The sequence below is a fragment of the Oryza sativa genome, chromosome 1 (assembly GCF_034140825.1).
Source record: "Oryza sativa Japonica Group chromosome 1, ASM3414082v1".
NCBI classification, from domain to species: Eukaryota; Viridiplantae; Streptophyta; class Magnoliopsida; order Poales; family Poaceae; genus Oryza; species Oryza sativa.
The window spans coordinates 20,089,652-20,161,070 of record NC_089035.1 but is presented as its reverse complement, the minus strand read 5'-3'; the positions used below and the strand labels follow the sequence as shown (position 1 = coordinate 20,161,070).

At 48.6% G+C, this 71,419-nt stretch overlaps 2 protein-coding genes and 2 long non-coding RNA genes across 4 annotated transcripts; all 4 read left to right on the top strand.

Annotated features, from left to right (window-relative positions):
• The first annotated feature begins 27,243 nt into the window (after positions 1 to 27,243).
• LOC136355362 (proline-rich receptor-like protein kinase PERK14) lies at positions 27,244 to 30,449 on the top strand. Its single transcript, XM_066307870.1, has 4 exons — positions 27,244 to 27,309; positions 27,429 to 28,335; positions 28,887 to 28,996; positions 30,268 to 30,449. Exons 1-3 carry the CDS (start codon positions 27,244 to 27,246, stop codon positions 28,892 to 28,894), a joined length of 981 nt encoding a protein of 326 aa, XP_066163967.1. The 3' UTR covers positions 28,895 to 28,996; positions 30,268 to 30,449.
• Positions 30,450 to 34,114: 3,665 nt separating this feature from the next.
• Positions 34,115 to 37,320, top strand: LOC136355360 (proline-rich receptor-like protein kinase PERK14). Its single transcript, XM_066307869.1, has 4 exons — positions 34,115 to 34,180; positions 34,300 to 35,206; positions 35,758 to 35,867; positions 37,139 to 37,320. The coding sequence occupies exons 1-3, from the start codon at positions 34,115 to 34,117 to the stop codon at positions 35,763 to 35,765; spliced, it is 981 nt and encodes a 326-aa protein (XP_066163966.1). The 3' UTR covers positions 35,766 to 35,867; positions 37,139 to 37,320.
• Positions 37,321 to 39,918: 2,598 nt separating this feature from the next.
• LOC136351812 (uncharacterized) lies at positions 39,919 to 41,653 on the top strand. The gene is made up of 2 exons (XR_010735037.1): positions 39,919 to 41,130; positions 41,274 to 41,653. It is a non-coding gene; the product is annotated as an uncharacterized lncRNA (long non-coding RNA).
• Positions 41,654 to 42,411: 758 nt separating this feature from the next.
• On the top strand, positions 42,412 to 43,622 carry LOC107275287 (uncharacterized). The gene is made up of 2 exons (XR_010735033.1): positions 42,412 to 43,035; positions 43,178 to 43,622. It is a non-coding gene; the product is annotated as an uncharacterized lncRNA (long non-coding RNA).
• The last annotated feature ends 27,797 nt before the right edge of the window (positions 43,623 to 71,419 follow it).

Genomic DNA, 71,419 nt, shown 5'->3' with positions numbered 1-71,419 from the left:
CGCGAGCTGCGGCTCGGTAATCGAGATGTCTAGGCAAATGAAGACTACACGGGTCGGTGCCCGTTAGTCGAGATGCCATGGCACTGGACTAGTACGCGGGTGGTCTCACCCCTATGTGTGTGGCGCACCCGGTCTAGATCTTGTTGCTAGGGGCTCAACCCTGGCCTGCCTGTCCCGGGATACCGGCCGTAGGCAGGGTTGGGTCGGTACTTTTGTTCACGGCTAGGATGGGTGAAGGGTTATGTCACATCTTTACGACGGGTTCCAAGGCCATGGAATGCGGAGTAAAGATGTGTCTTGTGGGTAAAGATGTACACCTCTGATCAGAGTAAATCTATTCGAATAGCCGAGCCCTCGGATATGGGCAAGCCTAGCAATGTACCCAAGTCAGTGTTTTAATTCTTAAAATTTGCTCAACAACTAAAATATGGAATGGTTGGCCTGGGTTGGCTTGGGACGAGCTGGAACCCAGGTCGGGTTGCCAGTTCAGTCCAAATCATCGTAGGCCTTGGGTTAAGGCAGGTTCGTGAGGGTTCACGGCCTTGTTTAATAATACTGTGTAGCTCTAGGATCGTCTTTACAAAATGGCTTTGGGCAACTAAGTGACTTTTAAATGCTGTTTACTGCAAAACTTAATCCCTAAATTATTATTCCCTTGTACTTCCCTTGCATTAATTATGCATCCGCCGGTGTGGCTTGCTGAGTACTGTGGTTGTACTCATTCTTGCTCAATCCTTCCCCTCTTCAGTAAGAGAAGCTTTGGAGAAGATGTCTTAGGTGGAGTCCTGGCTTATACCCCAGTTGAGCGCCTGTGAAGATGGAGCCGTAGGCCCGCTAGTCCGCTGCTGTTTATTTTTGATTGTCAGGCCTTAAGTGCCTTTGTAATAATGTAAATATTATCGATATAATAAAGATGTGTCTTTTATATCATGTTTGTGTGGTGTACCCCGGCTTTTCCTGGGACGGGGACTAATACACTAGCGTTCGGGAAAAGGCAATTTTCCCGGTCGCGACAGCTATGTCGAACCCATAAATCTCGCCGCTCTATGTATGATATATTGCTTGCTTACTGAAGTACTGTGACACATATACTGCATCTGGTATGCCACACTCCAATGCGGCAGCAATGACATGGGTGCATGGCCTGTGGAGCAGCTTCGGCTTTGCACATGAGCAATGACATGTGTCGTCGGCTTTGAGAACACATTCCTGCTTCACTCTCTTGCGGTAGATACCCCTGCCTGTCTTATCTTGACATAGTATCTCAAACCTGTGCTGTTGGGTACCTTGCACTAGAGCTCGATGTTTCATCGCCTTTTTACACCACTCCTCTAGCTTTTTCTGCATAAAAGTTCCGAATAAAATGCTGTTGTTCGGCATAGAGGGAAGAACTGCCTAGAACAAATCCCTAAAATACCTACATGTCCCATGTAAAATGAACTCCACTATGCCAACTAGTGGGAGTCCACGGATAACCGCGCATCACCCAATTGTAAACTTCTGCCAAATTTGTTGTCATTATCTCATATCTAGCACCACCTGTGTCATAAGCCTTGGCCCATTTCTCTTTTGGTTCATGCAGAATCCACTGAGAAAATTTCCGAATCTCCACTCCAGTTCTTCTAACCAATGTTGGACTATCCATTGGGAGATGTCCAAGAGCTTGAGGAGGGTCAGGAACGGCGGTCGCTGGTCCCACTGCACGCTGATCACTGCATTTGGCTGTCAACTCATCTAATCTCTTCCAAAGCTCATTGAATTTTTTCTCCTAGTTCTGATTGCATAGCCTCTTGAACATGTTCATGAGCTCTTTGTTCTTGAATTGCTTGAAGAATTAGCTCCCATATGACGCATGCACCACCTACTCTGTACATCTTCCCACTCACCAGGGTATCCTCGATCCTTACTCCCAAACTACAACTCTTCTATCGCGCGCAGCATGCCGGCGTGCCTGTCATGTATCAGGCACACATTGGCCTCATACCAACAACTTCTGTTTTAACCAGTTTTAGGAACCAGTACCAGCTGTCGGTATTCTCACTCTCAACAAAAGCAAATGCCAAGGGCAATATCTGATTATTCCCATCTACCCCTATTGCTGTTAGTATCTGGCCCCGGTACTTTCCAGTCAAGAATGTCCCATCAATACAGAGAATAGGACGACAGTGCACGAATGCCATCTTGCATGCATGTAGAGCTAAGAACGTCCTTTGCAGCACACTCTTGCCAGGATGTTCAACTGAGGGGAATTTCTTCACTGCGTAAGAGCTCTCAGGGTTTCTTTGTTTGATAACACCAAGCAGGCGTGGCAAATTGTCATACGAACCTTCGTAAGTTCCAAATCTCATCTCTATTATTTTCTGTATGGCCCTCCACGCCTTCGCATAGCTAATAGTATACTTGTATGTCTCTTTGATATGTCGGATTATTGACTTTGGTTTATATGTCAGATTATCGATGACATGCGCATATCTCAGATGCAACAAATGCACATGTAATGTTCCTGTGGTATTTCTAAACACCAGGTAGAAAACATGTATGCTTGGTAACGACTGACACTGTCCAATAATCCTTCCATTTTTGCTTATAAGGGTGCACTCTCCAGGGACACCCATCTTTTTCCTTAACACACCGAACTTCATATTGCGACCGGTTGGACTTAGCAACCCAAAACTCTCTATGAAGTGACACTGCAAAATGCTTTACCGCCTCCTTCATATCTTCTGCTCTAGTATAAATCGCTCCCTGAATAACTTCATTTTCTTTGTACTCCCATCTCACACTATCCTCTTCAGAGACTACAAGACCAGAAAAATCCTCACTAGCCCATTCGGCTGGATCAATATCCGTCTCATCATCTGACGAATCACTTTCCTTTACACGCTCGTTGTCAGAATCCTCTCTCTCCATTTCATCCACAATGGCACTAACAGTCTCCCCCACGTCGGCCACTCCACCGGGTTGAATGCCCACTGGAGCTACTACGCCACCTTCCTCTGCTGCGTTGACCTCTTCCACATAAGTCTCATTTACTTCAGCACTTAGTCCCTCGCCATCTTCCATGTTCATCTGCACACCTAGATCTTTCGGGTGAACAAACGGAACCGTAGTTAGAGGCTACCCGCGTTGCAATGCATTCTCCACATACCATCTCCACATTCGAGAGTTTTGAATTAGCATTAGTTCCCAATAAAAACCCTCAGTTGCCCGACTTACTATAACATTGATTGTTATGTCACTTGCCTGTGGATCAACTCTCAACCCCCTCATCAACCATCCTTTTATAGAAGGTACACTCCTCTCAGCCGGTCTATCAATTCCCTTTGGTGTTACAAAAAATTCTGACAGATCTACCCCAGTTGGCCCGTAACGGACGTTTCCTGAGCCATGGTAAACTTGAAATGTATATTTGTTGGACATATCTGTCAACGAAATAACTAACTAGATCATATTATTCTTTCACGTAATAAACGCCTACAACGTAATATATTGTTGTGTATGCTAATGTAATGGTAAAATATTGATTTCAAACTAGCAGATCTACGTAGTTACCGATATCTAGCAATACGCAGTTCTAGATTAGTACAACTAAAACCCTAAAAATATAATGCATTTATTCAAACAAAGTTTTAAAAAATACACAGTACTTAACTCAATAGTCACATATAGGATCTATGAATATTACCTGAAATCGGCTTCTGAATCCGGCAGGGCTTCGCCTCTTCTTCTCTTCTCATCCCCCTTCTTTTTTTTTACTGGAGGTGTGAGGGGAGAAATGTCACGTCCTGATAAATTCATCCCGAATTAAAAATCATCCGCTAAAAGGAATAATAGAATTAATTAAAATTCGAAAAGAAATTGGCAAACACTAAAATACGTACAAAAAAAATTCAAATGTGGCCCGGAGAATTTTTGTTAAATTCTCCTTGGTCTAAAAGGAGCCCTCAAATTTTAGTGGAATTTTCAGAGCACAAATAATAATTATTAAGAAATAAACAAAGTTAAAATGGTTTTATAAAAAGAAAAATCCTAAAAAGTCTTCTTTCCCCCCCCCTTCCCTTACTGGGCCGGCTCGGCCCAGCTCCCTCCCTCTCTCTCCTCTCCCCCGCGGCCCATCGGTCTCCTCCCCGCGCGCGCGCCGCTGACGGGCGGGCCCGCCCGCCACCCTCGCTGACGGGTGGGGCCCACCTGTCATCCCTGTCCTCGCGCCGCGCCCGCCGCCCGCCCGTGCCCTAGCGCCGCCGCCGCCGCCGAATCCGCCGCATCCCGCCGTCCCCGCGCGCCATAAAGAGGGGGAAATCACTCCCCGTGATTCCCTCTCCCTTTTCCCCCGTTTTTCCCTCTCTCTCTCCCTCGGATTCGTTTGGAATCCCTCCCGAAATCCTCGCCGGCGTCATTGATGGAGCCGAGATCGCCGCGCCGGTTTCCTTCCTCTCCGGCCGCTCTCTCTCCCTCCCGACGCTATATAATCGTTCCCCGTGCCTCCCTCCTCCGTTTCCGCCGCTCGCCGCTCTCTCTCTCCGTCGGAATCAAGCCCGCGCCGTCGTCCTCTCTCTCCGCCGTCGCCGCCGAGCTCCGGTTCGCCGCCGTCGTCGCCCCGGACCTCCTCCCGCTTCGGCACCCCCTCCTTCGGCTTCGCCGCGTCCTCGCCGACCTCGTCCGCTCCTCCGTTTCGCCCGCAGACCGTCGGAGCGCCGCCGTCCTCGTCGCTCCGAACCGCGCCGCCGCCTTCCTCCGCTCCGGTCGTCGTTTCCGCCGTCCTCGTCGTCCCGGGGTGAGCCGAGGACCGCCGCTTCGCTTCCCTCTTCCCTCCCCTCTCTCGGCCGCCGCTCCGCCGCGCCGTTGGTCGCCGGCGGCGGCCATCGGGGCGCGGGCGCGCCGCCTCCCGTCGGCCGTGCCGGCGAGGCCGCCTTCGGGCGCGCCCCGCGGCTGCCAGGTGGGGCCCGGCCGTCAGCCGCCCGCGCCCGCGGGTGCGGCTGACGCGTGGGACCCACGGCGCCGGCCGGCGTCAGCCGCGTGCGCCCGGTCCACCGTGGACCGTGAGGCTGACGCGTGGGCCCCACTCCCGTGGACCCGGTCCGCGCGCCCTCTCTCCCGGCTGACGCAATAAATCCGTTTTTTAATTAAAATTTAAATGAAGAAATTCGCAAATATTCATTTAAAGAGCATATAAACTTCAAATGGCCATAACTTGGCCATTTGAACTCGGAATTGGACCGTTCAAGTCTCTAATTTTTCCTTAAGAAGCCAAGAACCCATTTTTGTGCTTTGTTCCTGCGTGTTATATGGAGTTTATTAGAGTAAAAGCCTTTTCTTTTCCGTTGGTCGTGTAGACGCTGCAGCTTCGGAAGATCCGCTCTTCGTGGAAGTTGAAGCTGACGTTTGGGAAAGCGAGCAAGGCAAGTCACATCATCCTTGAGCATATTGAATCCCAGTTTATAAAATTATTTTGATTTAAATTATTGCATTATCGCTTTATTTAAATTCCCGCGTTATCACTGTTTTATTTAGCCATGCCTATTTACCTTTGTTATGACCTTAATATTATTGTTATTGATATTATTACCTTGTTCACCCTAGGAAAATAAAACCCCAACTAGTGGGTACTCTATTTATGGTTCCACTAGTATGAATTTAGGTAGATGCTTCGCTGATTAATTAGGCAACATTAGGTGGTTTTTATAACTTTAGACTTTGGGAATTCTCATATCATTTGGACACTATGGAATGGTTGGCTTATGTTGGAATTGGACACACACCTCCCCCTCTATTCAAAACCCCCAAAATGGTTTTAGGCTGGGCTCGAGGTGCGTGGTTGGGTTTTGTTAGTCGTACCTCGGGTACTATAAGGATTAGGCTCGGGCCTCTGTTGCAAAGCACTACCGTACTTCCACATGTCTAGTGGGTAAGGCTTAGTTTGTGGCTCAGTCTGGTTATAAACAAAAGTACACGGATTGGAGATGGATGAAGTCGGGGGTCGATGGACATTCTCCAGGGCAAATGAAGGCTACACGAGCTGCGGCCCGGTAGTCGAGATGTCATGGCAGAGGGTTGGTGCCCTGCTGCTAGGGGCTCAGTCCTGCCTGCCTGTCCCGGAGGTTCCGGCCGTAGGTGGGATTGGGTCGGTACTCTTGTCTATGGCTAGGATGGGTTGGAAACTATGTCACGTCTTCCGTCCGTATACCGTGGTGGTATGTGGCACGTGGTTACACGTGAGGAAGATGTGTCTTGTGGGTAAAGATGTACACCTCTGATCAGAGTATAATCTATTCGAATAGCCGCGCCCTCGGTTATGGGCAAGCCGAGCAATGTACCCAAGTCAGTGTTTTAATTCTTAAAATTTGCTCAACAACTAAAATGTGGAATGGTTGGCCTGGGTTGGCTTGGGACGAGCTAGGACCCAGGGTCGGGTTGCCAGTTCGGTCCGAATCATCGTAGGCCTTGGGTTAAGGCAGGTTCGTGAGGGTTCACGGCCTTGTTTAATAATATTGTGTAGCTCTAGGATCGTCTTTATAAATGGCTTTGGGCAACTAAGTGACTTTTAAATGCTGTTTTCTGCAAAACTTAACCCCTATATTATTACCCCTTGTACCCCCTTGCATTAATCATGCATCTGCCGGTGTGGCTTGCTGAGTACTGTGGTTGTACTCATTCTTGCTCAATCTTTCCCCTCTTCAGTAAGAGAAGCTTTGGAGAAGATGTCTTAGGTGGAGTCCTGGCTTATACCCCAGTTGAGCGCCTGTGAAGATGGAGCCGTAGGCCCGCTAGTCCGCTGCTGTTTATTTTTGATTGCCAGGCCTGAAGCGCCTTTGTAATAATGTAAATATTATCGATATAATAAAGATGTGCCTTTTATATCATGTTTGTGTGGTGTACCCCGGCTTTTCCTGGGACGGGGATTAATACACTAGCGTTCGGGAAAAGGCAATTTTCCCGGTCGCGACAAGGTGGTATCAGAGCCATCTCGACTGTAGGTTAAGCCAAGTGGATAAAACCTAAGGACATATTTTATAAATAAAACTATTTGCGAAAGTCCCTTTTTCCTCCTTTCCCCCTGTGCTATTTGCAAAATGTTTATTCCCTTTTCTTCCTCCTTCGGATTTTCCACTAGTACTAGATGGTTAGTTTTGCAAAGAAAAAGATGTCGTCAATTGTTTGCCGAAGCTCCAGAAGGCTGCAGGATCCGCTAGTGAAGTGAAGGAAGCAGTGAAGCCAGCTGTGAAGCAGTGAAGATCTTGGGAACCCGTCGCAGAACCTAAGCCACCCTATAGGGTAGTGTTGTTAGTCGTGTGTTTCCTTGCTTGTGTGTGTAGCGCGTGGTTTGCATCGGCGGGTTGTGATGTAACCATGCTAGGTTGTTTGCTTAATCAACTTGTAGAATAAGTAAAACAAACAACACATCAACAAGAAGAGTTAGTTCCTTTAAGGTCCTATCTCCAGTTCTGGTCTATTCTTTCCTGGCTTGTTTCCTCTCTCACCTCAATCCCTGTAACAGATGTTTAACAGAGAAAAAGGAAAGAATGTCAGCGGGTATGCCTCAAGTAACTTAAGTTTCCAACTCAATCCACCACTGGCCTCAAGAGAGTTAACCAGGGCACACCCTTGGTCCATTCCAAGCATGCTGCTTAGTTCACAGCTATCATTGGTTGGAAGTCAAGACCAAAATCAGTACGTGTTTGATCGAGCCTTTGGCACCCAGGTCAATGAGCTTCCAATGCCAGAAGAGCAGGTCCCCTTTTGTCATGATTGTAGAGAGCAAGGACACTATGCCCTGAATTGTCCATGGGTATATGTCAAAGAAGCCCCTTCCCTTGGTTTAGCAGGGCAGACATCGCTAAACCAGCCTCCTCACACCAAGTCAAGCTTGCAGCCTAGTGTGCAAAGTAGAGAGCTCAACGGAGAGAATCCATTGAATCCAAGGAAATGCTTTCCTCCTAGCCTTTCGCACCACGTGGGGTCACGTACTAAGCAAGCCAAAGGCAAGAAGAGTAAGAATCAGAAGAGAAAAGCACCGATGCGAACTGAAGAAGAAGTACGTAAGATGACTATTACCAGCACCGAATGGCCTCCAGCAGGGATAACTATTCCTAGACGTCAAAGAGGAAATACCTTCCGAGGTGCACGACAGTTGACCCAGCACCTCCTAAGCCATGGTGGCAGAGTATCTGATAGTGAAGGGTCAGATCAAGTCTCCTCGGATGTTGAAGATGAGTCTCCCCGACATCTCGGCGAGGAAGGGATGGAATCAAAGGCATGCACCCGTTGTGGAGAAATTGGACACGTTGCTAGCAGGTGTCTCACACTCTGCCCTCATTGTGAAGAAGACCATCCACCAGGGGAGTGTCCCACCCGCAAGGTCACATGTTTTCTGTGCGAAGGTACAAACCATGTGCCCAAGGATTGCCAACTCAGTGTGTTGTTGACCAAGACCGCAGAAATCCAACGAACAACCCTACGATTGTCTCATCAGCTAGTCAGCTCCAACAGCAACATCGACGATATCATCCCCAGCACCAATGCTCCTCCTGCTGCACCTGACTCTGCAATAAATCATAGCAATAATACCTTCAGCACCAACCATTCTCTGCACCGACAGCCTCAGCAAAGAATTGTCGTCGATGGAAGAAGTTGTGTCTCTCCCCGACCTACTCCAGGCCGAGCAAAGGGCAATCAACCTCAGGAGGGCGATACCAAGCAGAAAACCGTCATCCGCCTCAAACAGCAATCAGAAGGAAGCTTCTCCTGTGAATGATAGCAATACGCAGTCCTAACACCTCATCACAGAACCAATCAAGGATGCAGTCACTAGGACAATGCCAGCTATATCTCTCCTGAATCAAAATGAGCAGCCCCGTTTGTGGTTTTCAGTTCGCTACTTATCATTGTGTAATAGAAAGTTTGCAGCAATCATGTAATAAATAAATATATTCATGATTATAAACAATGAGTTTGTTATGTTTATGGAAGATTCATGTTGAGGATGCAATGTACCGATGTTAAGCATCTTCCCTTTCTGTTTAAGGTAGTGCCTTGTATTCATGTAATAAGGGAGACATGTGTGATAAAAACAAGTTCTATGAGGATTATTTTGGAAGATGCTGATATGGGATCATGCGTATAATTGTTTACTGTCAAAGGAGACCTAGGGTCTCATTCCAGAGGAACTATGTTCTAACCTCGAGTTAATAACCAACCTGTTGATGGAAAAGAAAACCAATTAAACTGTGTTGGATTAAAAAGCCAAAGAGACTTTTGTTTGGACTGAGAGTTTCAGATGTGTCCTCTTTGGATCAAAGGCAACAACCGCCAGTCTAGCTTTTGACGAACCACTTGAAGGTTTCTCTGAAAGGCAGCAGGCTCAAGTACCACATCGTCACCAGAAGCATCCACAACTCTCGGAGTGAAGAGTACTTAGTTGACAAAGGTCAAAAGATGACTGATAGAAGATATCGAAAAAGATGCTTATTACCAGGCAAAGAAGTAGGTCGAAAGGTGATTGATAAGAGAAATCGGGAAAGAACACATCAAGGTCAAAGGTGTAAAGGAATACGTTGAATGCTAACTGAGGACAACATGAAGAGAATAGTGGTAAGTTAGAAGTAAATGACAAGCATGATATTCTCATGATAACAAGCATGGTATCTTAGTAATGACAAGCAGGTTACGACGCATGACATGAAGTGGTAACTTGTATGAGGTTGACTCCAAAGATATGAACTATACGAAGTTCTGGAACTGAAGCCCCATCTTCAAGTGCCGCAACCCAGACGAAGTCAGCTAGAGGTGCAACCAGGGAAAAGTCAGGTGAAGAGAAGATTCCATCTGCAACAGGAGATCGAGCCAAGCAGTTCAGAGTGGGGAAGTTTTGTTAGGCAAGTTTGTTATAGAAGACGGAGTGGAAGAAGTCAGACAAGAAGAGAAGACCGCCCAACCTATCTTCATGCTAGCCTCCTCGAATCTCGGGGACGAGATTCTTGTAAGGGGGGTGGATTTGTCACGTCCTGATAAATTCATCCCGAATTAAAAATCATCCGCTAAAAGGAATAATAGAATTAATTAAAATTCGAAAAGAAATTGGCAAACACTAAAATACGTACAAAAAAAATTCAAATGTGGCCCGGAGAATTTTTGTTAAATTCTCCTTGGTCTAAAAGGAGCCCTCAAATTTTAGTGGAATTTTCAGAGCACAAATAATAATTATTAAGAAATAAACAAAGTTAAAATGGTTTTATAAAAAGAAAAATCCTAAAAAGTCTTCTTTTCCCCCCCCCCTTCCCTTACTGGGCCGGCTCGGCCCAGCTCCCTCCCTCTCTCTCCTCTCCCCCGCGGCCCATCGGTCTCCTCCCCGCGCGCGCGCCGCTGACGGGCGGGCCCGCCCGCCACCCTCGCTGACGGGTGGGGCCCACCTGTCATCCCTGTCCTCGCGCCGCGCCCGCCGCCCGCCCGTGCCCTAGCGCCGCCGCCGCCGCCGAATCCGCCGCATCCCGCCGTCCCCGCGCGCCATAAAGAGGGGGAAATCACTCCCCGTGATTCCCTCTCCCTTTTCCCCCGTTTTTCCCTCTCTCTCTCCCTCGGATTCGTTTGGAATCCCTCCCGAAATCCTCGCCGGCGTCATTGATGGAGCCGAGATCGCCGCGCCGGTTTCCTTCCTCTCCGGCCGCTCTCTCTCCCTCCCGACGCTATATAATCGTTCCCCGTGCCTCCCTCCTCCGTTTCCGCCGCTCGCCGCTCTCTCTCTCCGTCGGAATCAAGCCCGCGCCGTCGTCCTCTCTCTCCGCCGTCGCCGCCGAGCTCCGGTTCGCCGCCGTCGTCGCCCCGGACCTCCTCCCGCTTCGGCACCCCCTCCTTCGGCTTCGCCGCGTCCTCGCCGACCTCGTCCGCTCCTCCGTTTCGCCCGCAGACCGTCGGAGCGCCGCCGTCCTCGTCGCTCCGAACCGCGCCGCCGCCTTCCTCCGCTCCGGTCGTCGTTTCCGCCGTCCTCGTCGTCCCGGGGTGAGCCGAGGACCGCCGCTTCGCTTCCCTCTTCCCTCCCCTCTCTCGGCCGCCGCTCCGCCGCGCCGTTGGTCGCCGGCGGCGGCCATCGGGGCGCGGGCGCGCCGCCTCCCGTCGGCCGTGCCGGCGAGGCCGCCTTCGGGCGCGCCCCGCGGCTGCCAGGTGGGGCCCGGCCGTCAGCCGCCCGCGCCCGCGGGTGCGGCTGACGCGTGGGACCCACGGCGCCGGCCGGCGTCAGCCGCGTGCGCCCGGTCCACCGTGGACCGTGAGGCTGACGCGTGGGCCCCACTCCCGTGGACCCGGTCCGCGCGCCCTCTCTCCCGGCTGACGCAATAAATCCGTTTTTTAATTAAAATTTAAATGAAGAAATTCGCAAATATTCTTTTAAAGAGCATATAAACTTCAAATGGCCATAACTTGGCCATTTGAACTCGGAATTGGACCGTTCAAGTATCTAATTTTTCCTTAAGAAGCCAAGAACCCATTTTTGTGCTTTGTTCCTGCGTGTTATATGGAGTTTATTAGAGTAAAAGCCTTTTCTTTTCCGTTGGTCGTGTAGACGCTGCAGCTTCGGAAGATCCGCTCTTCGTGGAAGTTGAAGCTGACGTTTGGGAAAGCGAGCAAGGCAAGTCACATCATCCTTGAGCATATTGAATCCCAGTTTATAAAATTATTTTGATTTAAATTATTGCATTATCGCTTTATTTAAATTCCCGCGTTATCACTGTTTTATTTAGCCATGCCTATTTACCTTTGTTATGACCTTAATATTATTGTTATTGATATTATTACCTTGTTCACCCTAGGAAAATAAAACCCCAACTAGTGGGTACTCTATTTATGGTTCCACTAGTATGAATTTAGGTAGATGCTTCGCTGATTAATTAGGCAACATTAGGTGGTTTTTATAACTTTAGACTTTGGGAATTCTCATATCATTTGGACACTATGGAATGGTTGGCTTATGTTGGAATTGGACACACACCTCCCCCTCTATTCAAAACCCCCAAAATGGTTTTAGGCTGGGCTCGAGGTGCGTGGTTGGGTTTTGTTAGTCGTACCTCGGGTACTATAAGGATTAGGCTCGGGCCTCTGTTGCAAAGCACTATCGTACTTCCACATGTCTAGTGGGTAAGGCTTAGTTTGTGGCTCAGTCTGGTTATAAACAAAAGTACACGGATTGGAGATGGATGAAGTCGGGGGTCGATGGACATTCTCCAGGGCAAATGAAGGCTACACGAGCTGCGGCCCGGTAGTCGAGATGTCATGGCAGAGGGTTGGTGCCCTGCTGCTAGGGGCTCAGTCCTGCCTGCCTGTCCCGGAGGTTCCGGCCGTAGGTGGGATTGGGTCGGTACTCTTGTCTATGGCTAGGATGGGTTGGAAACTATGTCACGTCTTCCGTCCGTATACCGTGGTGGTATGTGGCACGTGGTTACACGTGAGGAAGATGTGTCTTGTGGGTAAAGATGTACACCTCTGATCAGAGTATAATCTATTCGAATAGCCGCGCCCTCGGTTATGGGCAAGCCGAGCAATGTACCCAAGTCAGTGTTTTAATTCTTAAAATTTGCTCAACAACTAAAATGTGGAATGGTTGGCCTGGGTTGGCTTGGGACGAGCTGGGACCCAGGGTCGGGTTGCCAGTTCGGTCCGAATCATCGTAGGCCTTGGGTTAAGGCAGGTTCGTGAGGGTTCACGGCCTTGTTTAATAATATTGTGTAGCTCTAGGATCGTCTTTATAAATGGCTTTGGGCAACTAAGTGACTTTTAAATGCTGTTTTCTGCAAAACTTAACCCCTATATTATTACCCCTTGTACCCCCTTGCATTAATCATGCATCTGCCGGTGTGGCTTGCTGAGTACTGTGGTTGTACTCATTCTTGCTCAATCTTTCCCCTCTTCAGTAAGAGAAGCTTTGGAGAAGATGTCTTAGGTGGAGTCCTGGCTTATACCCCAGTTGAGCGCCTGTGAAGATGGAGCCGTAGGCCCGCTAGTCCGCTGCTGTTTATTTTTGATTGCCAGGCCTGAAGCGCCTTTGTAATAATGTAAATATTATCGATATAATAAAGATGTGCCTTTTATATCATGTTTGTGTGGTGTACCCTGGCTTTTCCTGGGACGGGGATTAATACACTAGCGTTCGGGAAAAGGCAATTTTCCCGGTCGCGACAAGAAATGAGGGCAAGGAGCAGGGCGGCAAGCCGGGCAGGGGCCGTCAACAAAATGGTCAGCCCGGGGTGGCTTTTTTGCATGGGGCCCAAGAGTTTTTTTTTCCCGTCTGCCGTCACTTGCCCGTCCCTCCTCCGTTTGCCACGTCAGCTGTCAATTTTTTAATTTTCTGTGACGATGGATTATTTCTGTAAATATTAAAAAAAATTAAAAATGAAAAAAAATTCACGGTTTGGACTGGTTTGGTTAAGATTTTGGTTTCTAATTTTTCGGAAATTCTTCAGTTCGGGCCGCCCGATGCGCCTCGCGCGCACCGCTGCTAGGGGTGGATACCGAGCTGGCTCGGCTCGGCCTATCTCGTTAGGATAACGAGTTCAAATCCTAGCTCGGCTAGGCTCGCATAGCAGCTCGAGCTAGCTCATTTGGCTCGCGAGCCAGCACACCCTTGACTAGTCTTCACTTCAAGATAACATCGAAGTCTCAAAAATAGCATCTGATATTACAATTTGCAATTGAATAAAAATCAAGCAACTAGCAAATAAAATTCTTGACACGAATTTTCTGTGCACATCAGTTTGAAATATGGAAAATTGAATCCAATAACACAACTAACTACCCGAGATTTACCAGATCTGAACTTCTGAAGCCTGGTTAATTTTCAGAATCAACGAGCCGAAAAAACAAGCAAACAAAATCACCAACCAAATCAACATGGCGGATTAGCAGATGGACGACGCTACAGACGAGGGGAGGAGGGAGCGCAGCAGCAGCGTAAGCCCACGAGGGGGAGCTGGGAGCCTGGGACGGTCGACGGTGCCGTCACTGCCATGGCATACATGCGCCAGGGGAGGAGCTCGAGCTCGTCGGCAGCTTCACCACCGGGAAGCGCTCATGGTCGCCGGCGGGCGCGAGATGCTTCCGAGTGGCGGTGGCGCTAGGGACTTGGGGCGCGAGATGCCGGTGCTGGGCAGCGGCGGGCAAGCGGGGCTGGCGCTGGCGCTGGCGCCGTAGGGCGACGACGCTGGGAATCCTGGGATGTGCTGCTCCTGTGACCCGTGTAGCTGGCGAGTGGCGGCTGTTTGGGGAGAGAGGCTGGGAGTTAGGGTTTGGTATTTCCATGGGCCGGTTTGGACCGGGCATCTTGTTGGCCTTTTTATTCCTGTAGGGGTAAGTATGGGCTTGTGACGTGGGCTATCATTGGCTCGTTTGGCTCGTGAGCGGCTCGCGAGCCAGTTCGAGCCAGCTCGTTATCTCTAACGAGCTAAAATATCAGCTCGGCTCATTAAAAAACGCAACGAGCCGAGCCGAGCCAACCACGAGCTAACGAGCCACGAGCTTTTCATCCACCCCTAACCGCCGCCCACGCCTGCGCATGCATCCAGGGGCGGACCTGCCCATTGGGCAGCATGGGGCGACCGACCCAGCTACGTCCCACGTCGCCCCACCTCCTCATACCCCCCTTGGTCTGCCTACTATCAAGTTTTATTCATAGTTGGCCCATAAGTGAGTAGCCGATGTGTCAATTTAGAAACGGAAATGCTAACGATCTGTTGACAGAAAATCTACCTCCAAATCTTGCAGATTTTGGTCCACCGGATGAACTTTGCGATTCGTGCTCCAGGGCCTTCTCCTCCAACTCCAGCGACACCCTAGACTCCGGCAGAGGACCCTACGGGTTGGGGTAGGGGTGGGAGGGGTGGGAGGGGGAGCGGTAAGAGGGGGGAGTTCGCCGGCTTTAGAGGAATGGCCGTGAGAAGCGGCAGCCCGGCGGTGGGCGGTGTATCCGGTGGGCGGCGAGGCGGCGGCAGCGCCGCCAAAACCGCGGGGTCGGAAGTTGGCGGTGGGGCGGTGTAGGCAGCAGGGGCAAAGCGGAAGGGTGTATTAGGAGGCGGCGACGGGTGGTGGCGCCCCCCAACCGGAGACGGGGAAGACGGCGGCGCGAGGACAGCGCGCCGCCATCCGCTTGAGGAAAGAAGAGGAGAGGGAGGGGAAGGGGCCGGCCGGGGGGGCCTCGCCGGCGCCGTTGACGCCCTTCGGCCAGCTGGCGAGGCGGGCGGCGGCACGGTGGGGCGGTGGCGGCGGGGGATCGGGCAGTGGCGGTGGAATGCGCGATGGGAGGGAGTGGCGGCGGCGGAATGAGCGAGGGGAGGGGAAGTTAGGGTTAATACCTGTGCACGAATCTTAAAGCATATCCGATGGTCCAAAATTTGAAAGATGGGAGGTAGGATTTTCTATCAACAGATGTATCGATAGTCCCATTTAGAAAATTCAGTGAATCAAGTCCATCCAACGCTTCATCTCCGCAACTGCGAGTCTCGATACCGGCGTGGCGCTACGTCTCTCAACACTCAACTCGTCATCGCTGCCGTCGTCCCATCACTGTCGCTGCCTGCCTGTGGAGATTATGGATACCCCATATCTACACGGCGGTTATATTTAGACTGGATATAGGATACCGAATATAGATAGAATATCTTTATTGTATCTCGGGTTTGTTTCTTAACTTGTACGACAAGGAAATACCCGAAGATTTAGTCGGTTACGATTGTATTTTATCTGTAACTCATATTCTGTTACGGATATGAGTTATACCATTGTAATACGGACACCTCCCCCTATATAAGGAGGGGTCCGAGTCCTTCTTGGGACATGTTCTTTCTTGGAGATCATACATTCAATAATACACTCGGCGGATTCATCCCCGGACAGGAGTAGGGTATTACTTCTTGAATAAGAAGGCCTGAACCTGTATAAATCCTTTGTCTCCAAACCCATCCACTTTTCTAGCTTGATAGCCACCCCCTTTTAGTATTGCCGAAATCTTGTTTCGACAGTTGGCGCGCCAGGTAGGGGATGAGTCAAGCTTTTCGCCGATTAGTGCAATGGGTTCCGTCTCCGGCATCGACGACCTCGTCTTCCCTCCCGGGCAGGCGTTTCGGTTCGGCAGCCTCGACTTCATCACCAACGACTTCGGCAAGATCTCTCTCCTCGACTCAGAATCAGACCAGTCGGGAGAGAGCCAGATCTCAGCCCCGTTTGGTGTTCCAAACGCGGCTAAGATCTACTTCAAGTCCATCTCGATCGAGTCGGCTTCAAACCACTCGGACGAGATCGCATCTTCCTCAACGTCATCAGATCGAGATGATGGGGCCTACCCACCGATCCTAATGAAGCTCCCCGACGATTTGGCGGCTGTCTTCACCACCACGACGTCCCCTCCCCGTGAGCCTAGGCGGAGGTCGGCTTCAACACGGATCTCGCCTAGCTCCAGGGAAGTTGGCGTCATCCTCCAGCCACTCGGCACAGTTTCGACGGACCAGTTGGAGGGCTACTAGAGCTCTCCCGGCGTCGACTCGCGTCCAACCGAGATCGTGGAGTATGATGAGTTCGGCTTTCGCAGCCACGACCAAGATCTTGACGACTTCGACGAGAGCCTAGAAGATAACTACACCCCTCTCTATTTCGGCGTCTTTATGGCCGATAACGAGACGGAGGAGCAACGCCAAGCCCGAGAAGCCGAAGCGCGACGTGAGGCCGAACGACGCCGACTGGAGGAGGAGCGTCAAGCACAGGAGCAAGAATGGCTGCGGCGCGAGCAACAGGAGTGCGAGCGGGCTGCTAAGGAGGCTGAAGACCGACGGCAACGAGCCTTGGATGCGGGGCGCCGAGCACGAGATCTTATCGGCCAGCAAGATGTTGAGGGGACACTGGTTTTCCGCACCCCACAACAGAATGTTGTTGCCGCAATCACCCTCCTCGACACCCTCCTCAAAGAGAACGAGCTCAATCAATCTGATCACGTGGTCAACATCTTGAACCAGACCAATACCATGATCGCTGCTTCGGTTCCAGTTAACTCTGAAAGCGTTCGCACGCCGACTGGCAGCCGAGTCCCCCATCTTCGATCTCATGATTACTGCCAGCCAAGCCTCAGCATCGCCGGCGCAAGATCTAATCGCCGGAGCAGGGGACACGACGAGCGATCTATCCACTCGCCCCCCGATCATCACAGGGAGCGCCGAGTGGAACGACCTCACCGTCGCCCCGTCGATCTTCGCGACACGATCATACAACGCCGAGCAGCCCGAGGCCACCATCATTCACCGGATCGCTACGACGACGACCTAGATGGAGTTGCCGCCTTCACCAACGACCTGCGTCGAGTGGATTGGCCGGCCGGCTTTAAGCCGACTGGAATAGAGAAGTATGACGGTACCACCAACCCGGAATCATGGCTTACCGTCTACGGTCTCGCAATCCGCGCAGCAGGAGGAGATAGCAAGGCCATGGCGAATTATTTACCAGTGGCTTTAGCAGATTCCGCCCGGTCCTGGCTCCATGGATTGCCCCGTGGTACAATTGGATCTTGGGCCAAATTACGCGACCACTTCATCGCCAACTTCCAAGGCACTTTCGAGCGCCCCGGCACACAATTCGACCTTTACAACGTTATTCAGAAGTCCGGAGAATCCCTTCGAGATTACATCCGGCGATTTTCTGAACAACGCAACAAGATCTCCGACATTACCGACGACGTTATCATCGCCGCGTTCACCAAAGGAATTCGCCATGAAGAGTTAGTCGGCAAGTTCGGGCGTAAACCTCCCAAAACCGTCAAACTTATGTTTGAAAAAGCCAATGAGTACACCAAAGCTGAAGACGCCGTCATCGCATCAAAGCAGTCTGGCTCCAATTGGAAGCAAAAAAAGGATACGCCGGCTACGGGAGGGGGTGGAAGTAACAACCACAAGGACCGCAAGCGTAAGCCTGAGGAACTTGTTGCAACCACTACTCACTCTTCCCGACAACGTTCGTGCGTCAACACGTTTGACAAGATCATGAACTCCCAATGTCCGCATCATCCCAACTCCAACCACGTGGCCAAAGATTGTTTTGTCTACCAGCAGTTCGCGGAAAAATACGCCAAGACTACTCGGAAGAACTCCGATGAAGATCAAAGTACGTCGAAAAAGAAGGATGATGCCTATACATTTTTCGGCATCTCACAATGTCGCAGAGTATGAGGCGCTCCTTCACGGACTACGGATTGCAGTTTCCCTAGGGATCAAGCGTCTGATAGTTCGTGGGGATTCTCAGCTAGTCGTCAACCAAGTTATGAAAGAGTGGTCCTGCCTTGATGACAACATGACGGCATATCGGCAAGAGGTACGCAAATTGGAAAACAAGTTCGATGGACTCGAGCTTAGTCACGTTCTCCGACACAACAATGAAGCCGCCGACAGACTTGCCAACTTTGGATCCAAGCGCGAGATGGCTCCCTCCGATGTATTCGTCGAACACCTGTATGAGCCGACCGTACCTCAGAAAGAAACGACTCAAGTGGCGGATACTCAAGACATAGCTATGATTGAAGCCGACTGGAGAGAGCCCCTCCTACGATTTTTAACCTCCCAAGAGCTCCCTCAAGACAAAGATGAAGCTGTGCGGATTTCAAGGCGTAGCAGGCTTTATGTTATTCATGAAGCCGAGTTATACAAGAAAAGCCCTTCAGGAATTCTGCAACGCTGCGTATCTCTAGAGGAAGGGAGACAACTGCTGAAAGACATACATTCTGGCATATGCGGAAACCATGCCGCCGCACGCACCATTGTCGGCAAAGCTTACCGGCAGGGTTTTTTCTGGCCCACTGTTGTGTCTGATGCCGATAAAATTGTGCGCACGTGCGAAGGTTGCCAATTTTTTGCCAGACAAATTCATCTACCAGCTCAAGAGTTGCAAACAATCCCACTGTCCTGGCTGTTTGCGGTTTGGGGGCTCGACATGGTTGGCCCGTTTAAAAAGGCAGTCGGCGGTTACACGCATCTCTTTGTCGCCATTGACAAATTCTCCAAGTCGATTGAAGCTAAACCAGTTGTCACAATCACGGCCGATAAAGTTAGAGATTTTTTCATCAACATTGTGCATAGGTTTGGAGTGCCTAATCAGATTATCACCGATAATGGCACACAATTCACTGGCGGAGTTTTTAAGGACTTTTGCGAAGACTTCGGAATTAAAATTTGCTATGCCTCTGTAGCGCACCCCATGAGCAATGGACAGGTCGAACGAGCCAACGGCATGATTCTTCAAGGGATAAAGGCACGAGTTTTTGACCGATTAAAACCCTACGCTGGAAAATGGGTGGAACAGCTGCCATCAGTACTTTGGTCTTTGCGTACTACCCCCAGTCGGGCCACAGGCCAGTCACCTTTTTTCCTCGTCTATGGGGCAGAAGCGATGTTGCCTAGTGAAGTTGAATTCGAATCTTTGCGCTTTCGCAATTTTCGTGAAGAACGCTACGAAGAGGACCGAGTGGATGATCTGCACCGATTGGAAGAAGCCCGTGAAGCAGCTTTAATTCAATCGGCCCGATATTTACAAGGGTTGCGACGCTATCATAATCGCAACGTCCGATCACGAGCTTTTCTAGTCGGCGACCTGGTTCTGAGGAAAATTCAAACTACACGAGATCGGCACAAGTTATCTCCTTTATGGGAAGGGCCATTCATAATCTCTGAAGTTACTCGGTCAGGTTCTTATCAACTAAAGCGCGAAGATGGTACACTTGTCGACAACTCTTGGAATATTGAACATCTTCGTCGTTTCTACGCTTAAGTTTATCTATGTATTTCCCTGTCTTGACTGACAACATCAAGCTTTTTCTCGAGGTTGTCAGTCGGGGGCTACCATAATAATAATGGAGCGTGATTTTTATCAATTCAATTTGCTTACTCGGTCTATCATTGCCTTGCTTGATTTTTCTACTTGGTTTGCGAGGATTGAAAGTTTTTAATAGCTTTTGCGGGTTTTAGGCTCAACAAAGCTTGACAAAAGCTTTTAAGAAATCAACAGCTAAGCAAGAAACACCAAGCACAGCATAAATAAACTGGTATTGAACAAATTGTGCCTCCATCATGCATCATCAAATACATCCACATTCAATCAGTATCAGTCTTTTCATCATTAGTATTATTGCTGCCAGTCGGCCGAAGGTCGGTATCCTGAAACCGATCTACTACATCACCTGCAATCTTGTCGGCCGCTTTTTGAGCGTCGTTGATAAGATCAAGGGCAGCCTCTTCACTTGTCCCGTCCGCAAAACCATTGACGGCATTAATATCAATCTTCGGGTACAGGGATTTGGTCATTGCTAATGCTAAACTCGCCCCCATACTTCCGGCTTCTTTAATGTTCTTGAAGTAGGTGTCCGGAGCGACTCTCAGCTTGTCAAAAACTTCAGTCGCGTCAAATCTACTCGGACCATTGTTATTGAAGAACATTGCCTGGACAAGTGGGGTAGTGGCATTTGCGACTTCATCCCTGGCTCCTTCAAGTCTTTTGATCTTACTGACCAGGACGTCGAACTGGGCTTGCGACTTGATCTTGCGGTCTACAATAACAAAGCCATGTCAATAATTTGTTGCATCAAAGAGAGAAATTCAGGTTGTTGGCTAACAATACCTTCAACCTCCTTCAAAGCCGAGTCCCTTTGTGCAGCCAATTCTGCCTTGTCACTTTCTAAGGTCTGGATCCGCTTCTCCAGTTGAGCTATCTTGGCAGCTTGCACTGTTTTGATTCCAGATAGTTGAGGATACAATTACAACAGCGCAAATTAATGGGGCAGATTTTATGGTTACCTTTTGATGAGCCACTCAGTTCAAAGTTATTATCCTGGAGTTGAGCGATCCGGTCCCTTAGATCGTGTTCTGTCTTTTTGGCTAGCTCTTTGGCTTCGTGTAACTGCTCTCTAACAGCTTCCAGGGTCCCTAAATGAGGAACCAGCTTTTCTAGAGTTGTGGTTTTGGCCTCATTTCGGAGATGGATTCTCTGCGTAATAATTCACAGTTAACTCTTGCCGAGAAGGAAACAAGGTAGCCAAAGGCAGCCACTCGGAAAACTTACATTTACAATGCGGGTAGCTTCTTCGAGTGCTTTCTTCAGCTGGCGCACTTCTTCGTCTTTCTTCTGTCGGTTTATGACGATGCCCGCAGGCTGCAAGTTGTCATCCCACCATTTGATTAGTATGGGGGGGGACGAGAATCAGCGGTTGCTTTTATTCGAGGGATTTTTTCTTCGTCACCAGTCAGTGGTCCTGATGTATTCCCAGACGTTAGTTAGGTAAATCGGAGTTATTCGGATTGGCATTACTTGAGAAGATGGGTTACCTGAAGCAGTCTCTGGTTGAGCGTGAGGCGATCCTTGCCCTTTATCTGGGGACCCAGGCATTGGGTCGTTGCCAGCGTCCAGTCTTTGAGAAGCTGTAGCCTGAGCTTCAACTTCAGGAATTTCTTGGTCTGGACCTGCTTCCAACTGGTTGCCAGTCGGGGGCTCTTGGCCAGCCACAGTTTCCGCTTCTGCCGACTGGTTTCCAGTCGGGGGCTGGTCGCTTGGGTCGACATTGTCAGTTGAAGCTTGAACGCCAGTCGGGTGGTCCTCAGAAGTCGGCCCAGCTTCTTTAGATTAACTTGTCTCTGTGTTAGCCGGATCGGAGTCCTTTCCGGATGGATCTATGTCGGATGGCTTTCTGCAAGATTTTTTAGCTTTCAATATTGCTTTCATATGAGAGGCATGCCGAAGCAAACAAGGTATTGAACGATTTATACCTGGAGGACTTCCTAAACTTTGGCATGGGACGGCTAGACGTTTTCTTCTTCGGAGCAGTGTGCTTTGGCAGTTTTTTGGGTGATCCCTTGTTGCCATCATCTTCGTCGTCGCTCAGCACAAGCTTTCTCTTGCGAGAATCTGACTGCCCAGTCGGATTGGGAGCTTCAGATTGGGAGTTTGACCCGATTTTGGGTCCCCCACTTCCCTGAATGGTCTAACGACGAGGAGATCGGCGTTGAGCAATTGGGGGATCAGATTTCATCAAAGCAAATTCCTAAAAAAGACGTCCTCCACGGTCAGTTACTTCAACAAGAGAACAAAATTGTATTTTGGACACGGGTTGAAAGATTCTGATACATACCGGCGGAGGTGGATTAAATGCGTTGTATGGAACAACCGGCAGCAAATGTGAATAACTGACAGCAATGGCATTGGAGAAAATCTTGTACATCCTTTCTTTCATGATCTTAAAGTCCAAAGAATCTGGGTCTTCGCGGTTTGGATCATGCTTTCCATCAAACTCAAAAGCTGTACGGGATCTTTCCTTGATTGGAGCTAGTCGGCTCTTGATGAAGTGCCGAGTGATTTGCTCTCCCTGCAAACCTTGCTCCTTGAGCTTCAGCATGCGTTCCATTAGTTCTAGAGCTTGGGCGGCTTCATCTCCCATAGGCAGTGAGTTCCAAGTGTCTTGGTATACTGGGGGAAGGCAGGAGTACTCGGGAAGAGCAGGCTCAGGATTTTGGACATAGAACCAGTTGGCGTGCCATCCTTTGTTTGAGGTCTTGAAGGGCATAGAAAAATACTTTTGGCTCAAGGTTCCTCTCAGTTGAAATCCAGCCCCTCCAACTACGCATGGTTTGCTCTTGTTTGGTTGGGGCTTGAGGAAGAAAATTCGGCGGAACAGAGCAAAATGAGGCCTAATGCCCAAGAAAGCTTCACAGAAGTGGACGAAATTGGCAATGTGGACTATAGAGTTTGGATTCAAATGATGCAAATTGATTCCATAGAAGTTCAAGATCCCACGGAAAAACTTCAAAGTTGGAAGAGCAAATCCGCCATAAAAGAAGTGAGCAAAAACCACGACCTCATGTGTATCGGGGGTTGGGAAAGCTTCACCAAATGCTGGCCGCCACCCGATGATCTATCTTCCTATGCTTTCCGTTTGGTTTGCCAATGGATGGTTGCCTTTGGGCCGATTCCTAGCACCCGGGGGCTCGTTGGATGGACCGAGTAACGCAAGGTGCTAAGTATTATTCGGAATAAATCAAAAGCATAGAGATAAGATAATTTATTTTCTGCTCTTAATAATTGCAAAAGTACCCGAGTAGTAAACTCCGATCCGTGAAACTTTGTTCCATTAATGACGAACTCATGTCACTCATATGCATGTTTGGGAAGTGCTTAGGCCGACTCCCAGTGCTTGGTGGCTATGACTAGTCGGGCAGAGTGTTTAAACGTAATGAGTCATCTGCTCGGGGAAATCAAAATTGACAAGAGGAGAAATACATATTTATAAATATTTTAAAATACTTGATTTTTTCTCGAGTATTATATTTATATCAGATACTACTCATCCTATATGTTTGTTCTGCAGGATCCAGATCCAGATATGCATAAAAGGGATTCATGGCTTTAAGCTTATCTCTTACGCTCCAAGAATGGATCAGTCAGAACATCACCACCGGCTCGCCTCGACCGCCGCCGACTGGTGTTTCCGCCTGCACGGCTGGCCTATTATGCCGCCGTTGTTGGGCGTCTACGTCTTCACCGACCGGCTTGCCTTCGCCGCCGCCGACCGATGTCCTCGCCTGCACGGCTGGCCTTTATGCCGCCGTTGTTGGGCGTCTACGTCTTCACCGACCGGCTTGCCTTCGTCACCGCCGACCGATGTCCTCGCCTGCACGGCTGGCCTTTATGCCGCCGTTGTTGGGCGTCTACGTCTTCACCGACCGGCTTGCCTTCGCCGCTGCCGACTGGTGTTTCCGCCTGCACGGCTGGCCTTTATGCTGCCGTTGTTGGGCGTCTACGTCTTCACCGACCGGCCGCCTCGTCGGCCGCCGACTGGTGTTTCCGCCTGCACGGCTGGCCTATTACGCCACCGTTGTTGGGCGTCTACGTCTTCACCGACCGGCCGCCTCGTCCGCCGCCGATTGGTGTCTTCGCCTATACGGTTGGTTGGTCACACCACCGTTGTTGGGCGTCTACGTCTTCACCGACCGGCTTGCCTTCGTCGCCGCCGACTGGTGTCTCCGCCTGCACGGCTGGCCTATTATACCACCATTGTTGGGCGTCTACGTCTTCACCGACCGGCCGCCTCGTCCGCCGCCGACTGGTGTTTCCGCCTGCACGGCTGGCCTATTATGCCGCCGTTGTTGGGCGTCTACGTCTTCACCGACCGGCTTGCCTTCGTCGCCGCCGACTGGTGTCTCCGCCTGCACGGCTGGCCTATTATGCCACCGTTGTTGGGCGTCTACGTCTTCACCGACCGGCCGCCTCGTCAGCCGCCGACTGGTGTTTCTGCCTGCACGGCTGGCCTATTATGCCACCGTTGTTGGGCGTCTACGTCTTCACCGACCGGCCGCCTCGTCAGCCGCCGACTGGTGTTTCCGCCTGCACGGCTGGCCTATTATGCCGCCGTTGTTGGGCGTCTACGTCTTCACCGACCGGCTTGCCTTCGCCGCCGCCGACTGGTGTGTCCGCCTGCACGGCTGGCCTATTATGCCGCCGTTGTTGGGCGTCTACGTCTTCACCGACCGGCTTGCCTTCGCCGCCGCCGACTGGTGTTTCCGCCTGCACGGCTGGCCTTTATGCCGCCGTTGTTGGGCGTCTACGTCTTCACCGACCGGCTCGCCTCGACCGCCGCCGACTGGTGTTTCCGCCTGCACGGCTGGCCTATTATGCTGCCGTTGTTAGGCGTCTACGTCGTCACCGACCGGCTTGCCTTCGCCGCCGCCGACTGGTGTTTCCGCCTGCACGGCTGGCCTTTATGCCGCCGTTGTTGGGCGTCTACGTCGTCACCGACCGGCTTGCCTTCGCCGCCGCCGACTGGTGTTTCCGCCTGCACGGCTGGCCTTTATGCCGCCGTTGTTGGGCGTCTACGTCTTCACCGACCGGCCGCCTCGTCCGCCGCCGACTGGTGCTTCCGCCTGCACGGCTGACTTATTATGCCGCCGTTGTTGGGCGTCTACGTCTTCACCGACCGGCCGCCTCGACCGCCGCCGACTGGTGTTTCCGCCTGCACGGCTGGCCTATTATGCTGCCGTTGTTGGGCGTCTACGTCTTCACCGACCGGCCGCCGCATCCGCCGCTGACTGGTGTCACCGCCTGCACGGCTGGCCTGTTATAACGCCAACTGATGCTATCTTCTTCACGGCTGGCTACATCGCTGTCACTACTAATAGGCATCAGTATCTTCAACACAAGCTGCCTACGTTTGCCATGGCTGCCGACTGGTTTCTTCACTTCCATGGCTGCATGATTCTGCCAGTGTTGATTGGCCTTATCTTCTTCACCGCCGGTCGTCTCGTCTGCTGCTGACTAGTGCCCTCACCTCTACGTCTGGTTTATACAGCTACCACTACTGATGGACATCATCGTCTTCCGTTGCCGACTGGTTATGCCGCCGCCGACTAGTGCTTTTATCTTCACAACTGCACGTCTTCGCTACCAGTTTGCTTCTGTTGCCGCCGACTCGTGTTCACTTCATCACGGCGATGCAACTTTGTCATCATAGTGGAGCGACTTCATCTTTGTTATCTTCGGCACTGGCAAACTCTATTGCTGCTACTTCGCAAGTTTTACTACTTCACCAACCACGACGTCTTTGTGAACCTCGACATATCGGCATGCAATGCCATGATATTTTACTACAACAAGTGACTCTCCAATATTCAGGATTTCTACTTGGACACCTTCAACACATATCTTCAATCAAGCAATGACTACTCGACGACAAGAAGCTATAATTCTCGACTCTATGTTCAGTTGTTTCCCAACTAACCAAAGAGTCGGGGGCTACACAAATATAAGGCTCAAAATTTGACAAATTTTATGTCAAGCTGAAGAAATCAATTAATCAGCCAATGAGTCAACTCCAGGAGTCATTATCTTCATCTTTGCTTCGGAACAGACATTCTACTTCAACAACTTCAAATATTTCGGTTTAGACGAGTTGGGCAACAACATCAACTCTCCTCCAATTATTTGTCTTCACGGTTGGCCTACTACGCAACTGCCGATAGAGGATCTCATCGTTATCATCGGCTGCTACATCGCTATTGACTGGATCACCGACATCGTCATCTTCATCAACATCTTGTCAAGCCTCATCAACATAGCCTACTCTGCTGCCGTTGATGGGAAACTTCGTCATCATAGTCGGCTATCTCTGTTGCCGCTAATCATCATTACCGTCGGATGCGTTTGTCGCCGCCGATTATTTTCTTCATCTTCATGATTGGTGGATTTCGCCATCACCGTTGATGCGCGTCTACGTCTTCATCGTCGGTTTGCTTTTGTCACCACCGACTGATCTTTCGTTGTTGTTGGGCGCCTACATCTTCACTGCTAGCTGACCTGACTGTTGCCGACTGGTTTCTTCGCCTCCATGGTTATGCAACTTCATTACATTTGATTGGTGGCATCTTTACTACCACTGACATCTTCCGTTACTTCTGATGAGCAATTTCGTCTTCATGTTGGTCATTTCATCTCCATGCCGACTGCGTCAGCTATTGTCACGTCCTGATAAATTCATCCCGAAATAAAAATCATTCGCTAAAAGGCATAATAGAATTAATTAAAATGCGAAAAGAAATTGGCAAACACTAAAATACGTACAAGAAAAATTCCAACGTGGCCCGGAGAATTTTTGTTAAATTCTCCTTGGTCTAAAAAGAGCCCTCAAATTTTACTTGAATTTTCAGAGCACCGGAAATAATTATTAAGCAACAACAACCTTGATCAAAGTTTATTAAAAAGAAAAGCTAAAAATCCCTCCTCTTCCTCCTTTGGGCCAAGCCCAGTTCAAAGTCTCCCTCTCCTCCCTCTCTTTCTCTCCTTCTCTCCCTCCTCCTCTTGGGCCTCCTCCCCTCTCGGCCCAGCTCCCTCCTCCCTCTCTCTCCCGGGCTGCCTCTTCCCCCCCCCTCCCCTCCCGGCCTGCCCGGCCCAAGCCGCCTCTCCCTCCTCTCTTCCTGGGCCGGCCGCCGGCCCAAGCCGCCCCAGCCCCCGAGCCGCTCCCCTCCCGCACGTGCCGCGCGCGTGCGCGCGCTGACGCCGCCGCCCGACCGCGTGGGGCCCGCGCGTCAGGCGGGCGTCGTCCCCTTCCTCCCGCCCGGCCGTCCTCTCTCCCTCTCCCGAGCGAGCCCTAGCGCCATTCCTCCTCTAAATCCGCTCTATTCAAGCCGGCTCTTACCAAATTGATTAGGGGCAATTAATCCCCATTGATTCCTCTTCGATTTCCCCCGTTTTCCCCCTTGAATGCCGCCCCCAATCGCCGGGAACGCTCGCGTTTTCTCCGGCCACCAACCATTGCCGCCGGCCGTGGTTCTCGCCGCCGTTCCGACCTCCCCCGTGGCCGGTTCCCTCTCCTCTCCTATAAAATAGAACCCCCTCTTTGCGTTCTACCGTTTTGGTCTCCTCCCAAGCTCTCCCGTGGTCTCTAGCCACCTCCCCACCGTCGCCCTCTCTCTCCCACGTTGCCGGCCGGCCTCCAGCCGCCTCTCCCTCCTCACCGGAGCATCGTCCGGCCGCGCCGTCGCCTCCTCCAGCATCGCAGCTGCCCCCTCTCCCTCGGCCTACCCTCCGTTTCGCGCGGTGACCGCCGGAGGCGCGTTCCCGCCGTCGTCCTCCTCTTTCCTTCGCGCCGGCCGCCTCCAGCCGCCTCTATCTCCCTGCCTGAGCGCCGGTCGACGTCGCCACCACCTTCCTCGGCTCCACGACGCCGCTCTCATCCCCGGCACCACCTCCTCCTCGCCCGAACTTCGCCGGAACGCCGTCGTCTCCGCGCCGGCCTCTCCTTCCTCCTCGTCGGCTCGTCGCCCCGCTGCACCACCACCATCACCAACGTCGTAGCGGCGTGTTCCACGCTGTCCCCTCCTCCTCTCAGCCGCTGCTGCCTGCCATCATCGTCGTCTCCGATCGTTCTCGTCATCGACGTCCCGTCGGTCGCCCGGCTCGTCGTCTCGCGGCGCCGCCTCCGTCATCGTCATCGCAGCGGCGTGTCCCACGTCGTCCTCGTCTCCGTGCAGCCGCTGCCGGCTGTCCTCGTCGCCTCCTCGCCGGTCCCGGTCGTCGTCGTCGTCGTCGTCCTCTCGTCGTTCCCGGTCGTCGTGGCGTTCGTCCCTCCGTCGAGCCGTTCTCGTCCGTCGTCCGCGTTCGTCAAGCGAGCCGCTGCAGCCCCGTCCTCGTCTCCGCCCTCGGCTCCGCGTCGTCAAGCCCCGTGCCGGCCGCGTCTCGCCTTCGTCCAAGGATCGCCGCCGAAGCCGTCCCCTCGCCGTTCGTCTCCGTTGTGCCCGTCTGTCTCCGCCGCGCCCGTTCGTCGTTGTCGTTCCCACGCCTCGTCGCGTGGTGGTAAGGATCCGTCCTCTCGCTTCCCCGCCCTCGTCCTTTCGGCGTCGCCCCGTACCCGTTGTGCGGTCGTCGACCCCGGTACCCGTGTACCGGTGTCGGTAGTCGTTCACGTGTGCGGGTGGTGACCGTGTAGTGTCCGTGTTTGTGTGCCCGCTTGGTAGCCGCGTGGTTTCCACGTGTGCAGTCCGTGTGGTGTCCAGTGGAGTCCGTTTGTCGGCCACTCGCCTCGGTTGACACACGGGATCCGCTTCCGTCGACCCGTGGACCGTCTCTGTGCACTCGGTCTACCGCGGTCCTTTAGGTTGACATGTGGGGTCCGCATGTCAACGGCGCAGCCTTCCTGTCTTTTCCAGGCTAGCGCTTACACATGTTTTATAGTTGCAAAACCTAATTACAATAATCCGCAAATCTCCATATAACAGCATTAAACTTCGGATGATCATATCTTGGTCATACGAACTCTGAATCGACCCGTTCAAGTCTCCTAATGTTTGCTATAACCTAAAGAACCCTGTGCTTTGTTTTTATGTATTGTTATTGCTTCTTTATAGGCTTGTAGCTTTGCTTGTGTGCTTCGCGTAGCTTTCGTCGTTCCGGAGGTTCCCGAAGCGTGGTTCGTGGTCGTCGCCGAAGGATCGGAAGTCCGTTCTCTCTGAGCAAGGCAAGTCACATCATCCTTGAACATATTGAATCCCAGTTTGTAAAATTATGTTGATTTAAATTATTGCATTACCGCTTTATTTAAATTCCCGCGTTATCACTGTTTTATCTAGCCATGCCCAATTACCTTTGTTATGACCTTATTATTGTTATTGTTATTATTATTACCTTGTTCACCCTAGAATAAATAAAACCCCAACTAGTGGGTACTCTGTTCATGGTTCCACTAGTATAAATTTAGGTAGATGCTTCGCTGAATAATTAGGCAACATTAGGTGGTTTTATAACTTTAGACTTTGGGAATTCTCATATCATTTGGACACTATGGAATTATTGGTTTGTGGTGGAATTGGACATACACCTCTCTTCCTCTTTCAAAACCCCTAAAACCTGTTTTCGGTGGGGTTTGGGTGCATGCCAGTTATGGGAAGTAGCACCCCGGCCACTATAAGGACTAAAGCTCGGGCCTCTGTTGCAAAGCACTACCGTACTTCCACATGTCTAATGGGTAAGGCTTAGTTTGTGGCTCAGTCTAGTCATAAACAAAAGTACACGGATTGGAGATGGATGAAGTCGGGCGTCGATGGACATTCTCCAGGGCAAATGAAGGCTACACGAGCTGCGGCTCGGTAGTCGAGATGTCATACGGCGGAGGGTTGGTGCCCAATGCTAGGGGCTCAGTTCTGCCTGCCTGTCCCGGGTATCCCGGCCGTAGGTAGGATTGGGTCGGTACTCTTGTCTAAGGCTAGGATGGGTTGGAAACTATGTCACATCTTTACGACGGGTTCCAAGGCCATGGAATGCGGAGTAAAGATGTGTCTTGTGGGTAAAGATGTACACCTCTGATCAGAGTAAATCTATTCGAATAGCCGAGCCCTCGGATATGGGCAAGCCTAGCAATGTACCCAAGTCAGTGTTTTAATTCTTAAAATTTGCTCAACAACTAAAATATGGAATGGTTGGCCTGGGTTGGCTTGGGACGAGCTGGGACCCAGGGTCGGGTTGCCAGTTCGGTCTGAATCATCGTAGGCCTTGGGTTAAGGCAGGTTCGTGAGGGTTCACGGCCTTGTTTAATAATACTGTGTAGCTCTAGGATCGTCTTTATAAAATAGCTTTGGGCAACTAAGTGACTTATAAATGCTGCTTTTCTGCAAAAGCTTAATCCCTATATTATTACTCCTTGTACCCCCTTGCATTAACCATGCATCTGCCGGTGTGACTTGCTGAGTACTGTGGTTGTACTCATTCTTGCTCAATCTTTCCCCTCTTCAGTAAGAGAAGCTTTGGAGAAGATGTCTTAGGTGGAGTCCTGGCTTATACCCCAGTTGAGCGCCTGTGAAGATGGAGCCGTAGGCCCGCTAGTCCGCTGCTGTTTATTTTTGATTGTCAGGCCTGAAGCGCCTTTGTAATAATGTAAATATTATCGATGTAATAAAGATGTGTCTTTTATATCATGTTTGTATGGTGTACCCCGGCTTTTCCTGGGACGGGGATTAATACACTAGCGTTCGGGAAAAGGCAATTTTCCCGGTCGCGACAAGCTGGTATCAGAGCCATCTCGACTGTAGGATAAGCCAAATGGATAAAACCTAAGGACATATTTTATAAATAAAATTATTTGCGAAAGTTCCTCTTTTTCTCCTTCTCCTAATGCTATTTGCAAAAGGTTTACTCTTTTCTTTCTTCGGATTTCAACTAAGTACTAGATGGTCAGCTTTGCGAAGAAGAAGATGTCGTCAGTTGTTTGCCGAAGCTCCGGAAGACTGCAGGATCCGCTAGCGAAGCGAAGGAAGCAGTGAAGCCAGCTGTGAAGCAGGAGTGAAGATCTTGGAGAACCCGTCGCAGAACCTAAGCCACCCTCTAGTGTTTCGTTTGTCGTGTGTTTCCTTGCTTGTGTGTGTAGCGCGTGGTTTGCATCGGTGGGTGGTGATGTAACCATGCTAGGTTGTTTGCTTAATCAACTTGCAGAATAAGCAAAACACACAACACATCAACAAAAAGAGTTAGTTCCTTTAAGGTCCTGTCCCTAGCTCTGGTCTATTCTTTCCTTGTATGCTTCCTCTCTCAACCCCTACCTTGTGACAGATGGATAACACTGGTAACAAAGGCTATGGGAATGATGGATCCGATGACTCAAGAACCCAAGCCAATGGGAATGAGAAAAGCATCAACGAAACCTCACCAGAGCTAATCCAAGTTGTGGTTAACCAAACCAACATGTTGGCAACAGCCTTTCAACTCTTACAGAATCGGAACAACCCAGCAGGGGCAACCAACGTTCAAGTACCTACAGTCCAGCAACAGTGCAAGTTATCAGAATTTCTCAAAACGGGGCCTCCAACCTTTGCCATGGCCGTCGATCCTATGGAAGCCAGTGATTGGTTGCGCACAGTCGAGAAGAAGCTAGGGTTGATTCAGTGCACCGACCAGGAGCGGGTTGGCTTCGCAACTCATCAGTTGGTTGGACCGGCTTCAGAGTGGTGGGATAGCTACGAAGCATCACGGCCAGAAGGACATACCATCACCTGGAACGAGTTTTCATCTGTATTCAAGAGATCACATGTTCCCGCAGGAATGATCACACTAAGAAAACGAGAGTTTCGCTACCTGAAGCAAGGAGATTTGACCGTCACAGAGTACCTGCATGAGTTCTATCGTTTGGCTCACTATGCACCAGAAGATGTGGAAACGGATGAAGACAAACAAGAGAAGTTTCTCCAGGGGTTAAAAGATGAGCTTGCAGTGCAACTACTTCTAGAGGATTATGAAGATTTTGAGAAACTTGTGGACAAAGCCATGCAACTCGAAAGTGAGCATAATCGGATGACGAACTGCAAGAGAAGGATTGTCAACATCCCAGTATTTCCAGGTGGTAACCAAAGACAGCGCACTGAGCCACTTCAGATCACCGGATCTCCTGTTGTGCATCAAGAGTTCCTGCCCCAAGAAGATGAATGCAATGCAGACAACAACACTAGCAATACTAATAATGATGATACCACCAACAACCATGGTTCTTGCCCCATTAGTGACCACTCGAATAAAGCGTGCAATGTCGGTAGCATTCGCCAAGATGTCAACGATAGTATCAATGTTGGAACCCAGAATGACAACCTTAGCAATTTTGACACTGAGAAAGACTCCAATGGTGATAGCAACGATGGTACCGCTGATGCCAATGTTAGCAAGGGTTTCCAACCACCAATTCCAACTCCAAGTCACAATGATCATCCCCAGATGGACAGCTCAGCAAAGAAGACGTTGATTTGTTACAACTGCAAAGAACCAGGTCATTTCTCCAGAGATTGTCCACAGCCGAAGCGTAACCTGCGCCATCACTCCGGCCATTATGCAAGAAGAAGACAGGTCACTCGCCTTGTGGTCACTGGAGCAAACGCCGTACCTGTGAGGCCTCATGTTAATTCTAACCCATAGAGGAAACAATGTACCGATGTTAAGCACCTTCCCTTTTTGTTTAAGACAGTGCCTTGTATTCATGTAATATGGGAGAAATTGGTAATAAAAACAAGTTCTAAGAGGATTCTTTTGGAAGATGCGGATATGTGATCATGTGTATAATTGTTTACTGACAAAGGAGACCTAGGGTCTCGTGCCAGAGGAACTATATTCTAACCTCGAACTAATAACCAACCTGAGGATGGAAAAGAAAATCAAGCGATTAACCAAAGAGACATTTGTTGGGATTAAGAATTTCAGATGTGTCTTTTTCGGATCAAAGACAAAGACAGTCAGTACAGCTTTTGGCAAAACACTTGAAGGTTTCACTGAAAGGCAGCAGACCAAAGGACCGCATCGTCACCAAAAGCATCCACAACTCTTGGAGTGAAGAGTACTTGGTTGACAAAGTTCAAAAGGTTATTGATAGAAGATACCAGCAAAGGTGTTTATTATCGGGCAAAGAAGTAGGTCGAAAGGTGATTGATAAGAGAAATCTAAAAAGAATACGTCAGGGCTGAATGTGTAAGGGAATACTTTGAATGCTAAATGATGACAAGCATGGTATCTTAGTAATGACGAGCTGATCTCGACGCATGACATGAAGTGGGTAACTTGTATGAGGTTGACTCCAAAGATATGAACTATGCAAAGTTCTGGAACTGAAGCCCTATCTTCAAGTGCCGCAACCCAGTCGAAGTCAGCTAAAGGTTCAACCAGGGACAAGTCAGGTGAAGAGAAGATTCCATCTGCAACAGGAGATCGAGCCAAGCAGTCCAGAGTGAAGAAGTTTTGTTAGGCAAGTTTGTTATAGAAGACGGAGCGGAAGAAGTCAGACAAGAAGAGAAGACCGCCCAACCTATCTTCTTGCTAGCCTCCTCGAATCTCGGGGACGAGATTCTTGTAAGGGGGGTGGATTTGTCACGTCCTGATAAATTCATCCCGAAATAAAAATCATTCGCTAAAAGGCATAATAGAATTAATTAAAATGCGAAAAGAAATTGGCAAACACTAAAATACGTACAAGAAAAATTCCAACGTGGCCCGGAGAATTTTTGTTAAATTCTCCTTGGTCTAAAAAGAGCCCTCAAATTTTACTTGAATTTTCAGAGCACCGGAAATAATTATTAAGCAACAACAACCTTGATCAAAGTTTATTAAAAAGAAAAGCTAAAAATCCCTCCTCTTCCTCCTTTGGGCCAAGCCCAGTTCAAAGTCTCCCTCTCCTCCCTCTCTTTCTCTCCTTCTCTCCCTCCTCCTCTTGGGCCTCCTCCCCTCTCGGCCCAGCTCCCTCCTCCCTCTCTCTCCCGGGCTGCCTCTTCCCCCCCCCTCCCCTCCCGGCCTGCCCGGCCCAAGCCGCCTCTCCCTCCTCTCTTCCTGGGCCGGCCGCCGGCCCAAGCCGCCCCAGCCCCCGAGCCGCTCCCCTCCCGCACGTGCCGCGCGCGTGCGCGCGCTGACGCCGCCGCCCGACCGCGTGGGGCCCGCGCGTCAGGCGGGCGTCGTCCCCTTCCTCCCGCCCGGCCGTCCTCTCTCCCTCTCCCGAGCGAGCCCTAGCGCCATTCCTCCTCTAAATCCGCTCTATTCAAGCCGGCTCTTACCAAATTGATTAGGGGCAATTAATCCCCATTGATTCCTCTTCGATTTCCCCCGTTTTCCCCCTTGAATGCCGCCCCCAATCGCCGGGAACGCTCGCGTTTTCTCCGGCCACCAACCATTGCCGCCGGCCGTGGTTCTCGCCGCCGTTCCGACCTCCCCCGTGGCCGGTTCCCTCTCCTCTCCTATAAAATAGAACCCCCTCTTTGCGTTCTACCGTTTTGGTCTCCTCCCAAGCTCTCCCGTGGTCTCTAGCCACCTCCCCACCGTCGCCCTCTCTCTCCCACGTTGCCGGCCGGCCTCCAGCCGCCTCTCCCTCCTCACCGGAGCATCGTCCGGCCGCGCCGTCGCCTCCTCCAGCATCGCAGCTGCCCCCTCTCCCTCGGCCTACCCTCCGTTTCGCGCGGTGACCGCCGGAGGCGCGTTCCCGCCGTCGTCCTCCTCTTTCCTTCGCGCCGGCCGCCTCCAGCCGCCTCTATCTCCCTGCCTGAGCGCCGGTCGACGTCGCCACCACCTTCCTCGGCTCCACGACGCCGCTCTCATCCCCGGCACCACCTCCTCCTCGCCCGAACTTCGCCGGAACGCCGTCGTCTCCGCGCCGGCCTCTCCTTCCTCCTCGTCGGCTCGTCGCCCCGCTGCACCACCACCATCACCAACGTCGTAGCGGCGTGTTCCACGCTGTCCCCTCCTCCTCTCAGCCGCTGCTGCCTGCCATCATCGTCGTCTCCGATCGTTCTCGTCATCGACGTCCCGTCGGTCGCCCGGCTCGTCGTCTCGCGGCGCCGCCTCCGTCATCGTCATCGCAGCGGCGTGTCCCACGTCGTCCTCGTCTCCGTGCAGCCGCTGCCGGCTGTCCTCGTCGCCTCCTCGCCGGTCCCGGTCGTCGTCGTCGTCGTCGTCCTCTCGTCGTTCCCGGTCGTCGTGGCGTTCGTCCCTCCGTCGAGCCGTTCTCGTCCGTCGTCCGCGTTCGTCAAGCGAGCCGCTGCAGCCCCGTCCTCGTCTCCGCCCTCGGCTCCGCGTCGTCAAGCCCCGTGCCGGCCGCGTCTCGCCTTCGTCCAAGGATCGCCGCCGAAGCCGTCCCCTCGCCGTTCGTCTCCGTTGTGCCCGTCTGTCTCCGCCGCGCCCGTTCGTCGTTGTCGTTCCCACGCCTCGTCGCGTGGTGGTAAGGATCCGTCCTCTCGCTTCCCCGCCCTCGTCCTTTCGGCGTCGCCCCGTACCCGTTGTGCGGTCGTCGACCCCGGTACCCGTGTACCGGTGTCGGTAGTCGTTCACGTGTGCGGGTGGTGACCGTGTAGTGTCCGTGTTTGTGTGCCCGCTTGGTAGCCGCGTGGTTTCCACGTGTGCAGTCCGTGTGGTGTCCAGTGGAGTCCGTTTGTCGGCCACTCGCCTCGGTTGACACACGGGATCCGCTTCCGTCGACCCGTGGACCGTCTCTGTGCACTCGGTCTACCGCGGTCCTTTAGGTTGACATGTGGGGTCCGCATGTCAACGGCGCAGCCTTCCTGTCTTTTCCAGGCTAGCGCTTACACATGTTTTATAGTTGCAAAACCTAATTACAATAATCCGCAAATCTCCATATAACAGCATTAAACTTCGGATGATCATATCTTGGTCATACGAACTCTGAATCGACCCGTTCAAGTCTCCTAATGTTTGCTATAACCTAAAGAACCCTGTGCTTTGTTTTTATGTATTGTTATTGCTTCTTTATAGGCTTGTAGCTTTGCTTGTGTGCTTCGCGTAGCTTTCGTCGTTCCGGAGGTTCCCGAAGCGTGGTTCGTGGTCGTCGCCGAAGGATCGGAAGTCCGTTCTCTCTGAGCAAGGCAAGTCACATCATCCTTGAACATATTGAATCCCAGTTTGTAAAATTATGTTGATTTAAATTATTGCATTACCGCTTTATTTAAATTCCCGCGTTATCACTGTTTTATCTAGCCATGCCCAATTACCTTTGTTATGACCTTATTATTGTTATTGTTATTATTATTACCTTGTTCACCCTAGAATAAATAAAACCCCAACTAGTGGGTACTCTGTTCATGGTTCCACTAGTATAAATTTAGGTAGATGCTTCGCTGAATAATTAGGCAACATTAGGTGGTTTTATAACTTTAGACTTTGGGAATTCTCATATCATTTGGACACTATGGAATTATTGGTTTGTGGTGGAATTGGACATACACCTCTCTTCCTCTTTCAAAACCCCTAAAACCTGTTTTCGGTGGGGTTTGGGTGCATGCCAGTTATGGGAAGTAGCACCCCGGCCACTATAAGGACTAAAGCTCGGGCCTCTGTTGCAAAGCACTACCGTACTTCCACATGTCTAATGGGTAAGGCTTAGTTTGTGGCTCAGTCTAGTCATAAACAAAAGTACACGGATTGGAGATGGATGAAGTCGGGCGTCGATGGACATTCTCCAGGGCAAATGAAGGCTACACGAGCTGCGGCTCGGTAGTCGAGATGTCATACGGCGGAGGGTTGGTGCCCAATGCTAGGGGCTCAGTTCTGCCTGCCTGTCCCGGGTATCCCGGCCGTAGGTAGGATTGGGTCGGTACTCTTGTCTAAGGCTAGGATGGGTTGGAAACTATGTCACATCTTTACGACGGGTTCCAAGGCCATGGAATGCGGAGTAAAGATGTGTCTTGTGGGTAAAGATGTACACCTCTGATCAGAGTAAATCTATTCGAATAGCCGAGCCCTCGGATATGGGCAAGCCTAGCAATGTACCCAAGTCAGTGTTTTAATTCTTAAAATTTGCTCAACAACTAAAATATGGAATGGTTGGCCTGGGTTGGCTTGGGACGAGCTGGGACCCAGGGTCGGGTTGCCAGTTCGGTCTGAATCATCGTAGGCCTTGGGTTAAGGCAGGTTCGTGAGGGTTCACGGCCTTGTTTAATAATACTGTGTAGCTCTAGGATCGTCTTTATAAAATAGCTTTGGGCAACTAAGTGACTTATAAATGCTGCTTTTCTGCAAAAGCTTAATCCCTATATTATTACTCCTTGTACCCCCTTGCATTAACCATGCATCTGCCGGTGTGACTTGCTGAGTACTGTGGTTGTACTCATTCTTGCTCAATCTTTCCCCTCTTCAGTAAGAGAAGCTTTGGAGAAGATGTCTTAGGTGGAGTCCTGGCTTATACCCCAGTTGAGCGCCTGTGAAGATGGAGCCGTAGGCCCGCTAGTCCGCTGCTGTTTATTTTTGATTGTCAGGCCTGAAGCGCCTTTGTAATAATGTAAATATTATCGATGTAATAAAGATGTGTCTTTTATATCATGTTTGTATGGTGTACCCCGGCTTTTCCTGGGACGGGGATTAATACACTAGCGTTCGGGAAAAGGCAATTTTCCCGGTCGCGACAGCTATTGCCAATAGACAATTTTGACTATGACAGAAGGACAAGCTATATGCTCAGGGGCTCATCAACTCAAGCGTGAGGATTATATCTCCAATTTGGACTTGTTCCGGATACATTCCACATGGATTCATAGTCATGAGTCTATTTTCTATGCTCAAAGACTGGACCAATTATTATTCCCCGTAAGGGCTATCAACCGAATACTTGCGCCAGTCGGGATTCAATTATTATATTTATTTTGGAGTATCCCATAAGGGATAATCATTCAGATCAGAAGCTATTCATATGAGCTACACTTGGTCTATATTACCCGGAAGATTTATTACTCGGGAGCATGTTACATGCGTCATCCTTTAAAGGGTGTCGAAGGCATATTTTTTGGCCTAGGCCTAATATGTCTGCAGCCCATATTTTCAGGTGTGGCCTGTCACGTTCTTTTAGGGACTTAGGCACTTTTTGCTTAGGCCAAAGTGCGCGTGATCAAGTGCCCAATACCTTAAAATCCTTTTATACCGCAGTTACTCAACTTTTTAGGAGTTGGTACAATGCATCTTAAAAGGTGTCAAACAGTAAAGCTTTATATAGCTGGCCCGCTGACTTTTTTATATAGTCATGGTGCTGTTTGGGTTTTTAAGCAATTGATTGAATACAATATCATTGCTTTTTGCTACGTAAGTGTGCATTTTTATTGACCAATATTATGGCTTAGGCTGATTATATATTGTGATCATTTTTCAGGCGGTTGGTAAATCCTTTATGAGTTTATTTACTCGGATTTTATACCACATATGCCATATATTTCCAGGTGTGGTGGAACCATGTGTCTTCTAGGGACTTAAGCACATCTGTTAAAGCAGTATGCGCATGGCGTATGCCCAATACTTTGGAAATTTCTTTATTCACAACATACAAGCTTCTTTATAGCTATTTTGCTATGTGAATTTTCAATAATGTAGCCAACTTTAGGTTACACTCATCATATTTTACAAAGCAGTCGGTATATCACTTGGATCATATTATTCAGGGATTCACACCGCATATGCTACATATTAATATTAAGTCGCTTGGTTGACTATAATTATCAAAACCACTCGGTTGGTTGGATTATTTATTCCTTGACTATATGTTTGGTTTGTTCGATTAACCACATAGTCGGGGGTTACACTTATTAGGTGCATCTAGTCGATGCACCTGACTATATTTTTCAGCCCTCCACAGTCTTCAGATTTGGTAAAAGTACTCGGGAGACCATGACGAAGATGATTGAAGCACTCGGCTTTGGAGTAATCTAGTTCGAGAGAAGGTTATCTTTCCGACTGTGAAGGTCTCAGGGGCTACTGTGGAGATTATGGGTACCCCATACCCACACGGCATGGTTATCCGACTAGTTATAGGGGATAACTTATATCTATGTAATATGTAACAGATCATGACTTGGGTGTTACGTTTCCTTGTATATTACGGAACGGCCTAAAGTCCTGATTTAGGAAACCGATACCGTATTGGTTAAGGTTTCTATCTTGTAATCCTGCCCCCCACCCTATATAAGGTGGGCAGGAGGCCCTCTAGGGGGCATGAGACAACTAGATCGTCAGATCTATAATACACCCGGCGGATTCAATTCCCCAAACAGGAGTAGGGTATTACCTCTCATTGAGAGGGCCTGAACCTGTCTAAATCCTTTGTCTCCACATCCATCCACTTTTAGGTCTCGTGCGCTACCCCGTTTTATTATTGCCGAATTCATGTTTCGACAATCTCCTTTGCTGGGAGAACACCGTGCGCCACCATCTCCTTCAAGTTCTCCTCCGTCACGTCGGATGGCGCCCATTGGCTTTCAAAGCTTTCCTTTTCTTCCGCCATCGATTCGATCCGAATGAGCTGATTTGGTTCAAGGGATGGCTGGGGAGAGATGTGGAATCGAAGCGGTGGGATGCGTGGAGGATTTTTTTGTGGACTTTTGGAAGTGGATTGGGGCGGAATGGCGAACCCTAGTTTCGCCGGCGCAGTTCTGTACTGTAGCAAGGAATGGGGGAAATGGCGAGAGTTCCGGCGGGGAAGACGAAGCGTTGCTTAGACTTCGGGTTTTTTTGTTAAGGGTTTCGGGGGTGCTAATGGGCCTAGGCCTAAACAGTACTTCAGCCCAATATTATTAACAGCGTGGCCCGTTATGCTCCTTAGGGACTTAGGCATTTTTGCTTTGGCAATTTATGCTCGCAATGGTGTGGCCCAATGCTGATAAAATCCTTTTTAATGCGGTTATATAATTCTTTGGAATTATTACAATGCAAATTAAAAGGTACCCGACAGAAAAGTGTTATACTATTTTTGTAAGCTTTTTTAGGCTGCAAAAGCTGTCTGGGTTGATTTGAGATGACTGGTTTTTACAATGGTTATTCTCTTGGCGTGTTGTATGCCTATTTTAATTATGGTAATTAATAAGTCTAATAGCTTAGGCTATGACTCTTACCATAATTTTTATAACATTTGATGGATTATCTTCAGAGTTTTTACTCGGATTCCTGTTGAATATGTTCATTTGAGAACCTTTTAGAGTGTTATTCACTCGGATTCTTTTTACTATGACTAGAAAGCAGTCGGCTGAATGTCTTGTTGGACACCGCATATGCTTTTGTCATATGATGCATGATTATGCAATTATTTTGTTCTTGACTACATGTTTAGTTTTTTAACTAATCATATAGTCGGGGGCTACACCTAATTAGGTGCATCTATTCGATGCACCATGTTTTTTATTTTTCGCCTTTTACCGTCTTCGTTTTTGTTACTCGGAAGGCCTCAGCAGGAAAAATTGAAGCACTCGGATTATCATTCTTGAGCAAGTTACTTGACTGCAAAGGTCTCTGGGGCTACTGTGGAGATTATGGATACCCCATATCTACACGGCGGTTATATTTAGACTAGATATAGGATACCGAATATAGATAGAATATCTTTATTGTATCTCGGGTTTGTTTCTTAACTTGTACGACAAGGAAATACCCGGAGATTTAGTCGGTTACGATTGTATTTTATCTGTAACTCATATTTTGTTACGGATATGAGTTATACCATTGTAATACGGACACCTCCCCCTATATAAGGAGGGGTCCGAGTCCTTCTTGGGACATGTTCTTTCTTGGAGATCATACATTCAATAATACACTCGGCGGATTCATCCCCGGACAGGAGTATGGTATTACTTCTTGAATAAGAAGGCCTGAACCTGTATAAATCCTTTGTCTCCAAACCCATCCACTTTTCTAACTTGATAGCCACCCCCTTTTAGTATTGCCGAAATTTTGTTTCGACACTGCCCGCCTCGCCGTGGGGCATCGGCCGACTGCCGTGGTGCGCCAGTGCCGTTGCCGGCCTGCCGCCTGTCGGAGGAGCGGGCCAAGGAGACCATCTACGTCCAGGTTTATTTGGTTGCTTCGTCGCTCGTCTCGTCTGCTCTACATCTCTCTCAGATTCGATCCTATGGTCACGCTATTGTTGTTGTGTTTCTTTCTTTCCGGTTGGGGGAGGAGAAGATGGAGAGGGAGAGGATGGAGTCCACGATTCTCCCGCGGCTGGCGCTGCTGCTGGAGCACGCTGAGAGGACGATCCCTCCTGAGCAGAAGCAGCTGAGAACAGACATGGAGCAGTGGGCTTGCAGGCTTCGCTCCGCCTTCTACGACATCGAGGACATCTTGGACCTCGCTGATTACAACCGCCTCGAGAACAAGGTTAATTAATTTCCCACTTTGATTTCCAATTAGGCATAGTTCTATTAGAATTTTTTAGTGATAGCTAGCTCCACTAACCACTATTATTTGGTAGAATCAATCTATATTTTTCATTTTCTCATTTGACATACCCTTTTAATCAGTCTCAGCCTCCAACGAGAAGATGAAAAGTGTAGATTGACCGGGCAAATGCTTGTGATAGTTAACGAAATTTGTAGTCAGTTTTACATGTGGTAGAACAATATGAAGTATAAAATGTTGCGTTTACTACTGGTTATGAAGCGAGCATCTTCGGCCCATCTAGTTTTTAATCCTGCGTCCGCCACTGCATGCATCGCGCCGCCCATCGCCTCCGCACCGTCCCCACCACGCGCCCTACTACATGCGCTGTTGCAACAAATCACCCACATATTACGGAAACCCTCTATTAAGGGAATCCGTTTTATTTTTTTTCCACTAACAATGTTTAAACAAGTATACTCGTGATATTTCACTATATATATGGATTAAATGTTGGAGTGAATCCAGTCGGTTCCAATGGAGTAGTAGTGACACCATCCTCCTATAATCATGGATCCGCCCCTGGATGGTAGCAAGGAATCCGAAGCTCATCCCGGTTGCTTGTGTCACCGATCTTATCTGCCAAATCAGAGAATCGTCAATCCAAAAGCGATGTATCATTTATTACATTAATCACGTGCTCAAGTTACCCCTAAGGGCACCCACAATGGTTATCTATAAGCTCTCTATAAGAAATCCATGTCAGCATATTTTCCTACTTGGAAGATATTAAATGAAGAGAGAGAGCAAAGCTATCTACTAACATAGAGATAGTCTATAGAGAAAAACGAGGCAATGCATAAGAGAGCTATAGATAACCATGTAGACATACTGTTGAGGTGATTTACTATTAATCTAGTCTATTGCTGAGATGTACATGTTTTATAGATAGCACCTTACTTTACCATTGTGGGTGCTCTAATTTCTACACTGTCCTTTAGACTATTCAGTATACATAGTACATCCTAGGTAAGAGTACTGTGTAATTAAAAAAAATATCAACGGACTTTTCTTTTTTTTTTTTTGAGAGCATCAACGGACTTCTTTGTAAACAGCGTACACGGAATAACAAGTGGACAAAGAGCAATTCAAGACAAGATGGTGATTTGGCTGACTGCTACACTAATTGGGATGATTTTTTTGAAAAGCGACATGATTGGATTAGCTTGGTCAAGATACTCGCTGAGCTATCATATATAGGAAGAATAAAGTCTTTCTCACAGCCTCTCTGCTTCTCTCTTGAACCCTCTCTCGCCTGCTACAGAAAAAATCCCCTTTCTCGACCCCTCTTCCTCCTCGATTCCGGCGGACTCGTCACCGGCGGCGGGAGGAAGAGGGGTCGTCCCCCTCCCCTAGTTTAGTACAGTAGTCGGGCTAATCTCGTTAGGTCGGGTTCTTCCCGTTCTTTTCTCGTTGGTGCGGTATGGAAGCTGGAGACGGCGGCTGCGACGTGGATGCAGCTTGTGACGGCGATGGCGACGCGGAAACGACCCGAGACGATGGCGACAGCGCGGATCCGGTCCGCGGCGGTGGCGGCGGCTTGGAGGCGGTCCACGGAGGCGGTAGCTGCTCGGATGCGGTTCACGGCGGCGACTTGGTTGCGGTCCACGGAGGCGGCGGCTGTGCGGTTGCGACCCGCGGTCGAGGCGGCGGCTGCGGCTGCGCGGCTGCTGCCCGTGGCGGCGGCGGCTGCACGGATGCTGCTCGCGGCGGCGGCGCCTGCGAGGTTGCGGCTCGCGGCGGCGGCAGCTGCGCCGTTGCTCCTCGCGGCGGCGGTGCTGTGCCAATGCGGCCTGCGACGACCGCTGTGGTGCGGATGCGACCTGCAGTGCTGGCGTGGATGCGGTATGGATGGTCTCCTCTTCTTCAATCCTCTCCATCGTGTTACCAAGACAGCGAATTCTTCGCCACCATCTTTGGATTGAGTCATTGGTTGGCTGGATTTGGGGAAGTTCTTCCTCTTTGTCTCACAGCACTAACCATGCAGGGTTTATCGTTTCGGGTTGAGCACAGATTGGATTTGCAATCTTGGTTTGCAGGATTACAGTATGAGCTCCTCAGATTCAACGATGAACTCCGTGGAAATCTTTTGCGGAGTCCGGTGATGCTTACACCAAAATCTACGGCTTCGCAGCAAACCTCTCATATGTGTCGTTTCCGTGGAGGCAACCGTAGGGGCTTTCCGGTTTGTCAAGCGGAGTGCACATCAATATAGGCCCTCGGATGCAGTCGTCGCGGCATTGCCGTAGTACCCTGTGGATTTGCTCCATTGCTGCTTAGTTTCATTAGGAAGTTTGCTTCCTTTTTTCAGCTGACCTCTCTTGTTAAAGATGGTCCAACTCTTATGTTTATCCTGGGTGATGTTTCGGGAATTCAATTCCCCTAAACGCTGTCTTTTAATAAAGTGTGATGTGTTTTCAAAAAAAAAAAAAGTCTTTCTCACAAACTAAGCTATGACCTGCACTCAAAAAAAAATAAAAACTAAGCTATGACCATTATTGGCAAAACATAGGATGGTCTAGTTGCATAAAAAACTCACCAACTTGGACGGCCATATGTTAGACTATTTGTCATTTTTTCAGACGATTACGTATACATGAAAGAAGCCCCCGCTTGAATGGGTGAATGCTAATGCTGATGGGGCATTTATAACTTTGAACAGGCAAGGTGTAGTTGGTGTGGTACCGATTGATAGAAGGCTCCTTTATCAGTGGTGCTTGATAATTTCTACCGTCAGTTAAGAATGCTTGTTTTCCTGATCTAATAGCGTGCAAGAGGGCGATAGAACTAGTCTAATGGTGGTGGTGTAGCGAGAATGCTGCAGGATAGGACAACATATCAGTACAAAGTTCTCAAAGAACAACTTCTCTCTTTAGGAAACAAAGGTTGGATGGGTTCGACACTACTAGAAAAATGATTTTTAGCGACGTTGACCTTTTATTTTTTCCCGCGGGTATGACTTTCGGAGCCAAATGGCCGCCTACGAAAATATAAACCGGTGAAGCTTACCGTTCGTCTACGAAAATCAATTTTTCCAGGCGGACCACTTAAGAGATCCACCAGTGAAAATGCATTTATTTTCGTAGGCGGACCTCTTAAGTGGTCCATCTAGAAAAATACTCCCTCCGTCCAAGTTTGATCGTCATATTTCAAAAAATTGTATTTTCAATTTTGATCGTCACATTTGCAGTCGGCAGCCGTTCCATCTCGTCCGATGCGCTGGCCGTTCCTATTCGCGTGCGAAATTAATCAGGTTGCGCGCGGACGCCTCGGGAGCAGTCTAAAAAAGCTTGTTGCATGCATGCAAAATTAATGGCAATCACAGTTAGCTACAGATCATTGGTTCCGTCGTGCATGCATGGGCCATTATGATTAGATAGATGTAAGTGCAATAATGAGTAGATTAGAAAGATGATAAGTGCGTTTCCTGTCATTGGTCTGTGTGTCAAGCCAAAATATGACGATCAAACTTGAACGGAGGGAGTATGATTTTTGCAGGCGGAACCTTATGTGGTCCGCCTGCAAAAATAATGCCTACCTAAAAAATCTAAGTCCTAACCCCATCCTTATCTTCTCTCCCATTTTATCCTCTCCAGCACCACTCATTTTTCCTTCTCTCTCTCATTTCTGGCTCCCTCCCCTCCCCTCCCCTTCCTTCCCTCCCCTCCCAGATCCGTCGGAGGGGAGGGGCGGCGGCGGCGGCGTGGGTGGAGGGGGTCTTCGGCAGCGAGGAGGCGAGGCATGGCCGAGCGAGGAGGAGGCGGCGGCGCAGGTGGAGGGGGTCATCGGTAACGAGGAGGCGAGGCATGACCGAGCGAGGAGGCGGCGGCACGGGCGGAGGGGGTCATTGGCAGCGAGGAGGCAAGGCACAAACGACGAGGAGCCGACAGCGAGGGCGGAGGGGGTCATCGGTAGCGGCGTGGGCGGAGGGCGTCGGCCGCACGATGATGACGGCACCTACCGCGCACGCGACGACGACGACTACCGCCGGCCGCATTGCTACCCCTCCCCTCTCCTCTCCTCCCAGATTCGGTGGAGGAGAGGGGCGTCGGTGGAGATGCAGGCGGAGGGGTCGATGGCGGCGCGGGTGGAGGGGAAGGGCGTCGGCGGCAGCGCAGCCGGAGGGGATGTGCGGCTCCCTCCCTCTCCTCTCCCTCAGCTCTACTCTCCTCCGCCGTCGGCCGCGAGGACGACGACAGCCGCCGCAGGAAGAGGGGGAGCCAGCTGGCGGCGCTCACCTCTAGCAGCAGCGGCGAACGGAGCAGGAGAGCCATCGAGGGGAGGGGGAGGCCGGCGGCGGCGCCGATGGCGGTGTTTGTTTTTTGTTGACTGGAAATATTTTCGTAGGCGGGTGGATTTACCGCCTATGAAAATAGATGCCGCCTGCAAATACATTTTTTCTAGTAGTGCGACAAACGGTGAATCATGTTCACTTCCTATCTTCAGTCTTAAATTTGATCTGAGACATCTTGCCAAACAAAATTGGATCGCTCAAACAAAATTCGATGGCTCCTTAACTGGCACCTCTGAAGAACGTGTTCTTCCTGCGTCTTTCATTTTAAATTTCATTTGATCTAATCCATGGCCAGATAACATACATCATCATTAAATAGATAAATCAAACTCACCGAACTTTATGAGTAGAATGATTTCTTCTTTGTCATCTTATCAACCGAATTAACAAATCCAACATGCACGATTTTCACATCCTTAGACAACTAAGCTTGTAGTATTTCAAGAAATTCATCGTTGTGTTGAATCACTAAAAAAATTGTTACCATGGCACTTGCTTTTTTTTTTTTGATGCTGATTTGTATATATCCCATTATATTCATCCATAGATTTTGGATATATATTGTAGTGCCAAGCAGTCCCGCTGATCTCACCAATGAAATTTGATGATATCCCACCAATCAATCAATCAATCAATCTATCTATCTATATATCTATCTATCTATATCAATCTATCAATCAATCTATCTATTTATACTCTATATTTTCTACTAATTGGGCACTTCCTAGGAGGTCTCACGTTAATTAGAAAAATCCGAGCGTTGATTGATTAAATCATATCATTATGACCCTTAGATTTCATTAAAGTAAATGTGTGCCTTTTATTCACTTAAGGTGGTTAGCACCCACCTTTTTATCCTTAAAGTCCATCCAAATAGCCATAGAATTTGCTATATCTCAATCTATCTTTATCGGTCCAGTAAAATTCTCATCGCCATATCTGTGTTTCCACAACGGCGCCTGCGTCGTGTTCTCAACTGAAAATAATTTCTGTTTGCATGGCGTCACCGTGTCTGCATGGCCGCTGCAGCCATTGCTCCTGATAATCATCAGTTGATTCATGTGAATTGATCTGAAATTTTTGCTGGACTAGTGGTTGTCGACAATTCCACAACACGCATGGGTGAGCAAGCTTCTCGAATTTCATTTCCGGGTGGAGTACAAAGCCAAGCCGTCAAAATAATGTCGCTGATGCCTTGTCCTGCTGCGATGCCGATACTGTGCCGCAGGCTATAGCACTTTTCGCCCCCTAATTTGAGTTGTTCGACCTACTCTGAGCGGAGAATGGTGTTCCGGGAGCAACTACATGCTGGTACAATGGAGGGGCCTTGGGGGGAGATTGATAGCCTCCTAACATTTGGTGGGAAGATATACTTGCCGCTAGATTCGGTACACCTCCACACTGTCGTTGCAGCAGCCCACAATACCGGCCATGAAGGGATACAGAAGACACTGCATCGTGTAAAGGCAGATTTACATACACCTCGCTTGCGCGCGATGGTCCAAGAGTTTGTGCAAGTCAATACGGTTTGCCAGAAGAACAAAGTGGAACATTTGCACCCCGCTGGCTCGCTACAACCTTTGCCGATTATGACCGAAGTCTGGGCGAACATCTCTATGGATTTCATGGAAGGATTTCCCAAGGTTCATGGTGAATCAGTGATTTTGTCGGTTGTTGATCGCTTTTGTAAGTACACACATTTCATCGCGCTTGGGCACCCTTATTCTGCTTCAGTAGCTGTCGCTTTCTTTGATGATATCATCCATCTGCATGGCATTCCGGTGTCGATTGTCGGTGACCGAGATCCGGTTTTTACAGGCCACTTTTGGCAAGAACTTATCGTCTAGCAAATGTTTTTACAGGCCACTTTTGGCAAGAACTTATCGTCTAGCAAATGTGCAGCTGCACATGAGTTCAGCTTTTCATCCGCAGTCGGACGGGCAAACAGAGGCAGTAAACAAGGCAATTGCTATGTATCGACGTTGTTTAGTTGGTGATCGTCCTCGCAAGTGGCTTCAGTCGCTTCCGTGGGCAGAATTTTGTTACAATACTTCCGTTCAGTCATCGCTGAAGGAGACACCTTTCAAAGTTGTCTATGGCAGGGATCACCCAACAATTCAATCATATGAGCCAGGTACAGCCAAGGTGGCGGCCCTAGATCAGTTATGTGTAATTGGGATGATTTTTTGGCTGATATTCGTGATCGATTGGAACAAGCTCAACAGGTTTATAAGAAATACTATGACGCCAAGCACCGTGACTTGGTCTTCCATACTGGAGATTGTGTGTGGTTGCGATTGCTTCGGCGTTCTGCGGTCTCTCTGGGAGTGCCTTCCCGTTCTAAGCTTAATCCTAAGTTTTATGGGCCTTATCAAGTGCTTGCGCGGACCGGAGATGTTGATTACAAGCTGCGGCTGCCTGCTGGTTCTCTATTGCATGATGTTTTTCACGTCAGTCTACTGAAACCATTTTGTGGTGATCCGCCTCTTCGACACCCCCACTGCCACTCTTAGATCATGGGCGTGTGGTGCCTCAGGTGGCTGCGATTGTGTGAGCTCGAGTGTGTCGTGGCATTCGTAAAATTTTGGTGCAATGGGTTGATTTGCCAGTAGAAGAGGCGTCTTAGGTTTCTATGGATGAATTTCGCCGTGTGTATCCATCATTTCAGCTCGAGGACGAGCTGCTTCACAAGGAGGGGAGAGATGTCATGTGGGGGGACATTCCATATCATCGACGATCTCGGCAGCAGGCGCACGGTGTCGAAGGAGCGAGTTCCTTAATCTTTTCGGTTTTGGTTTGTTATAGATAAGCCTTTTAGTTTGGTAGCTGTTTGTTTGGCTAAGAGTTAGAGTTTATTCAAAGAGATGTAATCGTTAAGGAGGAATTAAGAAAGAGTTAAATCAATCTCTAATCTCCTATATTTGTTTTCTCCCTCGGTTCTCTTCTTCCTCCTTGCGTGCCCTCTTTCTCTACTGCACATTTCTTTCTTTCTTCTATACTAATTCATCACCATACCTCGCCAATCACGACAGTGGAGGCTGCGGCCTCGTTCGTTCCATCCGTATAATCGTCAGCCATTGCCTAGCTGTGACACAAGATATACATCTTAAGATTAAGGCTGAGGGAAGCCTGGATCCTGGCCCACCCCGGGACCCGGGCCCACCTTTGCCCTTGTATGTCTCACCTCTTGCCTCAAGAAGAGTGTCGAGACGTACAAGATTTATGTCTTCAGAAAATGTACGAAGGGGAGCCTGAATCCCAGACCAGCTTGGGATCCGGGGCCCCCTATGTCCTTGTAGGGGACCAGCTTGGGAGGAGCCTCGAGACGTATAAAATCTAAATCTTAAAATTATAGGCAAAGAGAGCCGGTGTCCCAGCCTGGTCTGGGACCCGGGCCCTCCTATACCCGTGTGAGATGCATCTCTTTCCTTGAGGAGAGCGTCAAGACAAATAAGATATACATATTTCCTACTTTTCGTCAAAGACATCTTCGAGAACCTCGCTTTCAGGGACGCGGGGACACGACCAGAAGGCTTTGTTGAGTAGTGAACGTGCCCCTCTGCCAACTGTGGGCAAACGTTCACTGCCATAAATGAAATAGGTTTATGGGGGGAAACTCCAAGTGGCCTGGGGTTGAAAAGATGTGGCAAAGACACTAACGCTGAGTCATTAGGGACAACCAGAGTCTGGACACGCATCGCGCATGCCTTGTGACACCCGATTTCGCCAACTGGGCAAAATAGGAGCTGTGGCGCTGTCTCAGGTAGGTTGGGGATCGCCAGGCCCATCATGTGCCATGTGGTGCGCAGGGTAGAAACCCAACTAACCCAGACCAGTGCCGGGAGAGCCCGGGGCAACTTTTCACATATTTTTGGTAGGTTTCTCGAGAATAATGGTTTGATTGGTTTATGCCCCTCAATGAGAGGTAATATCTTACTCCTTTTTGGGGATTGTATCCGCTGGGTATTGTATTGATCTAACGATCTAGTAGTTCTTATGCCCTTGGAGGGCTCCCTGCCCACCTAGCTGAATACGGTATCAGTTTCCTAATCTATTACATGGTAGGTTGGGGGACAGGGTTACAAAGTGGAAAAACTAGTTGAATATGGTATCAGTTTCCTAATCTATTACATGGTAGTATTTAACAGGGACTCTAGGCCCTGCCGTAGAACAAAAGGCAATTCTATGACAGTATCCTACACTATTACATAATATATGGACTTGGCCCACTCCTATCTCTAGTAGAATATAGAGGCCATGTGGGTACCTGGTATCCATATTTTCCACAGTAGCCCCCAAGACCTTCATAGCCGAGTTCCAGTCTTCGTGGTTCATGATCAATACTGAGTGCTTCATCTTCCTGAAGGCTTCCCGAGTGCTTACTTCTTGAATCCTCATTTTGATATCTTGCAAAGAAGCTGTGGAGGGCTTGTCAAATAGATTAAATAAATAGGTGTATCGAATAGATGAATAAGCAGGTGTATCGAATAGATGCACCTAATAGGTGTAGCCCTGACTATGTGTTTATTTGGGAAACAACTAAGGCCTCATTTGGCACAGCTCTAGCTCCCAACTCCAACTTACCTGGAGCTGGAGCTATGCCAAACGGTATAGATTCTTCAGTTTTTTAGCAGAGTTAGCAGAGCTGCTCCACAAATTTGTACTACGGGGGTAGAGCTGGATTTTTGCTAGTCCGCAGCTCCACTCCACCTCAAAAGACCCACTGCCATTAATTTTTTTAGTATATTTACACAAAAATGCCATTGAACTACCCCATCTTACTCCTCTCCTCCCGTTCTCCTCTCCATCTTCCTCTCCAACCTCCTCCCGACAGCTGCTCCATCTTCCTCCCCAATCTCCTCCTGACGGTCAGCCGCGTCGGCGGTGGCGGCGGCGGGCGACAGTGCGTCGGTGGCGGCGGCCAAGTCGCGTCGGCCGCGAGGGGCCGCAGGCGGCGACGTGCGGGCGGCGGCACGCGGGCGACGCGCGTGTGGCCGCGGCGGCGGCGGCCGCGGCCATGACAAGGCGACGCTAACGATATGTTCGACGAAATGCCAACAAGGGATGTGGTAGAGTGGAGCTAACCAATCTAGCCAAACATTTTTATACCCACTTTAACTTCTATATGAGCTAGCTCTCACTGGAGTTGGAGTTTAGAGTTGGGAGTTGGAGTTTGGTGCCCTACCAAACGGGGCCTAAACATATAGTCAAGAACTACAATCTTAGCCAACCGAGTGGCTTAATGTGATGACATAGCATATGCAATGTGATATACCGACTTCTTCCCACCCGAGTAATTCACTTTTTTATTTTTCACTTTTGCATACGTGGTGTGACATGTAGGCATGCTCGCATGGGTACATGATGTGAAAAGTCCATTTTGCCCCTTTCTCATCTTCTTCCTCTGCCTCTATTTTCCTGCAAGGAGACCCTGAGCCAACCGCTCTGCATCCCTCCAATCGATTTTGGCTCTCCCATCTCCTTGCCTTTGCCCTTGCCTCAGGCAAGCATCACACCGAACTAGCAGTGATGGGTCCGCAATGATTTTTTTTTTCGGGGGCTTTTATACCCCGGGATCCTATTCGAACGGGGTGATACCTGCGAGGTATCAAGTACTAATACCAGTGAGTATCATGTTCTAATACTGGTGAGTATCGGATGATTCCTATGAGGTATCAGGTGATACTTGCGAGGTATAACACGATACTTGTGATATCACATTCTGACACCGGTGGGTATAAGATGATTCCTATGAAGTATTAGGTGATACTTGCGAGATACCACGCGATACTTATGATATCGGGTTCTGATACCTATAGGTATCGGATAATTCATGTGAGGTGTCATGTGATACTTGTGAGGTATCAGACGATACTTGTGAGAGACTAGATGATACTCCGTGCGCGGCAATGTAGTTGACGAGGAGCAGGTCCTCTACCATCCATGGCCACGCCAGAGGTCGTGTCCTCCGTGTTGAGCAAGCCCTCCACTGTCCACCCCCCCACGTTAGAGGTCGGTGGTGGCAGTTGCATCCTCCTCATTGAGCAGGTCCTCCACCGTCCACGTCCCACGCCGGAGCCAAAGTACAAAAAAAACTGGACCGGGCCAATGGTTGAACCAGAAAAAACCGGAACCACCATCCTTGTCGGGTCGGTTTGCTAGAAAGACCGGACATGCAATTGGACCGTTGCGAACCGCGTGAACCGGACGGTTTTACGTGAAAACCGGCCACCTAGGTTGTTTTGGACTGGCGGTTTTCTCTTTTTGCCAAACATATGGGCTAGTCTATTTAGGCCCGTGATGCTTACTAAGCAGCCCAATACATTTTATTGTAAAATGGTGAGAAAAAGAGGCGCAGGGGGAGAGCGAACTCTCGCTGCTAATATGGAAACTAAGCACCACTACCAACCAACTGGCTTGCTCATGCTGTTGAGAGGAGATATGCATGCTAAATAAACTTCTTCTGGTTCAGCACTCGGACTGGACGAACCGGCTGTTGGACCAGTGACCTGGTGAACCAGGTGCTCGAGCGTTTCAGTGACCGGTCCGGCTAATTTTACTATGACCGGAGCTCGTTGCCGGCGGCCCCACCATCCATGTCCCATGTCGGAGCTCGTCACCAGTGCCTGCGTCCTCCACTTTCCACGCCCCACGCTGGAGCTTGATGCCGGTGACCGCGTCCTCCTCTCGCTGAGGAGGTGCTCCTCCACGGCCAGCGCCGGAAGTCATCGTCGGTGGCCGCCGCCTTGCTGCTCAGCTCTTGCGACTTCCTTGGATAGGCAGAGGACAAAGGGATCCCGTCCCAACGGGATCTCGGCATGTAGCGTTTCTTTTTTTTAGGTAGATGTCTAGGTTGTGCTGGCTCCATATAGTTGTTGTACAGAGTTGTGTTGTGCAAGGAACCAAGGTGGAGGAGCCAAAGATAGAGATATGTATTACTTGGTTTCTAATTCTAAGGATAGATCTAATGGTCTATGTAATGTGTCCACCATGGTAAGAGAAATCAATTGGCATATGTTTTATTTTTTCGTAGAATTTATAGGATATTTTTTATGATATTTGGAGGCTTGACATGTGACAGCTTAAGAGCGTTCTAGAGGATATTTAATATGCTTTATTATCATATAAAGTAAATAATCATGTACGTAAAAAATCCAATAGCACAGCTCATATTGTATTTTTGTCTAAAGGTTATTGGCTTATTTCAAATTAATTTTCAGGTTACGAGCAAAAGATACATGGGTGGAATGGAAGCTTCGTTAGTATCTGGGATATTGAATATTGTGGGTAAAAATTTAGCTCCACTGGTGATCAAAGAGTTTAGCTCTATGGCAGGTGTGAGCAACGATCTTCAGGAACTCCAGGATCTAGTTGAGGAGATCAACAATTGGTTACAAACAGTGGGTGATAAAGCTATGAGGAATGACCGGTCGTCTAATTGGCTCAAAAAACTGAAAGACGCTGCTTACGATGCTGAAGATTTGGTCCATGAGTTCCGTATTGAGGCTGAGAAACATGAAGAAAATATTGTTAGTGTCAAGAATGTTATCGTCAAACACTTCTGGACAAAACCAAAATCAGTTGTCTTCGAATTCAAGACAGCTCACAAAATCAAGGCAATAAAGAAGAGATTTGATGCAATTGTAAAGGGAAGAAGTTACTACAGCACAATAGCAAATAGTATACCCGTGGATCGTCCTGCTCAGCATGTAAGCAAGACAATTGGGGATGTTATGAAAATAGATGCACAACGGAGACACGAATTTTACGTGGAAAACCCTTGCGGGAAAAAACCACGGGCGCCGACCGGCAATAATCACTATAGAGGAGATGATTACAAACGTAGGGGAATCACAATGGGAATGTCACCCCTTTCCCGTACAGCTTATAAGAGTATATATAGGGGATAATAGAAAGCCACCTAATAGGAAACCTAATAGGAACTCCTACTAGGAAACTAATCCTACTAGGAAACTAATCCGAATATATTGTGGGCCCAAAATTCGGATCACATATTTAACAATCTCCACCTTGAGACGAATTTCCTCTTGTAGCATAAAAACATCAATCACCAAAAATACCTCATGTAGGTAAAATCACCGCGCGCCAATAGTCTCTAGGACTATACTGTAACACCAACCAAGCTTGAGCAAAGCTCAAACTTAGTAGCAGGAATTGGCTTTGTCATCATATCATCTGGGTTATCATGAGTACTTATCTTACATACCTTGACATCACCTTCAGCAATCACACCTCGAATAAAGTGATATCTCACATCAATGTGCTTTGTTCTCTCATGGAACATCTGATCCTTTGTAAGGCATATTGCACTTTGACTATCACAAAATATATTAATGCAAGACGTGACTCCACAAAGCTCAGTGTATAAACCTCTAAGCCAAATAGCTTCTTTACAAGCTTCAGAAATAGCCGTATACTCTGCTTCAGTAGTAGATAAGGCAACAGTTGCTTGCAAACTTACCTTCCAACTAACAGCACATCCTCCAATAGTGAAAACATAACCTGTGAGCGATCTTCTCCTATCCAAATCTCTAGCAAAATCAGAATCCACATAACCAACAAGTCCATCTCTAGATCTCCCAAACTGCAAACAAGCACTAGATGTACCACGTAGGTATCTGAAAATCCATTGAACAGCTTTCCAATGCTCTTTGCCAGGATTAGCCATGTATCTACTGACAACACTCAATGCATGTGATAAGTCAGGACGAGAACATACCATGGCATACATAAGTGAACCAACTGCACTTGAACAAGGAACTCTAGACATGTACTCAATATCATAATCTGACTGTGGACATAAATCTGAAGATAATCTGAAATGTGCAGCTAAAGGAGTACTCACTGGTTTTGCATCATGCATATTGAAACGACGAAGAACTTTTTCAATATAACCTTTCTGACTAAGATATAACTTGCCAGAACGTCTTTCTCTAGTAATTTCCATACCGAGAATTTTCTTCGCTGCACCCAAATCCTTCATCTCAAATTCACTACTCAATTGTGCCTTCAAATTTGCTATCTCTAATTTGTCTTTTGCAACAATCAACATATCATTGACATAAAGAAGCAAATATATAGCTGAACCATCAACAACTTTGAGATAAACACAGCTATCATAATTGGATCTTCTAAACTTCTGAGAAAGTATGAAAGAGTCAAATCTCTTATACCACTGTCTAGGTGACTGCTTCAACCCATAAAGAGATTTCTTCAACCTACAGACTAGGTTCTCTTTTCCAAGAACAACAAAACCTTCAGGTTGCTCCATATAAATGTCCTCTTCTAACTCCCCATGTAAAAATGCAGTCTTAACATCCATTTGCTCTAGTTCATAATCATGCATTGCAACAATACTGAGTAAAGTGCGAATTAAACTATGCTTCACAACAGAGGAAAAGACATCATTAAAATCAATACCTGGAATCTGGCTATAACCTTTAGCAACTAACCTTGCTTTGTATCTTGCCTCATCACTTGGAGACATACCTTCCTTTCTTTTGAAGATCCACTTGCAACGGATAGGTTTCTTCTCCTTTGGCAATTTCACCAATTCCCAAGTATGATTCTTTTCAAGCGACTCCATCTCATCATGCATAACAGTTATCCATCTATTGCAATCATCAGAAACAATAGCCTCAGAATATGTAGAAGGTTCGGCATTACCTTCAATTTCTTCTGCCACACTCAAAGCATAAGCAACTATGTTCGCTTCTTCAATATATCTTCGAGGAGGTTTAATATTTTTTTTGGGCTTATCTTTTGCAATAGAACGTTTTGGAAACTGCTGAACAATAGAAGAATCTGAATCTTCAATAACAGGTGCATCTTAGTTAATAGCAACATTTTCTTTTTCTAGTGCATGCCCTGAACTGATCAAGTGCTCCACCTGCACACTTGTTTTCTCCTGACTCTCAACAGGAACATTAGTAGAAGGTTTGTCACGTAACATAACTGATTCATGGAAGACAACATTTCTACTAATCACAACCTTTTTGGTTTTAGGACACCATAACTTATAGCCTTTCACACCAGACGGATAACCAAGAAAAATGCACTTAATAGCTCTAGGCTCCAATTTACCATTATCAACATGAGCATAAGCAGTACAACCAAATACTCTTAAGTCTGAATAATTTGCTGGGGAACCAGACCATACCTCAATTGGAGTCTTCTTCTCAATGGCATAACTGGGTGATCGATTGATAAGATAACAAGCAGTAGAAACGGCTTCCGCCCAAAACTGTTTAGGTAAACCTGCATTAGACAGCATACAACGGGCCTTTGATATAATTGTCCTATTCATACGCTCAGCTACGCCGTTTTGTTGAGGTGTGTGAGGAACGGTGTAGTGATGCACAATGCCTTCAGACTTGCAATATGATTTAAATATCTTAGAACAGAACTCCATCCCATTGTCAGTACGAAGGATTTTCACCTTCCTTTCAGTTTGTCTTTCAACCATAGTTTTCCACTCTTTAAACACATCAAAAGCTTGATATTTGTGCTTCAAGAAATAAGGCCAAACTTTTCGCGAATAATCATCAACGATAGTCATCATGTAACGAGCACCTCCAAAAGATGTCTTATGAGCAGGCCCCCATAAATCAGAATGCACATAATCAAGAATACCTTCAGTAGTATGTGTAGATGTGTTGAACTTCACCCTCTTATGCTTGCCAAAGATGCAATGCTCACAAAATTTGAGTTTCCCGATGCTTTGTCCATCTAGCAATCCTCGCTTGCTCAATTCTGCCAAACCAATTTCACTCATATGCCCGAGACGCATATGCCAAAGATTAGTAGCATCGGAATTAGATAATGAATCAGAAACTGCAGCAACATTACCTAATATAGTTGTACCTCGCAGATGGTACAGGTTGGCAGATTTAATATCAGCTTTCATCACAACAAGAGAGCCTTTAGTTACCTTCAAAACTCCGTCTCCACCGGAATATTTGTACCCTTTGCGATCAAGAGTACATAAAGAGATGAGAATTCTCTTCAAATTTGGAATATGCCGCACATCTGACAATGACAATGTTCTGATACAGCCATCAAACATCTTGATCTGAACTGTTCCAATACCTGCAACCTCACATGGTGTATCATCACCCATCAAAACAGTACCACCTTGAACAGCTTCATAGGTGGCAAACCAATCCCTATTCGGGCACATGTGATAGGTGCATGCAGTATCAAGAATCCACTGGTCACTAGTTTGTGCACAACCAGCATAAGCAACAAGCAATTCTGCATCAGACTTCTCATCAGTAACAACTGTGGCTTTACCTTCCTCTTCTTTCTTACCTTTTGGTGTATATTTTCCGGTTCTCTTGTCTTTATCCTGTAGCTTCCAACACTCAGAGATATCATGTCCATCTCTCTTGCAGTATTTGCATGACTTATACCTGCCTCTAGACTTTGATCTCCCACGGTAGCTACTTGAACTTTTATCTCTTGATTTGCTGTTTGTGTTCTTCTCCTGTTGCCTGCCCCGAACAACCAAGCCTTCTGCTTGTGAATTTGAACCTTCAGAGGGTACCATCTTCTTCATCTTTTCTTTGGCATGCAAAGCATCATAAACTTCTTTCAAAGTTAGAGTGTCACGACTATAAAGAATAGTATCCCTGAAGTTTGCATATGAGCTAGGCAATGAACACAATAGAATAAGGCCTAAATCCTCTTCATCATACTTTACCTCCATAGACTCAAGGTCAGCAACAATTTCCTTGAAAGCGGAGAGATGGTCCATCACAGACCCATCATCTTGCAACTTGTGCAAAAATAACTTTTGCTTCAGATGCATCTTACTGGTCAGATCCTTAAGTCATGCATATCTGTTCCAGCTTCAACCACAGCCCAGCGGTTGTCTCCTCCTTAAGCACCTCCTGCAAAATATTGTTAGATAGATGAAGATGAATGTATGACATAGCCTTACGATCCCTTTTCATCTCATCGGCGGACCAATCTTGAGTCCTCTTGTCAAATCCAGAAAACGCATCATCGAGGTCTTGCTATGCAAGAACGGCTCGCATCTTCACTTGCCAAAGTGAGAATCTTGTGTCTCGGTCCAGGAGGGGTAGATCATACTTCAAACTCACCATGGGAATTAATCCTGAATTTGCTAGTAAGAAAATTAGGGTAAACCTAGCAAAAACGCGAACCTCTGGTGCACTTTTCGTGTGCACGTAGCGTAGATCTGGATACTTCCTGGTACACAAGCTTGTGTGCGCGAAGCAAAAATCGCCAAGAATTCTTCTCAACAGGAACGATGCAGTCCCTGACTTCCATGGTGCGCGTGCAGCTGGAGGGTTTGCTGCTGCTGCTTCACCTTTTCCTCCTGACGCGTGCGCTGTTTCCAGGACGTGGGCTGCTACTGCCCTAATTACGCGCGAGCGGCAGGGAGGACGGCGACGAACAGATTGATTCGGCGACTCGACGATCCGGCGACTCGACGAACCGGCGGCGGCTGCGTGACGCACTGGTGGAGAAACCATCTTTCGTTGGTCGGCCGATTTCCACAATAGTCCCGGATGCAATAAAAACCGGGGCTAAAGATGATCTTTAGTCCCGGTTCAAAAGGGTAACGGGCATATTTGATCTTTAGTCCCGGTTGGTAACACCAACCGGGAACCATCTTTAGTCCCGGTTGGTAACACCAACCGGGAACCATCTTTAGTCCCGGTTCGAATGCTGTCAGGGCATGTCAGGCCCCCCCGGGAGATCGTAACTTTAGTCCCGGTTGGTAATACCAACCGGGACTAAAGATCCCGGTGATCTTTAGCCCCACCAACCGGGACTAAAGTCCCACCCCTATATTATGTCTTCTTCCTCCTCCAGCTGCCCGAGCAAGCTTCAAAATATCTTCAAAAAAGAGGGGAGGTCATGCCAAAATTTCTATTGAATTTATTTTGGTGATTACATACAAATCGGAGGTGCCTAAAAGGTTTGCAACTTCATCCTCCAATGTTTTTTTTTGTCATACTACATTTGCACCTATGTTTTGCACACTTTTGTTGTCTCCAAAACTTAGTTGTAAGTTGATGAGAGAGAAAATGTGTGTGGGGAAGAAAGAATATATAGAAATTTAGTTCATTTGCTAAACAAGGTTTTATAAAATAGTTGAGAAGGAAAACTCTAGTGAAAGTTAATCTTAAATAATATAAAACAAACTAAAATAAAAATTAAAAGAAGTAAAACACATTAAAATTAGTTTAAAACTTTACAAATAGTTTTTAAGGATTATTTGGTGTAATATTTTATGATTTTTGTATGAATAAAGATATCTTATAACTATTGTATGACTGTCATTATTGTAAGAATAATTATTTGTGTACGGTTTTTTTTGACTCATGTAGATGGATCGGCAATGGATGTACGCTGACCAGTGGTCCAAAGAGTTTATTGACGGTGTGCACTATTTTTTGAGAGTGGCCGAAGCTAATAGGCAAAGGGGTTTTATTTGTAGTCCATGCAATAAGTGTAAGAATCAGAAGGAGTATTCTGCATCCAGGACTATTCATTTCCACTTGTTTGAGTCGGGGTTCATGCCAAGCTATAATTGTTGGACATCCCACGGAGAGCAAGGTGTTGAAATGGAAGAAGATAAAGTGGAAGACGACAATATTCCGGACTTTGCTCAGTATGTTGGATTTGAAGGAAATCAAACGGGCGAGGAGGAAATAGCTGCTGATGGTAACGACGTTGCAGATGATCTTGGTCAGATGTTACAGGACGTTAGGGAGGACTGCGAAAGTGAAAAGGAGGCCCATAAATTGGACAAGATGTTGGAGGACCACAGAACTTCGTTGTACCCAGGTTGCGAGCAGGGGCACAAAAAGTTGGATACCACTCTGGAGTTCTTGCAATGGAAGGCAAAAAATGGGGTTAGTGACAAGGCATTTGGCGATTTATTGAAACTCGTCAAGAACATTCTTCCGGGGGGAAACAAATTGCCCGAGACAACGTACGAGGCTAAGAAGATAGTCTGCCCGTTAGGACTGGAAGTTCATAAGATTCACGCATGTCCGAACGATTGTATCCTATATCGCGGTGAGGAGTATGAGAACCTAGAAGCATGCCCTGTTTGCAAAGCACTACGATACAAGATTAGACGAGACGATCCAGGAGAAGTTGACGGGCAGCTAACAAAGAAGAGAATTCCTGCTAAGGTGATGTGGTATTTCCCTATAATACCACGGCTAAGGCGTTTGTTCAGGAACAAGGGGAATGCTAGAATGTTGCGATGGCACGCTGAAGAGCGTCAACAGGACGGGATGCTGAGACACCCAGCCGATGGTTCGCAGTGGCGAAACATCGACAAAAAATTTAAAGAATTTGGAAAGGACGCACGAAACATATGGTTTGGTTTAAGTACGGATGGCATGAATCCTTTTGGAGAGATGAGCAGCGGCCATAGCACTTGGCCCGTTACGATGTGTATCTACAACCTCCCCCCCTGGCTATGCATGAAGAGGAAGTACATAATGATGCCGATTATTATTCAAGGCCCCAAGCAACCTGGTAACGACATCGATGTGTACCTAAGACCACTGGTCGAAGATCTTAAACAGTTGTGGAAGAAGGAAGGTGTCCCCGTGTGGAACGAGGACAAACAGGAGGAGTTTAACCTACGAGCGCTGCTGTTCGTAACCATCAATGATTGGCCTGCACTTAGCAACCTATCCGGACAGTACAACAAGGGGTACAAGGCTTGCACTCACTGTATGGATGAAACAGAAAGTACGTATCTTAAGCACTGTAGGAAGGTTGTATACATGGGTCATCGTCGATTCCTTGCAGCAAACCACCCGGTACGAAAGAAAGGCAAGCACTTCGAACATAAGGCCGACCACCATACGAAGCCTAAACATCGCAGCGGGAAAACAGTGTTTGCTATGGTTAAAGATCTTAAAGTAGTGTTCGGAAAGGGGCCTGGAAGCCAGCCTATAGAGAGCGAAGATGGTCACGCGGCGATGTGGAAAAAGAACTCTATATTTTGGGAGTTACCATATTGGGAATTCTTGGACGTACGCCACGCAATCGACGTGATGCACCTCACTAAGAACCTTTGCGTAAACCTTCTTGGCTTCCTAGGTGTATACGGAAAGTCGAAAGATACACTGGAAGCACGTAATGATCTGAAGCATATGGAACAATGCGGCGACCTTCACCCGGAACCAAAGGAGAAAGGAAGCTATTACTTGAGTCCAGCCAGCTACACTCTTAGCAAGGCAGAGAAGGAAAGTATGTTTGAATGCTTGGAGAGCATAAAGGTACCGTCTGGATACTCCACGAATATCAAGCGAATAATAAGCACGAAGGAGAAGAAGTTCACAAACCTAAAGTCTCATGACTGTCACGTGTTGATGACACAACTGCTACTAGTTGTAATAAGGGGTATCCTTCCAGACAATATACGGGCAACAATAACAAAGTTATGTGCATTCATGAACGCAATTTCGCAGAAGGTCATCGATCCGGATAGATTAGAAGCCCTTCAGAATGAAGTGGTGCAATGTCTCGTCAGTTTTGAGTTGATATTTCCACCTTCATTTTTCAATATAATGACGCATCTGCTTTGTCACCTTGTGAAAGAGATCAGTATTCTCGGGCCTGTGTACCTACACAACATGTTTCCTTTCGAGAGGTACATGGGCATTCTGAAGAAGTATGTTCGTAACCGTGCTCGTCCAGAGGCAAGCATCGCCAAGGGTTATGGAATAGAGGAGGTCATCGAATTTTGCGTAGAATTTATCGAAGACCTTCGCCCAATCAGGGTACCTAAATCACACCATGAAGGGAGACTACGGGGAAAGGGAACTCTCGGAAGGAAAACAATAATGACGGTAGACAACAATTTATTCTGTAAAGCCCATTTCACTGTTCTGCAACACTCTTCATTGGTAGCTCTTTACATCGAGGAGCACTTGGCTCTAGTTCGCGCCAGGAACATCGGTAAGTCCGGTGCATGGATTACACGGCATCACATTGATACTTTCCCCGCGTGGCTACGACAACATCTCATGGGTAACGAGTCGATCAACCAACAACTTGCCTTCCTAGCGAGGGGACCGTCTGGGTCGATCGCGACATTCCAGGGATATGAGATCAATGGGTACACATTCTACACGAGAGCCCAAGACATGAAAAGCACGAACCAAAACAGCGCTGTTCGTGTCGATGCCATGGGACACGATGGAACAACTGCCACGTATTACGGTGCCATCGAGGACATATGGGAACTTGACTATGGTCCTCTCAAGGTTCCTCTGTTCCGGTGCCAATGGGTTAGGTTGACTGGTGGAGGCGTAATGATTGATGACAGTGGGATGACAACTGTTGACCTTAACAAGGTTGGATACTCGGACGAACCTTTTGTCCTTGCCAATGATGTAACGCAAGTCTTTTTCGTGAATGACATGTTTAGTAAAGGAAAGAAGGGTAGAGGGCCTGACGAGCCTAATCGTCAAGTGGTTCTCCCAGGCAAAAGAAAAATCGTCGGAGTTGAGGACAAGACTGAGGAGGATTACGATCAGTTGGATGGGCAACCCCCTTTCACGGTGACGATTGACCCTAGCATCCTCCTATCAAATGAAGACACCCCTTACTCACGCAGCGATCACAAGGAGGGAACAATAGTAAGGAGAAAGTACGTGCGGTCAACCGTCACCGCCGATGTAATACCGTAATTATTGTGTACACGATGTAAACGATTTTGGATGTATTGATTATCCATATAAATCAATTGATGTATGGCATATGTTAATTACGCACGATTATTAGAGGTTTCAACAAGTTTAAATCATGTATATGCTAGTTATATGTGATACTTACAATTTTTAAAAGTTTTAAATCACACAGGTGGCAATTTCATATATATGTTAATTAGAGTTTTTAACATTTAATTTACTATCATTCATATGCTAATTATAATTGACTAGAGGATTTTTAAAAGTTTTAAATCACGCAAGTGGCAATTTCATATGTTAATTAGAGTTTTTAACATTTAAATTACTATCATTCATATGCTAATTATAATTGACTAGAGAATTTTTAAAAGTATTAAATCATTCATGTGGCATTTACAGATGTTAATTAGAGTTTTTCACAATTTAATTTACTATCTTTCATATGCTACTTATATATGACTATTCGAATTTTAATATATATGACTATTCGAATTTTTAAAAGGTTTAAATCATGCATGTGGCATTTACATATGTTAATTAGAGTTTTTAACATTTAATTTAATATAATTCCTACGCTAAGTATATATGATGATTACAATTTTTATTAATTTTAAATCATGCAGTATGTACATACATATCTTAATTAGAGTTTTTACCAATTTAATAATATCATTCATATGCTAAGTATATATAATTATTGGAATTTTTATTAATTTTAAGTCATATATTTGCTTATTACGATTTATCCACTTAATTTATTACAGACAAAAATAATTTTTCGAAGTAATTGTCATTAATCTTTGTACTTTAAATAATGTTAATGCATTAACTTCTATTTTATAAACACATATGTAAGCGAAAATAATATGCAGTGCTATAATCTTTAGTCCCGGTTCTTAACCCTAACCGGGTTTAAAAAGAATTTGGAAATAGCGGGAAAATATCTTTACTCCTCTTTAGTCCCGGTTGTTGAGAACAACCGGGACTAAAGATCATTTCTTTACTCCCGGTTGTTCTCAACAACCGGGACTAAAAGATATCTTTAGTCCCGGTTGTTCTCAACAACCGGGAGTAAAGATCCGGGGGTATATATATTCCCGGTACGCCCTCGTCTTCTCCACCAACACTTAGACGTTTTCGGCCAATCGATCTCTTTCGGCCTCTCTCCTTCGCCGCCACTACCTAGGGCAAATCCCCGCGCCGACGCCGCCGTATCTCGCCGTCGTCCCAAGCTCGTCGTCCTCGCCGCCGCCTCCGCCTCCTCCGCCGCCGCCGCATCTCTGAGGTGAGAGCCGCCGCCGCCTCTCCCTTCATCGATCTCTTCGATCTCGATCTCTCTCCATCGCGCCGCCCGCCACGAGACGCCGCGCCACGACGACGACGCGCCACGCCGACGCCGCGCCACGCCGCCGCGCGCGCAATGCCGCCGCCGCCACGCCACGCCGCCGCCTTCGCCGCCGCGCAACGCCGCCGCCGCCGTCGCCACGCCGCCGCCGCCTTCGCTGCCGCGCGCGCAATGCCGCCGCCACCACGCCATGCCGCCGCGCAACGCCGCCGCCGCATGCCAACGCCACGCCGCCGCGCCAAGCGCCGGCCCGATGCCGCCACACCGCCGTTAACGAACGAGAACGAGAACGATCGAATGAACGAGAACGAGAACGATCGAACGAACGAGAGCGAGAACGAACACGTCAACGTATGTGGTCGCGAGAACGTGAACGAGAACGAGAACGATCGAACGAACGAGAGCGAGAACGAGAACGATCGAACGAATTAACGTGAATGAGAACGACAACGAACGTGAACGAGAACGAATGTGAACGAGAACATGAACGAGTGAACGAACTAGCTTGAACGCGAACGAGCGAATTAACGAGAACGAGGGAACGAACGTGAAGGAGAACGATCGAATGAAGACAAGCGAGAACGAGGGAACGAACGTGAATGAGAACGAGCGAACGAACGTGAACGAGCTAGGGAACGTGAACGAGCAAACAAACGTGAACGAACGTGAACGTGAAATGCAATATATATATATATATATATATATATATATATATATATATATATATATATATATATATATATATATATATATATATATATATATATGCTACTTCGCATTTATCCTAATACATCTTTTTGTATCTTGCAGAAAAGACGTGTTGTCAGAGTCGTCCGTCAAGCCGGAGTGGAAGAGCTAGCCCTAGAAGGAATTCGTGCAGGCAAGTGACGTAATAATATAAATGATTGTTATATTTGTAATGCAATTAAGATTATTAGACCTGTAATTAGACTTAGCATATAAGATTGTGTAGTGTTCTAATATTATTTGAGTTTTAATATAAGATTATTTTATTGCAAATTAGACTTAGTATGTAATTATTGACTACGGAATTGGTGCGACTCCTAGCAATTGACTATTGTAGTCTTAATTAGACTTAGCATATACGCACGAAACACTTAGCATACATGAATCTTTTAGTCTTAGCATGTAATATTATTTGAGTTTTAATATAAGATTATTTTATTTGTAATTAGACTTACTATATAATTATTGACTACGGAATTGGTGCGACTCCTAGCAATTGACAATTTTAGTCTTAATTAGACTTAGCATATACGACAATTACACTTAGCATACATAACTCTTTCAGTCTTAGCATGTAATATTATTTGAGTTTTAATATAAGATTACTTTATTTGTAATTAGACTTAGCATGTAATTATTGACTACGGAATTGGTGCGACAAGTAGCAATTGACTATTGTAGTCTTAATTAAACTTAGCATATACGCACGAAACACTTAGCATATACATGACTATTTTAGTCTTAGCATGTAATATTATTTGAGTTTTAATATAAGATTATTTTATTTGTAATTAGACTTAGTATATAATTATTTACTAGCTAGGGTTGTATAATATACGTCACCTAGACTTAGCTTATATCATGATTTGTAATTAGACTTAGCACGTAAGGTTGTGTAGGGTTCTAAAGTACGACATTTACACTTAGCATACATGACTTAGATTGTTAAAACATAAATGTCTCGTGACTTAGCAGATGTTTCTTGTATCAACAGATAGCTGACCGCGATGAGGAACAGATATTGTACGATACAATCGCGGAGGGAAGCAGCCAGTACTGGAATGAAGAAGAGGGGAACGAGGATCCAAACCAGTACTTGAACGAGGAAGGGAATGTGGAGAGGGATGCGGAGGGGAACCAGCAGGGGCACGTGGAAAGGGATGTGGAGGGGAACCAGGAGGAGGAGGCTAGTGGTAGTCAACCCTCCGTTGGACAGAAGAGGACACGCGGGCAACGAGGTGCAGCGAAGAAGCTTGAGGGTCGGCACATCATAACGGAAGTGGAAGAAGATGGACGTCCTAGTGCCCCGGCCGAAGCCGCCAAGAACTATGTACGTCACAGCGGTTGGGTTGTGCGGGATAACGTGCCTGTCAGTACGGTGTACTGGCGAAGAACAAGGGCACGCGGAGATCATGAGAGCTTTGTCCCAGATTCGGAGAAAGAGATGCTGTGGACCACAATGCTCGAGACATTCACCCTTCCTGCGGGTACAGAGGACAAAATGAAAAGGTGGACTCTAAAGAAAATGGCAGAACAGTTTCAGAGCTTCAAGGGAGATCTGTACCAGAAGTATATCCTGAAGGGGCAGACACCGAACTTCGACATATTCCCAAAGCTAAGGGATCACTAGGACGAGTTCGTTGCATATAAGACAGGTGAACAAGGGCAGGCGATGATGGAAAGAAACAAAGAAAATGCCGCCAAGAAGAAGTACCATCACCACTTGGGGTCAGGAGGCTATAACTGTCACGTCCTGATAAATTCATTCCGAAATAAAATTCATTTTCTAAAAGGAATAATAGAATTAATTAAAATTCGAAAAGAAATTGGCAAACACTAAAATACGTACAAGAAAAATTCGAATGTGGCCCGGAGAATTTTTGTTAAATTCTCCTTGGTCTAAAAGGAGCCCTCAAATTTTACTTGAATTTTCAGAGCACCGGAAATAATTATTAAGCAACAAAAACAATTAACAAAGTTTATTAAAAAGAAAAACTTAAAAATAACCCTCCTTCCTCCTTTGGGCCAAGTCTGGCCCAAAGTCCTCCCTCTCTCCCCTCGGCCCGCGGCCGAAGTCTCCCTTTCCTCCCTCTCTTTCTCTCCCTCTCCTTCTCTCCCTCCTCTTGGGCCCCTCTTCCCCTCCCGGCCCACTCCCTCCTCCTCCCTCTCTCCCCCAGGCCGCCTCTTCCTCCCTTCCCGCCTGGGCCGCGTCCCGGCCCAAACCGCGCCACCCAGCCGCCCCGGCCCAAGCTGAGCCGCTCCCCTCCCGCGCACGTGCGTCGCACGCGCGCTGAGCGCGCGCCCCGCGTGGGGCCCACGCGCCAGGCCGGCCGTCGTCTTCTTCCTCCTCCCGCACGGCCCTCTCTCTCTCCCGTGAAAACCCTACTTCGTTCCTCCCTCGAATCCGCGTGATTTAAGCGTTGGACTCCAAAATTAATTAGGGGGAATTAATCCCCTTTCCCTCCTCTCTCTTTCCCCCTTAATTCCCCCTTGAATGGCGCCCCCAATCGCCGGGAACGGACGCGCCAAGTCCGGCCGCCTTCCATGGCCGTCGGCCGTCATTCCCGCCGCCGTTCCGACCTCCCCCGTGGCCGGCTCCCTCTCCTCTCCTATAAAATGGAACCCCCTCGATCCGTTCTCCAGTTTTAGCCCCCTCCCGAGCCTCCCCGTGGTCCCTAGCCATCTCCCCGCCGTCCTCCTCTCTCTCCCGTGCCGCCGGCCGCCTCCAGCCGCCTCTCCCTCCTCGCCGGAGCGCCGTCCGGTCGTGCCGTCGCCTCCTACAGCATCGCAGCCGCCTCCTCTCCCACGGCCTACCCTCCGTTTCGCGCGGTGACCGCCGGAGGCGCGTTCCCGCCGTCGCCCTCCTCTTTCCTTCGCGCCGGCTGCCTCCAGCCGCCTCTCCCTCCTCGCCCGAGCGCCGCCCGGCCGCGCCGTCTTCTCCCTCGGCCTCGCAGCCACCTCCTCAACCTCGGTCAGCCCTCCGTTTCGCGGGGAAAGCACCGGAGACGCGTCCTCGCCGGCAAAACAGTGGCGTTGCCGCCACTGTTCCACCTCCGGCCGCCACTGTCGCGTTTCCCGTGCGCCGGCCGATGTCGCCGTCTCCTCCCTCGGCGTCGCCGCATCGCCCTCCACCCCGGCTGCTCCTCGGTTTCGTCGGAACGCCGTCGCCGCGCCGGCCTCTCCATCCTCTTCGTCGCCGGCGTCCTTTCGGCCGCCCCTTCCTCCTCCCCGGCTCGTCGGCTTGCTGCACCACTACCACCTCCGGCATCGCAGCGGCAAGGTCGTCCTCGGCATCGTTTCCCCTCCATCCAAACCCCTCCGCGGTCCATCATCGTCGTCTCCGATCGTTCTCGTCATCGACGTCCCGTCGGTCGCCCGGCTCGTTGTCTCGCGGCACCGCCTCCGTCATCGTCATCGTAGCGGCGTGTTCCACGTCATCCTCGTCCCCGTGCAGCCGCTGCCGGCTGTCCTCGTCGCCTCCTCGCCGGTCCTGGTCGTCGTCGTCGTCGTCATCTCGTCGTTCCCGGTCGTTGTGGCGTTCGTCCCTCCGTCAAGCCGTTCTTGTCCGTCGTCCGCGTCCGTCAAGTGTGCCGCTGCAGCCCCGTCGTCATCTTCGTCCTCGCCTCCGCGTCGCCAAGCGTTGCGCCGGCCGCGTCTCGCCTTCGTCCAAGGATCGCCGCCGAAGTCGTCCCCTCGCCGTTCGTCTCCGTAGTTCCCGGCTGCCTTCGCCGCGCCCGTTCGTCGTTGTCGTTCCCACGCCTCGTCGCGTGGTGGTAAGGATCCCTCTCCCTCGCTGCCCCGTCCTCGTCCTTTCGGTGTAGCCCGTGCTCGTTGTGCGGTTGTCGGCCCCGGTACCCGTGTACCGGTGTCGGTAGTCGTTCGCTTGTGCGTGTGGTGACCGTGTTAGTGTGGCCGCTCGGTAGCCGCGTGGTTTCTACGTGTGCAGCCCGTGTGGTGTCTAGTGGAGTCCGTTTGTCGGCCACTCGCCTCGGTTGACACACAGGATCTGCTTCCGTCGACCTGTGGACCGTCTCTGTGTACTCGGTCTACCGTGGTCCTTTAGGTTGACACGTGGGGTCCGCATGTCAACGGCGCAGCCTTCCTGTCTTTTCCAGGCTAGTGCTTACACATGTTTTATAGTTGCAAAGCTTAATTATAATAATCCGCAAATCTCCATATAACAGCATTAAACTTCGGATGATCATATCTTGGTCATACGAACTCTGAATCGACCCGTTCAAGTCTCCTAATGTTTGTTATAACCTAAAGAACCCTGTGCTTTCTTTTTATGTGTTGTTATTGCTTCTTTATAGGCTTGTAGCTTTGCTTGTGTGCTTCGCGTAGCTTCTGTCGTTCCGGAGGTTCCCGAAGCGTGGTTCGTGGTCGTCTCCAAAGGTTCGGAAGGCCGTTCTCTCTGAGCAAGGCAAGTCACATCATCCTTGAGCATATTGAATCCCAGTTTATAAAATTATTTTGATTTAAATTAATGCATTACCGCTTTATTTAAATTCCCGCGTTATCACTGTTTTATTTAGCCCCATGCCTATTTACCTTTGTTAAGACATTATTATTGCTATTGTTATTATTACGTTGTTCACCCTAGGATAAACAAAACCCCAACTAGTGGGTACTCTATTCATGGTTCCACTAGTATGAATTTAGGTAGATGCTTCGCTGATTAATTAGGCAACATTAGGTGGTTTTATAACTTTAGACCTTGGGAATATTCATATCACCTGGACACTATGGAATTGTTGGATTATGGTAGAATTGGACATACCCCTCTCTTCCTCTTTCAAAGCCCCTAAAATCTGTTTTCCGGTGGGGTTTAGGTGCATGCCAGTTGTGGGAAGTAGCACCCCGGCCACTATAAGGATTAAGCTCGGGCCTCTGTTGCAAAGCACTACCGTACTTCCACATGTCTAGTGGGTAAGGCTTAGTTTGTGGCTCAGTCTGGTTATAAACAAAAGTACACGGATTGGAGATGGATGAAGTCGGGGGTCGATGGACATTCTCCAGGACAAATGAAGGCTACACGAGCTGCGGCCCGGTAGTCGAGATGTCATGGCACAGGGCTGGTGTCCTGCTGCTAGGGGGCTCAATCCTGCCTGCCTGTCCCGGGGGTTCCGGCCGTAGGTGGGGTTGGGTCGGTACTCTTGTCTATGGCTAGGATGGGTTGGAAACTATGTCACGTCTTCCGTCCGTATACCGTGGTGGTATGTGGCACGTGGTTACACGTGAGGAAGATGTGTCTTGTGGGTAAAGATGTACACCTCTGATCAGAGTATAATCTATTCGAATAGCCGCGCCCTCGGTTATGGGCAAGCCGAGCAATGTACCCAAGTTAGTGTTTTAATTCTTAAAATCTGCTTAACAACTAAAATGTGGAATGGTTGGCCTGGGTTGGCTTGGGACGAGCTGGGACCCAGGGTCGGGTCGCCAGTTCGGTCTGAATCATCGTAGGCCTTGGGTTAAGGCAGGTTCGTGAGGGTTCACGGCCTTGATTAATAACACTGTGTAGCTCTAGGATCGTCTTTTTAAAATGGCTTTGGGCAACTAAGTGACTTTTAAATGCTGTTTTCTGCAAAGCTTAACCCCTATATTATTACCCCTTGTACCCCCTTGCATTAATCATGCATCCGCCGGTGTGGCTTGCTGAGTACTGTGGTTGTACTCATTCTTGCTCAATCTTTTCCCCCTTCAGTAAGAGAAGCTTTGGAGAAGAAGTCTTAGGTGGAGTCCTGGCTTATACCCCAGTTGAGCGCCTGTGAAAATGGAGCCGTAGGCCCGCTAGTCCGCTGCTGTTTATTTTTGATTGTCAGGCCTTAAGTGCCTTTGTAATAATGTAAATATTATCGATATAATAAAGATGTGTCTTTTATATCATGTTTGTATGGTGTACCCCGGCTTTTCCTGGGACGGGGATTAATACACTAGCGTTCGGGAAAATGCAATTTTCTCGGTCGCGACAATAACGTCGCGATGCCGAAGTGGGAGGAGATGGAGGCTAGCTTGATTGAGAGGGGTATCGAACCGGCAACCGCCAATTGGCCGGAACGATCGAAGTTCTGGTATTATGCTCACGGTGGAACGCTCAACCCAGCTGATGGCTCACTGGTCTTCGGCGATCAGATACGAGAGGCTGCGCGACGACTAAGAGATGCAGTGGAAGCCTCCTCTCAGGGCACGTTCCGACCGGACAGAGATAGGGACGAGCTGACACTCGCCCTGCAGACTCCAGAGCATCCAGGACGAACACGAGGGAAAGGGGTGATTCCTTGGAAGATTGGTTTCAAGGAGGACATCCACACGTACAGGAGTCGGATGAGGAGCAAGAGAGATACCGAGGCGAAGATTGCAGATCTAGAGTTCCGGGTATCGAGCTACGAACTCAACATGCAAGAGGAGGTGGCAAGGAAGGTTGATGAACGCATGGCCGCACATCGGTCCCATGATCCCCAGCCGACCATTCCTCCTGCAATGGTGAGCCCGTCAGGAAACCGTAGCAGCTGCGCCTCAACGGGGCAGGTAGGATCATAGAGCATGGACGCCATGCAAACACAGGACGAATCGACCTGTCCCGTTGATGACATCACTCAGCGGACACCATGTGAGCTGCATATTCCTTTCAAGAACTTATTAATAAAGGTAAGCTCGTAGTTTATATATTTTAGATTTAGCCATTCCGCTAGTTGCTGCTTATATATGTTGATTACTAATAAATAATCTCTCACAACATGAAGGCAGCGTCGGGCATGGCCATCCCAACGGACCCTTCAGGTACTTACCACTGCAGGCCGATTACAGCAGGATACTCGAAGGTCGAAGTTGAGTTGGTCGAAGGCGCGTACGAGGACCTCGAGCTGGATTACCCTGGAGGAGACGGTGAGACGCATCTACGAGACACAAGCCATGCCATTATTCTATGGCGCAGGCGGTACATCATCCTCCCTGGGCGACAAGCAGCGTCTCGTGCACCATCTCCTCCGGCTCCGCCATCTCCTCCTCAGGATCCTGCACCGTCTCCTCCTCATGCTCCGCCAGCACCGTCTCCACCTCAGGCTCCAGCACCGACTCCTCCTCAGGATCCTGCACCGACTCCTCCTCGGGCTCCTACACCTACTCCTC

Excerpts from the sequence above, each read along its gene's own strand:
- LOC136355360 (XM_066307869.1), top strand. The coding sequence starts at position 34,115 with ATGCCGCCCCCAATCGCCGGGAACGCTCGCGTTTTCTCCGGCCACCAA. Across the intron at positions 34,181-34,299 it reads AACCATTGCCGCCGGCCGTG|CCACCTCCCCACCGTCGCCC; the intron begins GTTCTCGCCGCC and ends CGTGGTCTCTAG.
- LOC136355362 (XM_066307870.1), top strand. The coding sequence starts at position 27,244 with ATGCCGCCCCCAATCGCCGGGAACGCTCGCGTTTTCTCCGGCCACCAA. Across the intron at positions 27,310-27,428 it reads AACCATTGCCGCCGGCCGTG|CCACCTCCCCACCGTCGCCC; the intron begins GTTCTCGCCGCC and ends CGTGGTCTCTAG.